This window comes from Lepisma saccharinum, chromosome 19, assembly GCF_977018435.1.
Source record: "Lepisma saccharinum chromosome 19, izLepSacc3.1, whole genome shotgun sequence".
Classification (NCBI taxonomy): domain Eukaryota; kingdom Metazoa; phylum Arthropoda; class Insecta; order Zygentoma; family Lepismatidae; genus Lepisma; species Lepisma saccharinum.
The window spans coordinates 17,383,640-17,455,728 of NC_139247.1; the positions used below are offsets into that span (position 1 = coordinate 17,383,640).

General features: G+C 37.4%; 1 protein-coding gene across 1 annotated transcript; it reads left to right on the plus strand.

Annotated features, from left to right (window-relative positions):
• Window positions 1-3,653: 3,653 nt before the first annotated feature.
• Window positions 3,654-47,678, plus strand: LOC146003086 (uncharacterized). Its single transcript, XM_083141256.1, has 4 exons — window positions 3,654-4,150; window positions 23,643-23,804; window positions 27,654-27,781; window positions 46,025-47,678. Exons 1-4 carry the CDS (start codon window positions 4,025-4,027, stop codon window positions 47,520-47,522), a joined length of 1,914 nt encoding a protein of 637 aa, XP_082997382.1. The 5' UTR covers window positions 3,654-4,024; the 3' UTR covers window positions 47,523-47,678.
• The last annotated feature ends 24,411 nt before the right edge of the window (window positions 47,679-72,089 follow it).

Below are 72,089 nucleotides of genomic sequence, written 5' to 3' on the forward strand. Positions count from 1 at the left end.
GTGTCCTCATGACGTAACTGTAGTTCATATTTGGCAGTCACTTGTTAAAATTGTACATTTACGTCTAGAAATTGTAAAATAACATTGCGATTTACCACGGTGATTGTCCCTACACAGCAATTCGGAACCATCTTTCTTTCACAATTCATTAATGGTGTTCCTTTATGCACAACAATCTTGCTGACGTAAGACGAGGAATGCCTATGAGGTTAGGTTAGCTACGAGAACTATACCTTGTCTTGCCTGTTGATTTCTTCATGTTGGGAAAATGGCATCTTCCGTGGAGGTATTGTTCTTATGGTACGTTAAGAAAACATAGTTTATTTAGTTTTTTTCCTCGATTTCCATGCTTGACCGCCAATTATTACATGCAGATTCGTGTTTGAGTTCACAATTAGTGAGTAGGCAACATTTCATAGTAATTCGAGAGTGGTCCGGTATTGTAAACTCGTTCCGGCAACGGTTATGGTCACCTTAAGACATTTTTGTACTGTAGATGTAATTTTATATCATAAAAAAATTGATATTGATTTTGGAAGATTTGAAATGTATAGTTTGAAGTTTTGTGAATCTTGTCATATGGTGAAATTTATTCTATACATAATTCCCAAAAGATGAAAACATTTAAAATTTTTGATGACATGTTTCCCCACTTTTGGCCACTCTGTATCTAGTTATGGGCATCACTTTCTCCATCTCTAGATTTTAGAAATTTCTTTCATGGGGGAGCTACTTTATCTGTGCCTTCACTGCCCCTGTTGCAGCCTCCCATTTAGACAGAAATCTATGAATTTGACCTTGATGTCATAATCCACATGCCTTCCACATCTGCGTCAAAGGTCAACAGCTCACAGGTTTTGGGAAGGAAGGGCTGGAATACATGGTAGGCACTATGATTGAATATTGTATATTCATTTTGTATGACGTATATATCTGTATCATCAAAATTATTTAGTAGTCAAGTGTGTAGTAGAGGATAATGTCAGTAACAGTCAATTAACACCTCAAGAAATGTTTTAGAAGATACATAGAAAAACTAGTTTTACAATACACACATTTAATACTGTTAAATTTTGTTAATTTTAAATACATCTAAATTTTGACTGATTTTCATATTTTTTATATTTTTTTTCCTTGCTGTAGAGGATATTGCAACGATGAGATGAAATAGAACGGTCTCACTACAGTACATGGGCTGCTTTTTTCCTCTAAATAGACTAACAAAATTTATATCCCCTGAAAGTATGTACCTTCTACATCCATTTTCCGGTGGTACTTTTCCGATTACTATTATATTATTGGCATAAAAAAAAGTTTTTCCTGCTACTAAAAGCAATGCATTTCTCCATTTGTTCGCGTCCATATTGTTTACACACAGTTGCTGTCATTTGTTTCGGGGTCTTCCTCTCCGCACAAGAGTTTTGCTACCTTGTGTTTAAATGTCAGAAGAGAAATGCCTGCAAGGTTAGGTTAGGTTCCATTAGCATAAATACAATGAAAAATTATTCTTTGGGCTAAGAGAACTAAACCTAACTACCTAACAACGTAGGCATTTTTTGCTTTCACTAGATTTATGCAAAAATGTGCGCCACCATGTCACTTTTTCCTACAAAGAGCGCCCAACCTGGATACGAATTTCTCGTTTCTTTCAAAGAAAATTTGGTAAATGTCTCATATTGGAGACACATTTCTTCATTTTTACAGTTTCTGTACCATTTGGAAAGTTCGTGGAGGTATTTTCTCACCGTAGAATGCTGCACAACAAGAAACAAGCACTTTTGATATAATAAACTTGCATTTTGTGCAAGGCGATAACATTATGCTGTTGTTTCCATTACGTACCTGCAGATGGGGCGAGTGTCGAAAGTCACGCGGTCTCGCCAGTGTTTCCAAAGCTGCCTTTTTTTATGAGAATTTTTTTAACTATGCTTACCTAACCTAACCTTGCCGGAAATGGTCCGTGGGGCTATCGTGAATGGTTTTTGGGACTATCCGTCAATGGTTCGTGGGGCTATCATGAATGATTTTTGGGGTATCCAGCAATGGTTTGTGGGGCTATCTGTCAATGGTTTGGATGACATAATGAACACGAAAGTAGGCATTTTTCGGTTAAGAAGGTTGAAACACTGCATACCCACTCCAAATCGAAAAAAACACAAGCACGACGTGCAATGATCCACAGCTGTGCGTGGCATATTGTATGTTCCGCACCGGAAGAAAGGAACCAAAAGAATTACTCGTAATGTGAAAAATCAATGTTATTTTTGTGTAAAAAACATAATGGCACCTTCAACTATGTTCCGCAATACATAATTGGTAAGTACGAACCATCCGAAACACAAAATATCCGATTTTATTGTGTCCCCGATATAACAGACATTTACCGAAAATTTTTATTCCGCACCTTCAAACTTACTTTTCCCGATTACTAACTACAAAACATTACCAAAAAATTATGAACCGCATTCCTCCTAAGCAGCCCATATTCTGCAGTCTTACCCTAACAACACACACATTTAAGTACTTTCTCCTGTAAATTTGAAGAAATTCGTTTCCCTTATACTATAATGTTACCGATTTCCGCAAGTACTTTCTCCTGTAAATTTAGAGAAATTCGTTTCCCTTATACTATAATGTTACCGAGATTTTTCACTCATTACCTTATCCACTTTATTGTCGCGATTAACCTCACCCGCAGAATGGGCACACCGCATCTATAAAAAAAAGAAAGATACTAAATGTGGACTTTACACAAAACTCAACTGGACATTTAAATTTTGACTGATGTTCTTCTTTTTTATATACGTATTTTTTTCTTGCTGTAGAGGATATTGCAACGAGAGATGAAATAGAACTGTCCTTGCCTTGGCTAGGGTTCGAAGCCCAGACTTTCGGCAACAAGATCGTGAGTTTCATGAAATAACTTCCCTTCGAAAGAATCGAATTCACCAAATTTTTCTTACGTGAATAACTTCCTTCAAATTTCCAAGCACTTTATACTGGTGTCATTTCAAGCTGCAGCAATCCACTGACATTTAATATTACCTTAATTTGTTGTACATTTATGAGCTCATTTGGCATGTGCATTCAATGGCTCTTTATATTTATTTGTAGGTTTTTGCACAAATGTCGCAGAGAAAAATTTCCAGAAGCAAATGCGACATCTTTGCCACGAAGTTTGTATTTGCGTTTCCTTGCGTCCCTAATCCGCCCTAATCTGTGCTTGTGCCTTTCAGTCGCAATGTTGCTAACTAACAACTCTCATTTTTGTTTAAAGAAAACGACATATTCGCATACGTCCGTAGCTTCTTTCTAAATCTATTTATTTTTCTGGGTTGGCTACTCTGATTTTGTGAGGCCCCGGAATCTGGATTTCATTATCACTTCCGGTGCGGGTCGTGGGATATGTGGAAAAAGAAATTTCGCGTCCCGCACACTCCTACTAGTGTGGACAAGGGATGTGCAGGACAGAGATTTTTTAAATCCCAATGTTCGAGACGTGTAAGATTCAGAAAATTGTCGTGGCGGAATCATGGCGGAATCGCGATTACTTAAAACTACCCAATATTCTGTGTCTTGTGTAAACTATCCTTTATCGCACACCGCCAGACAAACTTGTTGTTGTGACGTAAGAAATAAAATCATATGTTTTGGGTGTGGTCTGTTAGTTTTGTTTCCTTTAGCATAAATATACGTGAAATGTGTTATTTATGCTGAGTGAACTAAACCTAACGAGTCTAGCATAACTAGTTAAGCATATATCGTAACGACGGAATATTTTTACGGTGACGTCAGAACCCAGTTTTGCTCTTGTGTTGTGCGATAAAAGATTACCTGTGAAACCTTCGATAAAGTGTAAACAATGATATATATATATCATTTGGTGTAAACCTAATACGTAATCTGGCGCCTTAAAAATAGTATATAATAATACCCTCTTCAGTAAAGTATATGTGAGAGAAAGTATTAGTGAATGAGTGATGAACAGTAACTACATTTAGTGCTGAATTAGTTTCATGAAATAATGGCTTATTCGAAATGTTTTTTCTGTTCTAAACCAAGTAGTTCAAATGATAGTACAAGTATTCTCAAAGGTGATGAAAATGGAATTGAAATTCTAAGGAAAATGAAGAGTTGCCTTGGCGTATGGGTAAGAATAATTTCAACTATATGTGGATTCATGTAGATCTCTGTCTGTCTGTTTAATCTATCTCTCTCTGTGTATACCTATATCTCACATATCTTTAATTGTACAGCTTTCCAAATTAGTTAACCATGCCACTCATGTATAATTACAAGTAGTATCACAGACTCTGTAGTAAAGTGGTTGATTTTTTATAGTGGTCACATTGCAACTGGTGTGGCAGAAACTGCAGCAGAGGCCGTTGACCCACTGTCCCTCTAGAATTACATCGCATTTTTTTTAGTCGACAGAGTTCAATGTTTTACATAATGTAAATGTGGTTCCAGCAGTAGGGAAACACAAATAATGAAGATATTTGATCCCATAGTATTGCCCGTGTAAGTAAAATAAGCTCCTATTCCGGACCACTTTCATTTTTTGGAGCGAATGAAGAATATAGAGAATGTCTCCAATTTCGTTAATATTTGATATACTAACTAAATTTGACCTTCTAATCACGAATCTGTTGTTGAAATGCCGCAGTCACATCTGGAAATCGTGGAAAAACCAGATTGAAGTTGTTTTTTTGTAATCTGTATCGCATTGTTTTACGAACAAAATTATAACTATGCTTGCCTAACCTAACCTTGCCGGAAATTGTTCGTGGGGCTTTTCGTGAATGTGTTTTTGGGCTATCGGTCAATAGTTTGTTGGGCTAACCGTGCATAGTTCGTTGGGCTACCCATGCATAATGTACTGATCAGAAGGCAAAAACTAGTTAATATACCAAATATTAACGAAATTCAAGATACTTATTTACTCGAACCTTATCAGAGAAAGTTTCGTGGAGATATCAGTTAAATCTTTTCCCAATGAGCACATGTTGTTACAAAATATAAGTTGTGTAGCACTACGTTCCTCTCTGCGCAAACACCGTTGCCAAACCTACCTCTAATTATAGTCCGCATTGCACATGATCTTCTACCTCGTCTTTCCTTCCTCACTGTCGTCATCTTGATCATTCTTCTCCCAGATTGTCGGATTGTACAGCATTCCGTCTAGCTTGAAAAATTCCAACATGCGATGACATTTTAATTGAATGCACCTTTTCAGGAACATATATTTCGCTAGGTAACCGGAGAAGAAATGTTTTTTTGTTCCAGAAGAATTGAAAGTTGCTTTAGCCAGGGTGGTGACAGACCTGGAAAACCGGGAAAAGTCATGGAATTTCAGGTGTCAAAAAAGTCAGGGAAATGTCAGGGAATTTCATCTTCATTAACTTTTTTAATTTTTTTTTTTTTTATTTATTTATTTAAAAATATCGTTATGGAACTCTGCACGAGAACAGGAAATCTCGTTCGTAAGTTTCGGCCTCAACTTTTATGTGCAACACAACCATGGCGCCAGAAACCAGTGAAGGCACAAGGAAAGAGAGAGAGAGAGAGAGAAATTTCTCTCGCCCGGAATTTTAAATTCGAACACTCTTTGGAGGAAAATTGTTATAACTCGGGCACTATAGGAGCAATCTAATTCGGATAACTTTTGTTTTGCAGCTAAAACATCAGCGCATGCAACCGTGTACAATTCAGAAAATTGGACTGAGGAAGGGGGCTTGGGGGGGGGGCACGTCCCCCGAATTTCAATGGAGAAAACATAAATATCTGGAGTGTGCCCCCTCTTCTCCCTTTATTTTGAAGAGAATGCGCAAACTTTACTATTCTTTTCAAAGAATGGACATTTCTCAAGAGAGTGAAACATGTTTCATGTTCTTGGGTGCCGTACAAGTTGAATAATAAGCCAAAATGTGAAACTCTGTTCTTTATGAAAGATAGGTAATTTGCATATTGCTCAGAAAATTGTTATAACTCGGACACTATGGGAGCAATCTACTTCGTGTAACTTTTGTTTTGCAGCTAAAACATCAGAGCATATAACCATGTACAATTCAGAACGCCGAACCGAGGAAGGGGGAGGGGGGGGTTGGGGGCGAGACCACCGAATTTCAAAGAAAAAACAAACAAAAATCTGGAGTGTGCCCCCTCTTCTCCCGCTATTTTGGGGAGAAGGCGCAAACATTAGTATTATCTTCAAAGAATGGACATTTCCAAAGAGATTGAAACATGTTTCATGTTCCTGGGTGCCATACAAGTTGAATAATGAGTCAAAATGTGAAACTCTGTTCGGAAATGTGGCATGGATATGTTGCGGAATGGAGGGGAGGTTGGTCATGAATATGAATTTTTCAGGCTTGCTCCAGACCTGTGTCAGAGATTACACCCAAACATAAGAGTATGAAGGTCCAAAAAGCACATTCATTTCTTAATCAGCACCATGATACCATATGGTATCATTGGGCCAGTACGACCTTACTCTGATGATACTATATGGTATCATCGGGGGAGTAAAGGTTAAGCCTCTAAATATTTCATGGAAAATGAATTGAATTATCATTTTTTTTTGTCCGTATGAAAGTAGTAAGGGAACTTGTCAACAGATGGAGGGGATAAGAGCAGGTGGTGCTGTCCGATGGTTGTCGTATGTCGTAGTAAGGCATTTTGTTGGGCAAACTGAAGGAACATGGAAACAAATAGGTTCCATTGATACATACGATTTTTGTCGAATATCGCCACCCGACAAAGTATCTCACAACAACATGCGACAGAAATTGCATGGACTGCAACATCCAACAAAAATTGCATGCATAAACAAGAAGAGCTTTAGACTGCAAATATGCTGCTGGAATTTTATTACTCTTCTGGCTCACTTCACCTTATTTAATGTAGCAGTGCTTACAAAGGTTTTCTTTCATCATCCTGACGTATTACTGGTTTCGCACAAGTTAACATACGTTTACAATGACATTGCACTATTCTTATATATCAAGAAGAATCCAACTAAACAGGATATACTATATTGAATACTATCACGAAAAAGTGAAACATAAACCTGCATTGGTGAACGTTATAAAAATTGGCAAGTGCATTCTCCCAACCTGAAATTTACTGCGACACTAGTATTGCAATGAAATTAATGCCACTCTCTGTCCTCTCTGTGTAAACTCGTGAGAGATGGTCATTAATCTCTCACTGAGTAAGGTTAATGTCCAATATTTTGAAATAAAATACTAATAATAAATACGTAAATATTTTGATATCATATTTACTCAAATCATTCAATCATAAAAGCAAATCACTTTCTTCAAGAATTGACTTTCTCTGTCAGCCCTGATAAATTTTCACTTTCCATCTACTGATTTATACGAGGGGTGGCCAGAAAGTAATTTCCAATTAGTAGGGACATTGATTTTTCGCAAACGCCAAAACTGTGAAAAATGTTAATTGCTGCGAAGTTATGTTTAGGAATGTGCAGTGATGTCTGGACACATTTTTCGCCCGTTCGAAATATCGAAATAATGCAAGTTTGGCATAAAATGCGAATTGTTGGCATTTTTAGCGATTTTTTTAAAAGAAATGTCCTAAAACAACGAAAAATTCCATGAAATCCAACATTCTTGTCTTTTCTAGGCCATGTTTGTGTACATAGAACATGCAAGTTTTCCAACATTTTACTCAAGAGTAAACTATAGAGTTATACGTACATGGAATAATTCCGACAGCCACATTAAATCATGTATTTCCCACGATTTTTTCAACTTCTATCAAAACCATTTGCATCACAGAGCAAAGTGGCAGGGTTCTAACAGGAGATCGAGTGCGTATCTACCGTCACACGGGAGCCACATCTTCGTATTTGTCACACGAGATATGTTTTGAATTACCAAGCTAAGTGCGCACCATCGGCATTTGTCGAGCGAGTAATAGTGGAGCTCACTCGTTAGGCCGTCTGACTACTATGCGAGATCGGAGTCGATCCTCTGCAGGGGAGAACCGGGATGTTTTCCACCTATTCAAACTGCTCCGGCACCCACCCAGCATCAATTAAAGCTGGTACCTTGAGGAAACTTTGAGGGATAAAGGTAACCAGGAGCATGGTGCAGATCACATCACCCCCACCTTCAGCCGTGATCAAGAAAGTGTGGGACCCTAACTCCACACCCCTATACAACTTCATGGAAAAGTACAGGGGAGCACTTTACTTTTACTTCCTCAAAAATCTGTTCCAACATATCAAACTGTCACGAAAATACGTAGACCATGTGACCTACAATTTAAAATAATAATTTAAAAGCACAATAGAGTATGAAGTTTCGGTATATTTGGGAGATAAATGTTCTAAAATAAAAACGCGAATTTTGAGAAACTTAACACTAAGAAGTCAAAAAAAGATAATGCCAATTTTTGGTGCCATAATATATCGGTATCTGTCACGTGAGATTGATTGATTTTCATTTTTTGGGTGCGTCGCCAGTTATGGTCATTATGCACCCTTCAGTATATACAGGGAAAATTCCATTATCTAAAATCCTTACCTTAAAATTAAAAAAGGAATATGGAAAATAACTTTCCCAAAATAACTTTCAAGATATCAAACTCTCACGAAGAGGCATAAGCCATGTGACTTACAACAGTAGTTTAAAAACACCATAATTTCAGATGTTTGCCAGAAAATGCACTAAAATGAAAATTGAATTTTGGGAAAAATAACACCGTACTTTAAAAAATAAAAAAATAAGAAAATACACCAATTTGAAAAAAAATACCAAAATATCAAAGTCCCTACCGATTAGGCATAAATAAAACAAGAATATCAGTTGTAATTTATTGTATTAGTAACAGTGAGTTCTAACCTAATTTTCGGCATAATCACCACCATTGTTCTGGCATTTGTCGTAGCATGGCACTAAATTTTGTATGCCCATGGTATATGTGTCTGACAGCAAAGACTGGAACTATCTCTACCGCGGTGTAGCTGTCAAATCCTTGCCCTGCCAGAAACCTCTTCAGTTAAACAAAGAGATGAAAGTCGGTACATTCAAGGCCAGGGCTGTACAGGGAGTTGTCCAAGATCTCTCACCCGAAGTGATGCAAAGTACCCGTGTGTACTGAGCTGTATGGGTTTAGCACATTCGATTGGCCTTCCGTGAATTGTCTGCACCATCGTCTGACCATACTATCACTCACGATGTCCGGTCTGCACACCTCACACGATTGCTGGTGGGTCTGTGCCAAATTCTGATTGTGCAATGTAGGCTACATCGCAGTCATTGGGAGACTGTATGAGAGCTGCAATCTTTAACCTAGAACTGTCCTAAACCGGCTGCATTGCAACTGTACCAGATTACAGCTACATGCCACTTCTTCCTGCCTGCATGTGTGTGTGTCGCTCTCTGACTAGTGCTGCGTATAGGCACCATTGGAGCTTTTTTTCAGGATGCCCCTCGTATATGAACTTTCAGAAGCTTTTATTATTAGAGTGTTCCTGTTTTAATGTGTGCTTAGGTAAATGAGGTACCTATACAGTGAAATTCTATAAATTCCTTGCGTTAAATTTCTAATACCTACATAACCTTTTTGTCAGCATTAATGGCATAACTGCATGTTGTCAGTTTCACAGTACTTCACTTGGATATACTGTACTGAAGCAGAAATCCCATTGATAATGTAAGGAAATATGACACTTTATTTTGTTCGATTCAATTGTTTTACTTATATGCAAGAGTTAAGTTGTTTGCTTTACAGAGAAGAGAGAAGTAGCTTTATGCATTGAAAAATGAGTCCGCACTCATGGTTCCTGCAAGCAGAGGGTTCCAAACCTCAGTGGAAATATCAACATATAATACCGAGAATGTATAAGGAGACTGATAAATTACAAATTGTATTTCTTAATCAATCACTCTTCACTCTTATCTCATTTAGTCATAACTTTAAAAATAAACAAGTACTTTATTTTAAATTTACTGTGTATGACAAAATTCCGTAATCCTTCCCTAGCTTGTGAATTGTAATAATTTTCCAAATTCACTATTTTGCAGTTTGAATTCAAATTATAGAGAATTAAAGTCAATTTCATAGAAGATAATATTGGTACTTAACAAAACCATACCTGGATCTGTATGAGTTTATTATTTCCATTTGCAAAAACATCGATTTAGTTTAGTTTGTAATTGTCAGGGAAAAATGTAAATTTTGTCCTGGAAAACCTGGAAAAGTCAGGGACTTTCATTTCTGCTTGTTTGTAGCCACCCTGTTTAGCCTGCCTCCATGTTGACTCAATAGTGTTTGTATGAGCCCCAGTCTCCATATGCACAAAGTTGACACTGTGATTTACCTTAAGATGCTCATAACCTTCTTCCTTAAGCGTGACGAATAATGTTCTTCAAGTGCAACTCAACAACTAATGCTCTGCAAGTAACGAAGGAACAGTGTGGAAACAATATAGACAGCGCAACGAATGTCGAATGTCACATTTTCATATCATCAAAGTTGGCTTTTATGTTTATGTATGGAGAATGAATGCGGTAATGAAGAACATAATTTTGCAACATATATAGACATAAGTATACAATTTTGGTAAAAGTTTACTATCCTTCGGACACCTATAACTTCTTAGTTTCGTCAATTTTTGACATTCGAACTTACCTATCTGCTTCACAGAACATTCCGTGAATGGTTTTTGGGGCTATCCATCCCGAAATCAGTGGGAAATTTAAACTTAAAATGTATTTTTTTTGAAATTTTTGAGTCCAAATTTAGCACCGATTTCGGGCTCCACTCCTGGCAAAATTGACCTACCGTCCCCAACCTCTAACGTGCCCCCGCCTCCGCTCCGGCTCCCTGGCTTTCTCTATAGACACCCTGTTAAAGGCATGTTAGAAATTGGCCGGAGTTACCTGCCCCCAAATGAGCCCAAAACTTTAAAATTTGAAGAAATCCGTTTCCAGGATGTGGAAAACTTACCTGAATTTCACACAGAACACCTTCCCGATGTTAGACAATACTACAGGAACTTATTACGGTAAGTAGTTTCTTCTGTAGAAATCTGTTCGAACAATAGTAAACTAGTACCACAATTTTTACACGTGACCGCGGGATTTCAAGAACAGATTTGTGATAGAAGGCCAAATGTAGTTAGTATACCAAATATTAATGAAATTGGAGACATTCTCTATATTCTTCATTTACCCATTTTTTTTCCATAAAAATTCCCAAACAGCAGCAAAAGGAACACTCCTAACATAAGATTGTCAAATTACAATCGCCACAAAAATAACCCTCCTAACCTAACAACCATTTCCAATATGATTTATAATATATAATTTTTTAGTACTTACGGATGGAGATGGGTCGAAGAGAAACTACAAGACCACAGAAATATAATTTAAAAATGCATGTCAGACACAGTTTCATATGTGCAAAAAAATTTCCGGTCAGGGTTGAGCAATTCCACTTACATTTGGAACATCTTAAAATAAATTGCACCAACGACAACAGACTCTCTACTTGCTGCCGTATTTTCAACTTCATCCCTACATTCCTGCAATATCATCTGCACTTGACATGTTTGTTCTCAGTCACCAAAGTGTGCACCACAGCACCCCGGGGCATCGTGGATTTCTTGTAGGGGCACCATGAAATGTTCTAATATTTTCATTGAAATGACACTTATTCCAATGTATGTGCTTATTTAGTACTTTTTATGTGTAAAATGTTTCTGTATTTGAAATATGTGTTTATTGTTCAATTAAAGGCAAGCAACTTAACTACAGTAATTGAGCGTTGCAAGTGTTAGATAGGTCTACATTCTGACTTGGACGTCATGGAAATAATCTTGAAATGCTAAAGGTGACGTGAAACAAAAAAGTTTGGGATTCCCTGCATTAAACCATCCTCCTGCTACTCATGGAAATAAATCTCCAGCTCCTGACCAAGAAACACAATAGTCCTGAATGTATCAAAACAATGCCTATTTTCAGTTCACAAGCAGTTACCATACTGCAGATACACACCTACCTTCCAAACAAAGCCAAGTACCATGTGACATGAGGGGTCTCACTCATTGCACCAAACTCAAACACCTTCTTTGTCATGTGCTGTATTTTGTCTTCTGACCTCAGGCTAAATGCTTTTGTTGTTAGGATAAATCTAATGTAAAAATGTAAAGTGCTCCCCTGTGCTTAGCACCACACCATCTAATGTATTTATGCTATAAACCTAACCATGAAAGCATCACATGCTTGTGTCAGAAGATCAAATACGGTGCTTGACAAGGAGGTGTTTTAGTTTGGTGCGATGCGAAAGTGATATGCACTGAACCATCATCTGCAGTAACAAGATACAATCTACAAACATAACGTGACAACATGTCAAATTTCCTTCACATTTATTTGCTATTCTTCCATCTAGTCATGACTTTCAAAACCAATCCCTTTCTATAAAAAACACTACAAAAGCAATGCATAATACATAATACCATAGATTTAGTTCATACCATTATCTCATTACTCCACTATAATATATCTTGAAGAGCTAAAAGCAATATAAATTGTTCGTATGGAACATGTTCTTCATGTATCACACATTTTTTTTTTACTTTCTTGTAGAGGTATGGGGAGTTATGGGTACTCGGCAGCAGTCAATAACATGTAAATAAATATGGACATATGAAATTCTTAATAATAAAGAGTATTCATAATTTGGAAAAGAGAGACGTGGTAGTATATAAATACGGAGAAACTAGTACTCACTTTTATCCGCGAAGCTGTTTTTCTTCTTTTTCGATTAATTTCAGTGGCCACTGCCACCGTCCTGGTTGGAACTTCCGGTACTGTTGCTTGGTGTGCGTCTTTTGTTGGTAGTTCTCTGGCTGCCGCTAGGTGCGCTGTTGTCAACTGTGAGTCTGGGTTTGTGTCATCTGCTATTTCCGGGCGATAACTGTTGTAGTAGGGGATTCCAAGTGTGGTGCGCTTACCCGCTATCGATGTTTAGCTGATGGACCTGCCGATGTAATGAGCCTTGCATTCACACTCTGCATCGTATACACCTGGGTTATCAAGTAGGGAGAGGAAGTACCGTTTGTTTTTGTTCAGTTTATCAGCTATTTTGGAATTGGGTTTGTGCGCTACTTTGATGCCATATGGGAGAAGGGCTTTGGATATGCGGTTGGAAGGTAGGGGAAGGTGAACCATTTATATTGGCCGCTGGGGGTTGATTGTGGCTGGGTTGCTTGTGGATGGGTTGATTGTGGTAGGTTAGGGTGTCTGACCTGTATTTCTGACCAGCATTGACATAGTAGATATGTTAAGTTCAATCCCCATAGACCTAGCGCTGGTTTCAGTTGAAAGATGGCTGACAACAAACATAATCCCTGCTCTAGAGGTACAAAAGATAACCAGGCTATTGGAAGTTTGTCTAAAACACAATTACTTTCAGTTTGAAGATAAATTCTACAATCAATCCGAGGGCCTTGCGATGGGCAATCCGCTATCAGCTCCTTTAGCCAACATCGTCATGCACCTGGCTGAAAAAGAGATACTCCACACTCCAGAACTACAATACATCCGATATTAAAGGTAAGTGGACGATACAATAGTCGTATACAAAAAGACAGAAGAACTCAACCTTCTTGTGAACAAGCTAAATGGCATCCACCCCAGGCTCAACTTCACCATAGAACAAGAAAAACTTGGTAAAATCAACTTCCTGGACATCACCATCAGCCGTGCACTTAACAAATTTACAACCACTATCTACAGAAAACCGGATGCAGGCAACCAGTACATACATGCTCTCTCTAGTCATCCCCCCAAGCAAAAAGCCAATGTTTGGCTGAACTTTTATCGAAGAGCCTTCTCTTACTGTTGCAGAGAAGAGGATCTACGAGAGGAGATAGCCATCATCACTGAAATAGCCCTGAAACATGGCTACACTGAAGCACAACTTTCCACTTGGTGCAGTAAAGCGGAAATACAGGTCAGACACCCTAACTTTCCACAATCAACCCCCAGCGGCCAATATAAATGGTTCGCCTTCCCCTACCATCCAACCACTTCCAACTGCATATCCAAAGCCCTTCTCCCATATGGCATGAAAGTAGCGCACAAACCCAATTCCAAAAAGCTGATAAACTGAACAAACACAAACTGTACTTCCACTCCCCGCTTGATAACCCAGGTGTATACGATGCAGAGTGTGAATGCAAGGCTCATTACATCGGCAAGTGATTTTTTTTTATATATCATCTGATTTTAAATGACATTTTAAATTAACTTGATTCAAATCAATCCACCTTGTCACAAAGGTTGAGAATGACTGTACTATGGGTACAATCCATTGGAAGCGAGATGCAGATCGGATTCTGCTGTCGTGTAGTGAGAGCTGTTCATTTGATTTGCTTGCGAGGCCCAACCTCCAACCTCACACGGCCATCTGAAGCATCAATCAGACTGCTTAGTGTCCAGAGTGAAACATGGGGTAGATCAGTGATGGTGTGTGGTGCAATATCGTGGCATTCTTTTGGACCACTGATTGTTCTAGAGGACATGTCCCTGCCAAGGACTATAAGACCATTCTGCAGGACCATCTGCACCCTGTCATACAAATATTGTTCTCGGACGGTGGTGCAGTGTTCCAGGATGATAACCAGTGCTGGATCTACAAGCCGCAAAACCCCGCAGTGCAGGGTGGTGGCCCGGAGACAAGAGGGGGCCCTCAGCCGTTGACATTGTAGAGGGTTCACGTATGTAAAAAGTAAACGTAGTTAATCAGGGGTACAGAAAGGAATACAATATACACAGGTAAATGTAAAGTTAAAAGTTCCGTGTGCATACAGCCAGGAAAGCACATTTAGGTATGTGGGTGTAGGGCCCCTCATATTTTGGATGCGGGGACAAACCTGGAAAAATTTCGACCTTAGATCACCTACCCCGGGTCCCCCGTTGGCAGTCAGACTACAATCAAATCAGGCTACAATTTCACGAGAAATGCAGTGGTGAAAGTTTCTTCAACCTATCTTTAATCAGGAAAAGGTTATGACTGCATGATTCTAACAAAGGTATCATTTTCAAGGTGGGCCCAAAGCATCCATAGAAAGTATTTGCAACAGCCCGAAAGCCACCCTTTGTGCTTTTAGTGGGGGCACGTGCCCCGTTTGTGTGATTTTCAAATGGGAAGGGTATGTTTGGGATGCAGATTCGGAATGGCAGGGAAAAAATATGATTGTCATATGAAACATTTGTCTGTACCACCTACCGTTTTCCGTGTAGAAAATGGTTTTTCCAACGATATGCCACCTGATGACTGTGGGACTAAAAAATAATGAAACCGCGTGACACAAAAAAGGGGGCCTAAAGTTAGGGAAGAACTCGGAAATTTCAAATGGCAAGGGGGGACGAGTAATACCTCATTTTAAAGGTCACAGAAAACGTGAAAAGGATGCGAACATGATTTTGTAATCCACTGACCGGTTTCCAAATGGCGACCAAAACAAATCCGACTCCTGAAGTTGGTGTTCCAAAGTGAGGAATTGCGTACGTAAATAGCAAAACACAAACACTGGACAGAGTACATAAGATCCTGTTACAAAGAATGCCAGCGGAACAGCTGTTTATTCATGACAAGGTTTCTAAATGCTTACTGGTTTGCTACCATTGTCAGACCATGCCACCCCTCACGTTATGTCAGTGTACTGAACGTCCGGGTGAGAGGTTTGCGGTTTCGTATTAGCACATGCCTCTGTGAGTGTACAACATGCAGTGAGTAGAACTTCAGGTCCATTGTGTACGAGTAGGAATAAGCATAATTCCATGTGTTGGGTAGGCTACAGTACACAACACAGCATGCTGGCCCAGTCGACAAATTACAAAGTACGCCAATTGCCGGTGCATCCAGTTCCATTTGACTGCACGTACGCTGTTCCCACTGCCCGGTTTAACAAAGGCAATCGGAAAGTACCATGGGTCGAGGTGCGACGAGCTCTCCTGCATTGCAGTCAGTTCCAGTGTGCTTCCACTGATAACGCGAATATGCCCCTCCAATCTTGGTCTCATTCACCGCTGTCTGTTACAAGTGGTTGCATCGTCGAAGGCATTGTGTGGTACCTCAGAATGTTCTACAGTGCATTCCTCACTGGTAGTGTGCATTCCTCACTGGTAGTGTGCATTCCTGTACTTAATTTGCAGTGGCAAATTGTTGAATGTGAACTAATAATGCCTTTCATGAATGAAGAAGCATTTGATATGCTCATGGTGTTGGGTGAGTGCCAACGAAATAGTTCTGCTGCTGCTTGTGTGTATGCTGCAAGGTATCCTGATCGGGAACATCGTTCAAGACATGTTTTCTGCACCCTTGCTGACCGTGTATGCAGAAGGGGCAATGTTCAGCCTTCTAGAATTCACAAACATAAACGCATTTCTCGGCCTGTTTGAGATGAGAGGTCTGCTGGTGTAATTGCAGCCTTCCATCTCAATCCTCTCGTGAGTATCAGGCAAGTTGCTCGTGATTCTGGTGTCGGTGCAAATACAGTCCGAAGGATTTTAAAGAATCACAGATTTCATCCGTACCACATGTCCTTGCATCAAGAGCTACACCGAACTGATTTTCAAAGCAGACTAGACTTTTGCATGTGGTCTCAAGCTCAAGTTAATGCAAATGTTCGATTCTTGGACAAAATGTTGTGGTCTGACTAGGCTACATTTAAAAGTGATGGTCAGGTAAATCGGCACAACATGCATTACTGGACCGCCGAAAACCCACGGTGGATGCAAGAGGTTGATCATCGATGTAGATGGTCTGTGAATGTGTAGTGTGGAATCATCAGTGGACGAATAATTGGACCTCATTTTTTTCAAGCAAGGCTTACGGGTGTTGTGTACCACACATTTCTTCAAGAACAATTGCCCAGTCTTCTCGAAGATGTCCCCTTACACATCAGAACACACATGTGGCTACAACAAGATGGCTGCCCAGCACATTTTGAGCTGACAGCTAGGAATCAGGTGAATGGAATGTTTCGTGGTCTCTGGGTAGGTAGAGGTGGGCCTGTGCCCTGGCCTCCTAGGTCACCAGACTTAACATGTTTCGATTATTACCTCTGGTGACGACTGAAAGAAATTGTTTACCAAAATCGCCCTACAACGAGGGACGACATAATCGAGAGCATAGTTGCTGCATGCAGGCAGATTAGTGAGGCAGAAGTTATTGCAGCACAGAATGATTTCAGTGTCCGTGTGCAGAAATGCATTGAGACCGAGGGAAGACATTTCGAACATCTACTGTAAGTTGGTAAATGTGCATCATACTGGGTGCTTTACCTATTCTTCTCGTTTTTGTTGTTGATTGGTTTCTGATCACTCTTTCGTTTTTCTTATCATCATTTCAGTTAAGTGTATTTCTCTTGTCAAACAATGGTTTGGCAATCAATTGTGAGAAAAGGACCTTTTTCGTTGGCGAAGCAGCCGTTAAACATGCCAACGAATTTCTTATTGTGCATGACAGTAAACCATTTGTTGCCAGGCCTAAGCCTGGAGAAAGTGTGAAGGGCATTCAAAGTTGCAGCTCAAACAAAGCTTACAGTAGTACGGTGTTTCAAGAGCGGACCCATTACCATAATTATTTGTACAGAATCTTATGTACTCTGTCCAGTGTTTTTGTTTTGTTATTTACGTACGCAATTCCTCACTTTGGAACACCAACTTCAAGGGGCAGAATTGTTTTGGTCGCCATTTTGAAACCGGTCAGTTGATTACAAAATCATGTTTGCATCCTTTTCACATTTTCTGTGAACTTTAAAACGAGGTATTACTCGACCCTCCTTGCTATTTGAAATTTTCGAGTTCTTCCCTAAATGTAGACCCCCTTTTTTGGGTCATGCGGTTTCATCCTTTTTTAGTCCCGCAGTCATCAGGTGGCATATCGTTGGAAAACTTGTGTCCTGCACTTTCCAAAACTGTTATGGTGCTGCACTTATCTTAATTGTTAAGCTCGGTATACTGGATTTGGCTCACCTTCCTTTTTTTGCAAAACCATTTTCTACACGGAAAATGGTAGGTGGTACAGACAAATGTTTCATATCACAATCATATTTTTTTTCCACCTTTCCGAATCTGCATTCCAAACATACCCTTCCCATTTGAAAATCACATGAACAGAGCATGTGCCCCCCACTAAAACCACAAAGGGTGGCTTTCGGACTGTTGCAAATACTTTCTACGGATTCTTTGGGCCCAAGTTAGTGGTGCATTTTTTTGTTTCAACTTAATATGATCTCCCGTTCTCGAGAAAAGGGTAGTGTCTGGGTCACTCTGAAACAACCTTTGTATATATGTATAGGGATGTGTGTGTGTGTGAAGATAGGTTTGTAGATCCGGCACTAATGATAACGGACCGATACACACTGCTAAACAGGCCACAGCCTTATGAGTGGATGGGGAGCCACTTCGATGGGAGACTGAAGTGTTCAATTCCGGAGTTCGTGTGACAAGATCGGTTTTTACACCCCTGGCGGCTAGCCATGTTAGTGCATAAAGTGAAGTTAACAGTGATTAATAATAATAATATTAATGGGTTTTTGAGTTCATCGTGAATAGTCTACACAGTTTTAACGCTGGACAAATTCAATTACCATTGCCAGTGAGGTTATAAACATGTAAACCTAAATATAAGCATCTAAATCATTACCACTTTTAGGATAGCACATATGTATATTGTTTATTACTACATAAATAATAGACAAATTACACAAACCCTCACTATCATTCAAGCATTTACACTCACTCTCATACTGCAGGGGTGTAAATACATTAAGTTGAATACATTAGCCTTTCATAGATACAAGCAATATTGAGGTTTTTATATGAGCAGGGATAATCATAATTCGTGCCTGCAGACATTAATTTTTAGATACCAAGATACTTAGCTGCCCTTTCATTTATGCATGCTTAAATCCTGCAACGAGCATTGCACGTAAACTTATACAGGGTGATTCTAAAGTCACTATACATTTCTGCATGAACAGGATTTATTGTACAAAATACAATATGTACTGAAACATATGTCACAGAAGGACAAAAAATCAGTATAACTCAGTGTGACCACCCCTTAAATCTAGGCACACATGCCAACAATCCATCACAGCCTGATATACCTTCTCCAACATAGCTGGTGTAATCTCAGCAACTGCAGCCGTAATGAGTTGCTTCAACTGGGCTATGCTGTGGATCTTAACCTCGTACACCTTAGACTTGATAAACTGTCAAACGAAAAAGTTTAAGTGGGTCAGATCGAGCGGGTGGTCGAAATCCCCAATCCATCTACTAGTGAAAACTTCGTTTAGGTGATCAGGAATGATGATTGCAAAATGGTGTGGTACCCCATCCTGTTTTTGCATAGTAAGAATCTTGGTGTGCCACAATCCACCATGCTATGAGCCACATTTGTTAGATGCTGGTATTAAGGATAGTTAGTCGCCTGGTCGATGCTGTGGGGTTACGTGTGATCGCGTCGTGTACACTTTGCACAATTTGTGGTGTTATGGCTGACATACCAAGACGTTCGTCATCCACAACACTACCTGTTTGCTTGAATTTGTTGACCAGGTTCTTAATAACCAGCCTGGTGGGCCTGGTTTTCTGAATTTCTGAGTGAAGTCCGTCCGCACCTGTTCATCCGTCATTCCACACAGAAGAACTCAAACAACAGCTGTTCATTCTTCTACTGTTAGCATTGCTTCAAATAACATGCAAAATAAATGTATTTTGTCACAATATCACTAAAATGTAAGTGACTTTAGAATCACTCTGTATATTTCGTGACGAATTAAGCATTAATATTAATATCAAATTTTTAAAAAAGTCCCAAATTTAGACAAGGTACAACAAAAAAATCGTATATCAAACGAAAGACTAGTACACATTTATTGATAGAAAATGAAGACAACTAGTGCATAAAGATAATAACAAAAGCACAAAGTTAAAAAACATTCTTACATAAGTTAAACTGAGAGGTTATCTCTACCAATAATACGCAGATTCTCCGAACGGGAGACAAGTTCTGCAATTCTAATCATAAATATTACTGAGCAAACACATAATATAATTAAAAATAACAGTATTTAAACAACTCAGTGCAGAGTGTGGGAAAAACAAGAGTATGCCGTAAAGAATTTTCCGAATTGAGAAATTATTGTTATAAAATTTTAGATTATGATGACGAAGAATATAACTATTTCTTTTGCGACTTTTATTTCAAATTTGATTTTTGGTTTTGATGCATTTCGACCAAGTGGTTGGTGAAATAACCATTTCAGAATTTCTAATGCTTCTAATTCCTTACAGGAGCATGCAAAAATTCAAATGATTGCATGCACAAATTAGCACAAATCATGAAGGAAATATTGGCAATGGTATTGATCCGTTTCGATCAAGGTGTTGGGCTGGTGAGATAACTATCTCAGAATTTCTAATGCTTCTAATTCCTTATTCGAGCGTGCACAAATTCAGGGATTGCATGCACTAATTAGCACAAATTATGCACTACATCTTGGCACTGATTTTGATCCGTTTTGATCAAGTGGTTGGGCTGGTGAGATAACTATCTCAGAATGTCTAATACTTCTAATTCCTTATTGGAGCGTGCACAAATTATGCACTGAATATTTTCACTCTTTTTGATCCGTTTCGATCAAGTGGTTGGGCTGGTGAGATAACTACCTCAGAATTTCGAATGCTTCTAATTCCTTATAGGAGCAAGCACAAATTACAGGATTGTGTGCACAAATTAGCACAAATTATGCTTTAAATATTGGCGCTGGCTTTGATCCATTTCAATGAAATGGTTGGGCTAGTGTGAAGTTGATAGAACCATTTTGAATTACAAATTCCTGCTAGACCATGCACGCACAAATTCTGAGATAGCATGCACAAATTAGCACAAACTATGCACTTAATATTGGCACTGGTTTTGATCCGTTTCGCTCGAGTGATTTGGCTAGTGTGAAGTTGGTACAACCATTTTGAATTACAAATTCCATCTAAACCATGCATGCACAAATTCTGAGATAGCATGCACAAATTAGCACTAATTATGCACGCATAATTGGCACTAGTTTTGTATCCGTTTCGATCAAGAGGTTGGGTTCATGACATAACTAACTCAGAATTTCTAATTCTTGTAATTCCTTATTGGAGCGTACACAAATTTCGGGAAAGTGTGCAAAAATTAGCACAAACTATGCACTAAATACTGGCACTGGTGTTGATCCGTCTTGCTCAAGTTGTTGGGCTAATGTGAAGTTGGCACTACCATTTTGAATTACAAATTCCTGCTAAACCATGCATGCACAAATTCTGAGATTGCGTGCACAAATTAGCACAAACTATGCACTAAATATTGGCACTAGTTTTTATCCATTTCGATCAAGTAGTTGGGCTGGTGAAATAACTATCTCAGAATTTCTAATGCTTCTTATTCCTTATAGAAGCATGCAAAAATTCTGTGATAGATTGCACAAATTATGCACTAAATATTGGCACTGGTTTTACTCCGTTTCGATGAAGTGCTTGGGTTGGTGAGATAACTATTTCAGAATTTCTGATGCTTCTAAATCCTTGTAGGAGTGTGAACAAATACCGGGATAGCATGCACAAATTATGCACTAATATTGGCACTGGTTTTGATCTGTTTCGATGATGTAGTTGGGCTGGTGAAATAACTATCTCAGAATTTCTAATGCTTCTAATTCCTCATAGGAGCGTGCTGAAATTTCGGGATAGCGTGTACAAATTACCACAGATTATGCACTAAATATTGGCACTGGTTTTGATCCGTTTCGATCAAATGCTTGGACTGGTGAGATAATTATCTCAGAATTTCTAATGCTTCTTATTCCTTATAGGAGCATGCACAAATTCCGGGATAGTGTGCACAAATTAGCACACATTATGCTGTAAATATTGGCACTGGTTTTGATCCGTTTCAATCAAGTGGTTGGGCTGCTGTGATAAATATCTCAGAATTTCTAATGCTTCTAATTCATTTTTGGAGTGTGCACAAATTCCGGGATAGTGTGCACAAATTAGCACAAATTATGCACTAAATATTGGCAGTGGTTTTGATCCGTTTCAATTAAGTGGTTGGGTTGGTGAGATTACTAACTTGGAATTTCTAATGCTTCTAATTCCTTATAGGAGCGTGCACAAATTACCTCAAAATATGAACTAAATATTGGCACTGGTTTTGATCCATTTCGATCAAGTGGTTGGGCTAGTGTGAAGTTGGCACTACCATTTTGAATTACTAATTCCTGCTAAACCATGCATGCACAAATTCTGAGATAGGATGCACAAATTAGCACAAATTATGCACTAAATATTGGTACTGGTTTTGATCTGTTTCGATCAAGTGATTTGGCTAGTGTGAAGTTGGCACAACCATTTTGAATTACAAATTCCTGCTAAACCATGTGTGCACAAATGATGTACTAAATATTGGCATACTTGTTCTTTGGTTTCGATTAAGTGGTTGTGCCAACTTCACGTGACTATTATAGAGCCCTGATTTCTAGTTTTCACACTACTAAACAAAACTGCAAATTTTCTTTCTATCTGACCACTCGCAGACCATCTTGTTTCTTGCAGTGCCATAACATGCAATTTATACTTTATGAATTCATCAACATTTCTGACAATTTGGCAGCCCTGTAGTATTTTTTGCACATTCCATGTAGCCATCCTGATATCATTTGCCTTAACTTGTAACCGTGTTTGTCATCTAGTTTCATACCTTATCCGAGTCTCATTGATTGGTTTCTGTACAACAGGCAATTTTCCAAGGATTGGGTTGTCAGCGCAATGCCTCAATCCCCAATCTGCAGGACTGGGATTTGTGTTGGGTTTACTACCCTTTAGGTATTGGCTTGATGCCTTACAGAGTTCTCTCTACCCATGGTTTTCTGTCAGGGTTAATCCCTTCATGCAAGGCAGCAGGGCCAGCACTTATTTACTGACTGGCACCAGGTCGTTATCAAGCATTGTGGTATTTGATGAGTGTAGTCCTGCCATGTACCAAACTTCCATACTTTGATGACCTAACCGCCTCGGTTCAGGGATGACTCTGGTCTTGCCATCATTACACCTAGTCTGCATTTCTACAGACCATTTCCCTATCCACCACCCTGTGTACCTGCCCAGTATCTGAAGCTTGGCCTGGGGATGAATAGGTACTCACAAATAAAGACTTATGCTCATGTTGGAACTTAGAGCCAGAATGTTTGGTTGAGAGGTTGTGAGTTAACCAATCAATATGCTCAACCCCGAGAAGCTCGTCTCACTTCTGCAGCAAGTTCAAGATCCATATTTTCTTTAATATTAATGTTATTTCTTGTGAACTTGTTCTACTTTTTTATTTACATTAGCCTGGGTTGATTTTGGTGATCTCCAATCGGGATGCATTTCAAATACTGTTGATTTTCATGTTTATCTAAGACTTTGTAATGATGTTTTCCTTCTCTGACATGTGCAAGTATATACGTACATATATAGACATGAAACTGAAATATTGGAAAATATTATTTTGTATTTATTGCTGCAATGGGCAGATTTATTTATTACATGACTTTTTTTTTTCAGGCAGCAACTCAACTTGGTTCATCAGATATTTTGTGCAACCAATGTGTGCTAGAAATTGAGAACTTCCATGATTTTATCTTCAAGTGTGTCACTTCTGATATGGCAATGAAAGATGTGACATCCATAAAGAGAGTGAAAGTCATTCAAAGCGAGACAGAACAGGTAAATAATATCAGTTTACAAAGATACAAAGTAGTACAACCAAGAGAGAAAATTGTGCTTTTCTGAAAAGGAGCATGAATCTTTTAACTCCTGTAGTTTATATTCAAACACATTGTTTGATGTAATGTTTCTGTTGGTTTAATGAAGAACATCACAGTTTCTATGCTAACTAACTAACTAACTCTCTAGCCTTCTTAAACCCAAAGGTTCATGGCTGCAGCAATACAGGCCTTCGATCCTTCCCTATCTTGAGCAAGATCAATATACTCTTTTTCCATCCCTACCGATTTCCTTTAGGTCCATGTTAACATTATTCCTCCATCTTTGTTACTAAAAGTTAAAACTAAAATATACAAAACAGTAATTTTGCCGTAGTATTATATGGATGTGAAACTTGGTCCATTACATTAAAAGAGGAACATAAATTAAGAGTATTTGAAAATAAAATCCTTGGAAAAATATTTGGACTTTAAAGGGATGAGGAGACAGGTGAGTGGAGAAGGTTACATAATTAAGAACTGGATAATATGCATTCATGTTCAGATATTATTAGAATAATTAAATAAAGAAGACTTAAATGGACAGGCCATGTGGTTGGTTGGTTGATTTGGTGTTTTAAGTCCACTTTATCAGGGTAGCTATGATTTTTTGATTATGAAATTCCCTGACTTTTCCAGGTTTTCCAGATCAGAAATGAATTTTTTCCAGACATGTTTGTCGTCATGATTTTTGGTCTTGAACCTCATGTTTTTCAATAAAATATGCAGGCACCTTAATTATTATGAATATGAATATACACAGTTATTAGCTGAAAATTTACCAAGTGATTAATACAATGCTATTCAATGAAAAAATAAGAAACTATTGTACTTCTCCATTTTCACTAAGTCATTACAATTAAGGTGGTGTAAAAATCAATAAAAAAATGTGGCATATATATCAAAGCTTTACAATGTAACTTGCATACAACCTCAATTATATCAATACAAAAGAGAAACAACAGAAAATTAGGTCATGTACCTTTAGAAAATATGCAATAAGTTTAATGATTATATTTTTTAATTTATTGAAAATAGTACATATTTCGGAAATTCAGAACGTGAAAGGGGCCGGTGACCAACCATACGCCTAAAAACAATATATACGCGGGACATACTTTGGAATCAAATATCTCCATTATTTGAAATTTCCACATGCTGGAACCAATTTTATATTACGGAAAACAACGAAATCTGTCTATTAAAAGGTAACAGTTCCGAATGTTTTATGCTTTTTTCAAATTTTCCTAGCAGGAAGACTAATTATCATAGAATTTTGGCAATCATTGTGACACGAAATTTGAATGTTCCTTAAAATAGTGAGCACTGTTTGGATTCAAAAAAGGTTATTTATGTTGAAAAGAAAACTTCAAAATGACCTTACGCAATCATACACGCTTCCCACGGACAAGGTATTCTCCGGTTGACAAGCGACAGTAAGTATTGTAAACTAGTGGCAATGAGTGTAGAAATAAATCAGAACCTTAGTAGAGTGCATTCAGGGTCTTTATTTTAATTCTAAGACAACCAAACCTGATATTCCTAACCTAACCACAAAAACATATATTGACAAAAACTTAACACATACTGCAGAGTTTTAGCGATTACTTAACAGACATACTTAATCGAAATCGAACCATGTAAAAGTTGCATTTGTAGCATGATGAAATTGTAATAAAACAAAAGGAACTTGGGCCCATTTTCACCACTTTTCAGCATAATTTCTTTCTACTCGCAAAAAATACGTAAAATTACTATCGGCATCAAACCAACATTCCTAACCTAACAACGATGTGTGACCAGCGTACGTTTAATTCCTCTATTTCGCACCAGTTTTTTAAAAATAAATCCGTTCTATATGCACAAAACACGTGCATATTCAAAAAATGATGTCACTGATACTGCATAAAATCACTAATTTCTCGGGTGTAACACATCTCTGCAATGCAAAAACTACTACAACGAGCAAATGAAGTAGTTGTTCAGGTTGCTTCTGAACAGGTCACAAACGAAGGACTCAAATTCACAGAATGGGTTCACGGGAGAAACGAAGTAGAGAGTCCTTTGTTTTTACTCATCGTCCGCACTCGTCCAGTGTGACGTCAACCACAGCCAGTTACATGAAATTCTGCTCTTCAAGGCAGAAAGTATTACATTGTCTTTGGTTCAAGGAGTATACAGTTATTGCAGATCCAAAACTAATAAACTGTCCAAACACCATCCTGCTCCACTTCACGTATCAAAAGAGAACTGGTTCCGAACGGGTGTGTTCTTGCAGAAAGGAAATTTCCTCACCACACACAAAGCTAAAGCAACATTTTCTCTGCAATAAATTCTGAGGATGGCTGGTGCGTAGGTTTCGTCTTGAGTAGCTTGTTCTGTAAGGAAAAATATCACGCTACTCCAAATTCTGGTCTTGAACAGGTGCACAAGAACGAGTCGCAAAATGAACGAACGGTCGTAACGAATCCAATAACCTAGATCCGAGAGTGAATGAATATAGAATCGAAATGCAAAGGAACCATAATTTTGTACGTAACTGACTAGAAGTCATAATGACGAGAGGAACAACTTTCTGAACTGAATCTTTTGGCGGGACTGGAATCACAAGAACTGAATTCGGAAGTGGAAATGAATCATTCATTCATTTTGTAACTGGTTCTTCTGAACTCCAAAATGTGCGTAAATTCCAGAAAATATGCAAAATTCCCTGACTTTTCCCTGACCAACCAAATTCCGTGACTTTTCCCGGTTTTCCACTTGCGTAGCAACCCTGAAAGGCACAGTAAGGCTAATTGGGACTAGATCTAAAGTAGGATCCGAACCACTATTTTCCTCCACCGGGTATCAAATCCGGGACCCCTTGATTACAAGGCAATGACGCAACCACTGCACCATTGGGGAGGCCCTAACAGGCCATGTGGCCCGAACGGGAGAGGAAAGAAGAGTTTACAGGATTCTTGTTGGGAAACCTGATAGTAAAAGACCTGTAGGAAGGCCAAGATGAAAATGGAGGCATAACGTTGAGATGGATCTAAAGAAAATATGTATATGTAGGTGGAAAAGATTGGATTGATCTTGCCCAGGATAGGGACAGATGGAAGGCTTGCATTGTTCCAGCCATAGAGAGTGAGGGAGGGACATCAGCTCAGAACCTTTCAGCCTTCAAGATCGGATGAGTTAAGAACTTGCAAGTAAAGAAACTGCCTGGTGTTTACATGTTTTGAACTGCATTAGCTCTGATGAGTTGATAGCAATCACACTGTGCAACATAGTTTGGATAGCACTTCAAACTTCAACTCATCCACGTAATCTAACAGCATTGCCTCTTTTGTTTCCTGTTGACTAAATAAGTCGCAATGATATGAGATAGATTTGACGTCACTCAAAAAGCCGTAAAGCTTCTGAAACCAGGCCAGTTCCAATTATTGCTTGCGATCAACAAATATTCAAAATATTGAACTGGATTCATTGGTTCTGGGCTGGCCACAACTATATGGAGACGATAAGAGAGTCATGTTGGGAGGCTCCATGTTGAAATGACCGCCTTAAAATGCATGGTGGTGGTCTTGCTGGAAGAAGCTAGATATAAACTCTGGAGCAAACCAAAAGTACTTCTTACTTGGTACAAGGGATGAATTTCGTAAAGGATGTGAGGAACTAGAACAAGAACTCATCAGACTTCAACGTGTTCACTCTATAAACTGCATCAGCATGTATAACTTGTGAATTGTAATTGTAATTCCAGTGTCAATTATAACATAACTTCATATTACATCTGTTGATTCTTGTACATACTTTTTTTCCCCAGGTCAGTGTGGTGAGTGAAACTTCAAATGATGACAGCGATTCCAATCAGTCTGAGGAAAATAGCTCTACACTGGTTGATTCTAACTCTAGCTTTGGAAATAACTGCAAGTCCCAAGGAGAAATTTCAAGGTATGTAACAGATTCAATGTAACATGCATTGAGTGTTGCTTGGATTTTGAAATTATAAAACATATGTTGACTGATTCACTTCTTCATTTTCTGAAATGAGTCATAATTCACATAACAGGATTGATAAAAAGTGAAAATTTACTTTCTTGTGGCAATAAGTTTCTTTTGTAATTAAAAATATTTTACTGGATTTTTTTAATGTTCATGAGGAAATATTTACGAGCTCTATGTTGTATGATTTAGTGTTTATTATGTAGTTGCCTTGCTGAGAATTTGTAAGTTAGATATGAACTTGTATTCAAATTCAGAATGAAATATTTTACTTAAACAATCTGAGCTCTATTCATGATACTTTTCCATGCCTTCCCGATGGCGCAGTGTTAGCGTCATCGTCTTCTAATCAAAGGGTCCCAGGTTCATTTCCGGTTGAGGCACATAGTGGTTCGGATTCCACTTTAAACTTTAGGTTCAGTCCCGATTAGCCTTACTGTGCATAAAGTGAACTTCAAACAAAAAATCAATAAATAAATCAAATAATACTTTTCCCAGATAACTTTGCTTCTTTATGTCCTGTCCATTTGTGTGAACTGTTCATGTACAAAGACACCCCAAAAACCACATACACATCTTAATGTAAAATATGTGTGCTTATAAACGTCAATGTCACAAATGCTGGAGATCTACTGTGAAGATTGTTTACATTCTGCTATGACAATTCTCGGTGTGCTCACAATTAATGTCAGGCTCTTTTGAATTCAATGAACTATTTCATCAGCAATGTTGACATAGATGTCATGGCCACTTAGGTGGCTACATACACTTGTTCAATTTGTTTATTTATTAATTAATTCATTAATTTATTTACTGTCTCAACAGAGGTAAACCTCCAGTTACAGATGGCAGATCGATTCACATAGGAAAAAAACAAAACAATACAATTAGCAAATATACAATCATACATTAATCAATTTCACAAGTAATCAGTTACATAATCACAAATTATCAAAATAACCAATCAGGATCTATCACTTGTCTTTCACCATACAAGAGCAAAGGCTTGTGCAATAATTACATACATTAAATACTTATAGATATATAATTGTAGAATATAATGGAAAATAATTGGAAAAGATAATGTTTACGAAATGATTACAATGCATTTGTTGTCATAATTTTGATTCAATCATTTTTTTAATAGTTTGAATGTTAGTGATAAATATAAGGCCTTGTTATAAATTGAAAGTGTATTAAATCACACAATTTACTTAATAGGCTGCTTTTATATTTTTGAGTTTTAGGTATTTTGGAAATCAGTAAGTTTCGCCCACGTAAATTAATTTTTTTCATATTGAATTATAGTTGACTGAGGAAATGACTATTGTCTAATATACCGTTTACAGTTTTAAGTATAAGTGATACAGAATATTCCGCCTATTACAAATACTCTTAAAATTAAATTCTTGCATCAAATTTTGATGTGCCACATTGTTCTACTTTCTTATTATATTTTATATAATATAAATACCTAAAAAATTTCTCCACGGTATTTCATGTGATTTGTACATTGGTGATCATATAATAGAAGCATATTCAAGTCTACTTCTTACAATACTGTTGTATATGGTTGTGATACAGTTTATACTTCTAAAATTCTTAGTATTTCTAATAACAAAGCCTGGTAATTTAAATGCGTTATTAAGAGCATGTGGAATATGCTGTTTGAACATCAAAGAAGAATCAATACAAATACCAACGTCTTTTACTACGTATACCTGAGGTAGCAATTTACCATTTATAGAGTATGTATAATGAATAGTATTTATCTTATTTGTTAACTTCATAAAGCTCTTATTTATATTAAAACTAAGATCATTCATACAACTCCATTCGTATAATACGTTTAGATCGTTTTAATGTATCTTGTACACTAGTAATTTCTTTATATAATTTTACATCATCAGTGTAAATAAGGCATATTGAATACTTAACATAAAATGGCAAATCATTTATGAACAATAAATGTCCGAGATCTGATCCTTGGGGCACACCAGAGTTCACATAATATTCACAAGATATTGATTGTTTACTTATTATTAGTGCTAGGATTTTCATGACAGCATACTTTTTGGGTAAGGGTGATGTGTTCCCTAAACATATAGAAATTCATATTATGAAGAAACTATTTAAATTAAGGTGCTTTTTAAGGGCATATTTTGACATATTTGGCCATTTCTACATGATGGAGCATATTTTGATGGATTTTCGGTCATATTAAGCATATTTTTGAATTTTCAACAAATCATCATCATGGATTCATTCTTACTCCCATTTTTACTTGAGAGCTTTTTTTTGACTCTAGCAAAATCTTTTACATTTTTATTTGAAAATTTCGAGAAAGTATTCATTGTGCATTGCAACTCAGGGCCCATAAAGTGAACTAAAAATAGTACATATGTGAAAATATATCAGCATTTAGATATACATGTTTGAAACAGTCCAGTTATAAGGTCATATTTTTCAAATTATAGTGCATATTTTGTACAATTGTAGGTCATAAGAGCATACTTTATTTTGCATATTTTGGTGATTAATGGTCATAAAAATCCTAGCCCTACTTATTACATAGTGCTTACTTCCCTGAAGATATGATTTGGATAAGTTTATTAAATTAATTGTAAACCCAAACCTTGATAACTTACGTAAGCGTAATTCCATGTCAAATCAACCAAGAAAAAAAAAATGGAATTTGATGTCATGGATTTGACTAATTTTTGGTATACATGTTTCTTATAATCTGAAATATAGAAAATATTGTTTTTTTGATTTTTCGTGTTGCCTGTTTTTGAGGTATTGAATTTTGAACATTGGCAAAATTTCTCCAAAATCCTCTCACTACTTAAAGTTTAAATACAATTTGCAAAAGACCTGTTTCAACTACAGGGCTAGGAATGGTCTAATTTTAAAGCTTTTGAAGAGGGCTTTCATTTGATATACAGTGGCTGATTCGTCTCCATCCGAACAACATGCAGACAGCGTCACCTGGCAAACCAGTTTGCATAGAGCACTCAAATTGCATGCACACGATGAGCAGTGTGCAAGCTGCTGTCTCGCAAAGTAAAGGTGTAGTGGGCAGGATGCTGCTGAAAACAAATTGCTTTTGGGAAGGGTACGTTATGTCACTCTTCCATGCCGAATATAGCATTTCCCCACATAGTAGAACAGTGTCGGAACAATGAATTGGCGTTAGGATGGGCCACTGTTTGTGATATAATTAAATATAATAAATGCACAGCAGCCGCCTCCACAGCCCACATCACCAACGAAATCACATCCAAAGAAGGCACCTGTTAAACTAACAAGACAGGTGCTAAAGAACAGTGTCACTTTGTGCATCAGTGTAAAGAAAGTTTCTCCAAAGGTTTCATGATTTTGACTGGATTTCGTTACAGAAGGAAGCTGACTATTGATCGGGCCCAAAAAATGTCGAAATCAATGCTGCGTATTACCATGAACATGTCCTATCACCAGTGTACACAAAAGAAATACCGGTCTTCTATGGAGCAGACACCAATGATGGTTGCACACATTTCCAATGTTTCTGCAGTTCTTATATTGTGCTGCTGAACCATCAGAGAAGAATATACTTTCTGTAAGTTTGGCAAACAATCAATTTTCACTAAATCTAAAAGCTTTCTTTGGAAAACATGGACAAGAACTGTGTTGTGAATCAAGGTTTGAAATGAAGACATATCTCTTATGTTTTAAAATATCTTCATTCTCCTTGGGACATACTACAAATGGATGAACTGTTGCCATTGAGTTGTTTCAGTAGAACCCTTGTACTTCATCCTGCACGATAAATGAGTAATTCTCAGCAAAATCACATGTCACCACAGCTTCATCATGGGTAAGGATGATGAATCGACCCTTTCTAATACAAATATGTATGATACATCGTTGGAAAGGGAATGACTCAAGGATTACAGAAATGTAGGATTTTGGTGAGGAAATCATTGGAAGTGGAAAGAAACACAGTTTTAAATTTGAGGAACCTCCATTAAAAATGAAACATAATGAGCCTAATTTGCATGAATATGTAAGTTAAATGCCTAATTTCTTATGTATGAAGAGCGTCGTCATCTTGTAATCAAGGGGTTCCAGGTTCGATACCCGGTGGAGGCACATAGTGGTTCGGATCACACTTTAAACTGTAGGTCCAGTCCCAATTTGCCTTAGTGTGCATAAAGTGTACTTAAAACACCAAATCAATCAATGTTATGTATAGGTTGTTGAGTTTAGTTATCTTAGCATAAATTATACATTTACAGTGTATTTATGCTAAGTGAACCAACCTAATGGGCCTAACCTAACAACGTAGGCATTCCTCAAGAAATGTCACAATGGAAGTTTGTCCTCACGTTGTGCAGTGAGGAAAACAAGTGAAGTCAGGGTCTCCCTTATGCACAATGATCAGACAACATTGAACAATAAATAACCAAAAAACATATATTTCCCAAGGAAATTGAAGAAAAACAAATTAAAATAATGAAAATAATTTACAGTTATTAGAAAATAGAAACTCCAATGTCCAAAAATAAAATGAAAATCATAAATATGGATGAAGACACAACATGAAGAAAGTTTAATCCTAGTAAAAATTAGCATTTATATCCATGTTAAGAACCAAAGTTTGACCTGGAAATATTGCGTGTTTACAACATGAATGTGAATACAAGAAGAAAGCTATGGCAAGTAATGTAAGAAAGTTTGTATTGTTTCTCAGAACAGGAACATCTAATTGAAAAATGCACAGTGCCAAATAGGAGCTCGAATGAAGTACCACGAGTGAACATATTTTTTCTTATGCCGAAATGGTAAAACAAGGGTTGATTGTGCAGTATAGCCTCATCATGCACTAGAGAACTTTTCTTTTCAGAAAAATATACTGATTGCTGTTTGGCTATAAAATCGTTTCTCTTGAGGTTGATCAACTGATTTGAAAAATCTTGAACAAATTACTCGGTGAATTTAGTAATTTCTCAAAAGAACAGCGATCTGCTGATATTCAATGCTTGTAGGTTATATTTTCAATCATCTCTTCCTCAAGGCTTGTTGGCAAGTCTTCCTTCAAATCAATTATTCTGGGACATGAATCACACTCATCTAGAAAACACTTCTATTGTGGCACCCTACACATTATTTTTGAAAGACAATCTTTGTATATTTTTAATGGATTTTCTTGTCTTGGGAGAGTTAGTTTATTTAAGTTAGCTCCAGCTATGATTAGTTTAACATTTTGATGAGTGGTACAAACACATACAGTGTGGGTACCACTGGCTCATGCTATTATGCAACTCTATTTTCTTAATTCTGCAAATTTTGAAATCCCAAAACCCAATCTTAAGTAACGGTTATTTAGATTTAAAAAGTCTGAATATTTTTCTCAGATTTCCCATGATCAATCTTTTTTGAATGTCGATACGTTTACCATCTGTGTCCCTCACAGAAACATAGTTTACCTTGCCAGACATTTGGCTGCTAACTTCATCACTACAGTAAGAATCTAACTAATCACGCTGTTTCGTTTGGTAAAGTTTTTCCAGGTCTTGGGTCAAGTGAGAACAAAATTCCCTTCTCTTCGATGAGGTGTTTTTTTTTTGTTTTTTTTTCTTCTCCTTTCCTTGCTATGTAATTGCTAACACCAAACTTCTTTTCAATTTTTCCACATGACCAACTCTTGGGCAAAATATACAAAATCATGAATATCTTTTATTTGCAGTTTTAAATCTCTCTTTTAAGTTGCTCGAAGATTTCTGATTCCGAATTGCTACAGTGACATTCTTCATCATGTTTATCATCTTCTGCATTAAAAAGGAATTGGGTATTTGTATTTTTTATTTTCTTTATCTTTTCTCTGCAATACCTTTTCAAACTCCTAGGTTTCTTCTTGCTCACTGGAGACTCACCAAGAGAGATCAAAAAGACATTCAAGTAGCTGAACCCTGTATAAAGTTCCATATATTCTGAATCTTGGTTACTGCAACTAAGGTCTAAATCACCATCCCTGAGACCTTCTGTAAACAAACGGTCTCACCGATTCGATGTATCACTCCGCGTCAGCTGATCCATGACCGCAATCATCTGCTGTTACACTCATAATTCGCCGCACCTATTAATTTTATATAAGAGCCTCTGAATGTGAGAATCCGTTCTCAAAACATCAGATGAATATGCAGCCGCATACATTGTTACTCTCCCGGTCATTCTCTCTTTCATAACCCTTAAAACTGCAGACACTGACACACCACTGCACTGGGATACCAACTTAACCACTTCATTTACTGGTTTCTCAGGATACCACTGACAGAACGTTACATAAATATTGAGTAGAATCTGTTTCTCACCCCTTTTCAAAGGCTGTCCTTGCTGGTGTTTTGAAAACAAGCTCGGAGTAAACGGAGACTTTCCCTGATGCATAGAACTCGGCATGTTATTTTTCTAAGGCTAAGTCAGGCAATATTACTAAGTTGCACTACTTCCTTGCTGTTCACATGATTATTTTTAGAAAATAACCAATGTTATAAAATATCATTATGTACACAAATCTCTAAGCTCATTGAAAGTTATATTACTACAAAATTTTCACACTTACCTTGCCTTGCCATGTCACCAAGTTATTTTACGAAGTGCACTATATTTGGCGGAACAAAAATCGTTATTAGGATGCTTGTCAAAGTTTCCAACCGCAATAAATTTACGAACTTTTTGTCTTGTTTTGATCATCATCAATATATTTATTGGACTTACAGCAATGCATATGGCTGTTTATGCCCATTATATATTTTATTTACATAAGATACAATTTACGTAAAATATACAAACAAATTTCAAATACACTCCTATCTATATCAAACCTTAGAAATATACATTACCATGTTATATCATTTTGTCTAAAAAATGCAAGTAAAATATATTCAAAGAAAGAAGCCAAATTTATGGGAAATTATTACTGGTGCAAAGAGTTAACCATAAAGGTGAAGCAATAAGTAAAAAAAAAGAAAGAGCATTGGGTTTAAAGTGAGACGTCATTTGCGGCAGCGTATCCCATACTACAAATTTGCCATTGTTTTACCTTACGTAATGAATCCTGTAACAACGCTGGATTTTCGTGTGGATTATTTTACTTCTATGAGTTTGCAATGCTTTCTGCATGCAGGTGGTTTTGTTTACAGAAGGTGTCAGGGTTTGTGATTTGAACTATAGGAGCAGCATTATCACCCGACACTGAAGGATTTTCTTTTTCTGGAACGATAGACTGCTTTTCCTTCCCGAACTGCACTCTACAGGAAGTACAAATTTTCATGTTTTCTTCAATTCCGTAATTTAAAGAAATCATCCAAACTGCCACATTCCTCAGATCTTTACTACACCAGCGTCCCTTTTTCTTCAGAGGATTACAACAGTAAATGGACCATTTCTTGCCATTCATGTCAAGGTTTTGTTTAAATAATGAAGATGCTAATAAAGCAAGTTTCAAACAATTCACAGCACAGAAGTTAACTGAGTTGTACACACTCGGACAGCTACACCACAACTGATCCAGTTGGACAGAGAAGCATAGGAGAGCAGGAATAAACAAGTCACTGCAGGAAAGGGATGCTCACACTTTAGCTTTAACTCTCTCTCACTCATGATACCAAAGAGATACCACCTTGAAATTTTGTCTGAACCTTCAGTAGATGTGTATCAATATGTGTAAAATTTTGAAAAACTTTCAAAATTAGTTTTTCACAAAAAACCAAGCATGTTGAATATGAAATGAAAGCCCTCTTCACAAGCTTTGAAATGAGACCATGCCCAGCCCGTAAATTGAAACAGGTCTCTTGCAAATTGCAAATTTTATTTAAGGTTTCAGTCATGAGCAGTTTTTGGGCAGTTTTGTCAATTTTCAAATTTCTGTAACTCAAAAACAGGCAACGTGAAGAGTAATAAAAAAAATTTCTATATTTCAGATGATAAGAAACATGTATACCTAAATTTAACCAAATCCATGACATCAATGTTATTTTCAGTGGTTGATTTGACATGGAATTACCCGTAAAAGAAGGTTATGGTTAATTCTATCAAATGCTTTAGCAAATTCAATAATGAAAACTGGAACATACATTCGGGTTGTGGGTTTTAGAGTTACATTTTCTGGGATTGTTACTAAACTGTGTTGGTTGCTAGGAAGGTCTAGTTTAGTAAGATTTACATCAGGGATGGTGTAGGTGTGTGATTTTGTGAGAAGGTTATGGTTTGGAATATGGCCTAAGCGTCTATGTGTTAACAAGTTAGTATTGAGTGAAATGTTACAGTTCTGTGTCTTCAAGAAGTCAATGCCAAGGAGGGGTGGTAGTTCTTTGGACTGCACAACTCTGAAGGGATGGGAGTACTTATATTTATTTATTTATTTATTAAACAATAGATGCCACAGAACATACATTTTGTGCATTACATATATTTGTGCATAACATAAGTTGTTTTATTAATTACTATACAGACACACCCCCTCACTCCTTCCTCCACTAACCACTAAACCAGTAAGGCTTGAAGTGACAGACTGTTTATATCAATGCTTGGATCATTTACTACGACTTCATTATAAGTGTTATCAAGTTTCCACATAGGAGATATCTTTACAAACTTTGTTGTAGATTTTGGTACATGAAACAACCTGGGTTTCTGTCTGGCAGTTCTCATGTGAGGTACATGATATTGTAATGCAGATACTTACCCCATATAGTCCATTTTGTTATTTACAATTTTAGATAGCATGCTCATCAAATTGAGATTAAACCTTTCTTCAATTTTTTCAATGTTAAACTGTGATACAAGTTCAGAGTGCGGAATGAATTTAGGGTACACTTTGTCTTATTTGTACTTTAAGTACCTCAAGCATTTGGACAGAATCATTTCTATTTCCTCATATGTTTTTCGTCCAAGGACTGCCATATTACCGATTCATATTCCACGAGTGAACGTACTAGGGAGACATACAAAGTTATTAATATCGATGTACTTTCCAGATCTTCCCCACATCTTTTTATGAATTATAATTTCTTATACACTTAGTTAATAATATGATGGATATGCTCTTTAAAACTTAGGTTTGCGTCATATGTGACACCAAGATCCATGAATTTAGTGACCCTTGTTATTTGTTTTCCTCCCATCTGATACTGGAAGTTTCTTATTGTTTGAGCATTTGTTATAGACATTACCTGACATTTATCAAGATTAAATAAAAGTCTATTATTTTCGCTCCATTGTAGTAATCTATTTACGTCTACTGCAAGTCAAGACTGTCTTCGTCAGAACAAATTGTTCTAAAGATTTTTACATCATCAGCAAATATAAGGCAACGCAATTTCGTAATAAATTTCGGGAGGTCATTAATAAAGAGTAAGAAAAGGAGTGTGGCACCCCAGAAGGCATAGGTTATTCCCGAGATATGTATCCTCTATAATTGACAAATTGCTTTTGGTCCATTAGGTAAGATTTTAGCAACATAATTACGTTTTTAGAAATATTAAAATACAATAGCTTGTGAAGTAAAATGTTCCGATTTACCGAATCAAATGCATTGGCCAGGTCAGCATAGAATACATCTACCTGTCTCCTTTCGTCTAATGCATAAGCTACAAAATGTGTAAATTCGGCAATGTTTGTGATTGTCGACCTCCACGATATAAAACCATGTTGCATGGGAGATATAGCCAGTCGTATGTTGGCCATTATCCTCTCGTACAGTATTTGTTCAAACACTTTGAAAAAGCTTGTAGAATTGACACTAGCCTAAAGCAATCAATGTTCTTTAACTTTAGTGATTTTCCATTTTGATGGGAAGATGTGATGTTCTAAGATTTTATTGAATATTATACTCAATGGTTTTATTAGCGGTTCAGTGCACCCCTTGACCACATAGGGAGGAATATTGTCCATCCTCGCTGCTTTTTTGTGTTTTAACTTTTTAATTGCTTCCTCGATCTCATTCGGTTCGATACACGATATATTGAGTTGGGAAATCACGCCGTTTTTGCGCTTATCCGATTCGACTATAGAGTACTGTGAAGCATGTTTGTACACTGATAGAAAATAGGTAGCAAATGCATTTACAATGTTGTGCCCATTGTGTAAGATTTCATTGTTGTATTGAAAAGTATTACTACCTGAATCCCTACATTATTTACATCTATCCTTACGTTTTCTTCCGACTCATGGATGTACACTTTGTATGCTGCTGTTACCCCTTTCTTTATCTCTTTCCTAAAATTCCTGTATTTCCCTTCATGATACTTCATTACATTTTTTCTACTTTTTGCAATGATATAATTTTCCTGATAATGTCACCATTGAACCAGACAGAATATTTAGATACCTTGATGTGTTTCAGTAGTACACAGTCATTCAAAACATTAGATAGAATATCATAAATCGGATTAGTTAGTGTATTGCCATCCTCAATATCGCATACAGGGTGTTTCAGAGCGACCCAGACACTACCTTTTTCTCGAGAACGGGAGATCGTATCAAGTTGAAACAAAAAAATGCACCACTAAGTTAAGCCCATAGAGTGTATTTGCAACAGCCCGAAAGCCACCCTTTGTGGTTTTAGTGCGGAACACATGCCCCGTTCATGCGATTTTCAAGTGGGAAGGGTATGTTTGGAATGCAGATTCGGAAAGGCGGGGAAAAAATACAATTGTCATATGAAACATTTGTCTGTACCACCTACCATTTTCCGTATAGAAAATGGTTTTGCAAGAAAAGGAAGGTGAGCCAAATCGAGTATACCGAGCTTAACAATTAAGATAAGTGCAGCACCATAATAGTTTCGGAAAGTGCAGGACACAACCTTTCCAACGATATGCCACATGATGACTGTGGGACTAAAAAAGGATGAAACCGCGTGACACAAAAAAGGTGGTCTAAAGTTAGGGAAGAACTCGAAAATTTCAAATGGCAAGGGGGGACGAGTAATACCTCGTTCTAAAGGTCACAGATAACGTGAAAAGGATGCTAACATGATTTTGTAATCCACTGACCGGTTTCCAAATGGCGATCAAAACAATTCCGACCCCTGAAGTTGGTGTTCCAAAGTGAGAAATTACCTATGTAAATAGCAAAACACAAACACTGGACTGAGTACATAAGATCCTGTACAAGGAATGCCAGCGGAACAGCCGTTTATTCATGACAAGGTTTCTAAATGGTTACTGATTCGTTACCATTGTCAGACCATGCCACCCTTCACATGTCACGTCAGTGTACTGAACGTCCGGGTGAGAGGTTTGCAGTTTCGTAGTAGTACATGCCTCTGTGAGTGTACAACATGCAGTGAGTAGAACTTCAGGTCTATTGTGTACGAGTAGGAATAAACATAATTCCACATGTTGTGTAGGCTGCAGTACACAACACAGCATGCTGGCCCAGTCGACAAATTACAAAGTACGCCAATTGCCGGTGCGTCCAGTTCCATTTGACTGCACGTACGCTGTTCCCACTGCCCGGTTTAACAAAGGCAATCGGAAAGTACCATGGGTCGAGGTGCGACGAGCTCTCCTGCATTGCAGTCAGTTCCAGTGTGCTTCCACTGATAACGCGAATATGCCCCTCCAATCTTGGTCTCATTCACCGCTGTCTGTTACAAGTGGTTGCATCGTCGAAGGCATTGTGTGGTACCTCAGAACGTTCTACAGTGCATTCCTCACTGGTAGTGTGCATTCCTGTACTTAATTTGCAGTGGCATATTGTTGAATGTGAACTAATAATCCCTTTCACGAACGAAGAAGCATTTGATATGCTCATGGTGTTGGGTGAGTGCCAATGAAATAGTTCTGCTGCTGCTCGTGTGTATGCTGCAAGGTATCCCGATCAGAAACATCGTTCAAGACATGTTTTTCGCACCCTTGCCGATCGTGTATGCAGAAGGGGCAATGTTCAGCCTTCTAGCAGTCACAAACATGAACGCATTGCTAAGCCTGTTCGAGATGAGAGGTCTGCTGGTGTACTTACAGCCTTCCTTCTCAATGAAGTTGCTCGTGATTCTGGTGTCAGCGCAAGTACAGTGAGAAGGATTTTAAAGGATCACAGATTTCATCCATACCACGTGTCGTTGCATCAAGAGCTACACGGAACTGATTTTCAAAGCAGGCTAGACTTTTGCATGTGGTCTCAAGCTCAAGTGAATGCAAATGTTCGATTCTTTGACGAAATGTTGTGGTCTGAAGAGGCTACATTTAAAAGTGATGGTCAGGTAAATCGGCCCAACATGCATTACTGGTCCGCCGAAAACCCACGGTGGATGCAAGAGGTTGATCATCAACGTAGATGGTCTGTGAATGTGTAGTGTGGAATCATTAGTGGACGAATAATTGGACCTCACTTTTTTTCAAGCGAGGCTTACGGGTGTTGTGTATTGCACATTTCTTCAATAACAATTGCCCACTCTTCTGAAAGACGTCCCCTTACACATCAGAACACACATGTGGCTACAACAAGATTGCTGCCTAGCACATTTTGAGCTGACAGCGAGGAATCAGGTGAATGCAATGTTTCGTGGTCTCTGGGTAGGTAGAGGTGGGCCTGTGCCCTGGCCTCCTAGGTCACCAGACTTAACATGTTTAGATTATTACCTCTGGAGATGACTGAAAGAAATCTTTTACCAAAATCGCCCTACAACGAGGGACGACACAATTGAGCACATATTTGCTGCTTGCAGGCAGATTATTGAGGCAGAAGTTATTGCAGCACAGAATGATTTCAGTGTCCGTGTGCAGAAATTCATTGAGACCGAGGGAAGACATTTTGAACATCTACTGTAAGTTGGTAAATGCGTATCAAACTGGGTGCTTTACCTATTCTTCTCGTTTTCGTTGTTCATTGGTTTCTTATTACTCTTTCATGTTCATTGGTTTCTTATTACTCTTTCGTTTTTCTTATCATTTCAGTTAGGCCTATTTCTCTTGTCAAATAATGTTTTGGCAAGCAATTGTGAGAAAAGGACCTTTTTTCGTTGGCGAAGCAGCCGTTAAACATGCCAACGAATTCCTTATTGTGCATGACAGTAAACCTTTTCGTTGCCAGTCCTAAGCCTGAAGAAAGTGTGAAGGGTGGTCAAAGTTGTAGCTCAAACAAAGCTTACAGTAGTGCGATGTTTCAAGAGCGGACTCATTACCATAATTGTCTGTACAGGATCTTATGTACTCTGTCCAGTGTTTGTTTTGCTATTTATGTACGTAATTCCTCACTTTGGAACACCAACTTCAGGGGTCGGAATTGTTTTGGTCTCCATTTTGAAACCAGTCAGAGGATTATTAAATCATGTTCACATCCTTTTCACGTGATCTGTGACCTTTAGAACGAGGTATTAATCGACCCCCCTTACCATTTGTAATTTTCGAGTTCTTTAGACCCCCTTTTTTGGGTCACGCAGTTTCATCCTTTTTTTGTCCCGCAGTCATCATGTGGCATATCGTTGGAAGGTTGTGTCCTGCACTTTCCGAAACTATTATGGTGCTGCACGTATCTTAATTGTTAAGCTCGCTATACTCGATTTGGCTCACCTTCCTTTTCTTGCAAAACCATTTTCTACATGGAAAACGGTAGGTGGTAACAAATGTTTCATATGACAATCGTATTTTTTCCCCCTCGCCTTTCCGAATCTGCATTCCAAACATACTCTTCCTATTTGAAAATCGCACGAATGAGGCATGTGCCCTCCACTAAAACCACAAAGGGTGGCCTTCGGGCTGTTGCAAATACACTCTACGAAATACTCTCTACAGATTCATTGGGCTCAACTTAGTGGTGCATTTTTCGTTTCAACTTGATACGATCTCCCGTTTTGGTAGTGTCTGGGTCTCTCTGAAACACCCTGTATATTTACTCAGTAATAGTCTGTTAATTTTCGATATAAAAACTCAAACATCGCTTTTTTGAAGTTATATTGAAGATTTATATATTCCGCTCGAGGAAACATTCCGCGGTCTGTTCCTAATCTCAATCAACAAGGGGGTTATGCATGTCCTCGGGTATGAGAGCTTTGGTTTCTGTGTGCACTGAGACGTTTCTTGCATTAGATAGCACAAGATCAAGTGTTCTACCCCTAGCATTAGTGACCCAATTTTGAGTATTTAAATCAAAGGAACTGATAAAATTTGACAGGTCCCTGACTTTCGTTGACATGGGAAGCATGAATTTTTCCCCATTAATCTCTGAAATATTAAAATCCCCCACTAGAAGCAGTATTCATTTTAAGAGTGCGTTTATTTATTATAATTAAAGAAAATTATATAATAAACACTTACGTGAGTGAGTATTGTTGTTAAAACAATCTTATAAACAACGTTTCGCAGAGCTACGCTCCGCTTCTTCAGGTTTCTTTTTTATCAGCACATAAAATACTTTGTCAGGTGAACAAATCCAAGATTAGCTTAAAAGGTTTTGGATTAAAAGACGTAAAATTACATAACAGTTAAAAAAGCCATAAGGACTTGACAATACTTCTAGAGGAGCTGTGTTCCCATCCTACCTACATGGCTGACTAACTGCTGTTACGTACGTATGTTACATTTCTTCCAATGAGAACTCTATCGTTTCCGATATGCCGTGAGTCACTTTCGGCGTGACATGGAATTTCACAGACTCGTCATCGTTTTTACACCATCGTTTAAACATTTTGATCCATTTTTCATCCAAGTTGCCGTCATCCCTATTTAATATTTTCCCCCTGTTTATACAAATGCATGCTGCCTCATGAATGTTTCTATTGGGTTGTGCAAAAACTCTCTTTACCACTTCTCTTTTTCTAATTTTATGTTTATTTTCTATAACATGCTCGGATAGCCCCGTTTTCGGTACCAGTTCTTTAATATCCTTGTCATGCTCATCCCAGCGTATTCCCCTGTTCCTTCCAGTCTGTCCTATGTATTCTTTATTACGTGAACAAATTATCCTATATACTTCCTTCTCATCCCTGTCCTCGTTACATCCCTTTCCATCAATATATGCAGTAGATAAAGAGAGGCATTTTGCCAAACTTCCGGCCTCTAGTGATTACGTACATGAAATCTCATATGAAAAGGGGGGTGGAATATTTATGGACTGGTGTAAGGTAATAGTTCAAGAGACAGGGACCCGTGATTATTAATTCTCTATAACCAATATGTATATGTATGGATGCTCTTTTCTTCAACAATCAAGCCCCCATCACTATGTATTGCTCTAAATGCTGTCGGTTATACAGGGTTACCTCAAATTCGATGTATTCCTTTGAAAGATATAATAGTACAGCGAATGTGCAATAAATTTAACCCTGAAGTGCCTTATACCAAGAAGTTCCATTTTCGAGATAATCCACTGTGAACCGTTCAAAAGTGCAGAACATTTTCAAAGTGCAGGTAAAAACTTATTCGATGTTTAAATTTTCAATGAAGTTGCTTCCCAAAAAAACAGAAAATATCTGAAAAGAGAATCAATAAGACACTAAGCGTACAAACTACTAGAAAAACTTCCTTGTTTTATCAGTTGTACAACGATGTATTTAATGTTCACAAAGAATAAAAATTTCTGGAAAAAAAGTTCAATAAGATTTTTATATGCGGGCATGTGAAGAAGCCCTTTGTTTACGCAGCACTAGTGCCTTCTGTGGAATATCTCAGACATAGAATTGTCGATGCGGCTGAAGAAATGCGACATTCTCTCTCTTCAAGAGTAACTAAAACTGAAGTAAGGAAGCAGTTTCGGGCGTGTATTCAACATAGGAGAGAACATTTTTGAGCAAGACAAGTGAACTAAATCTATTATTACATAAATTTTTTTTTTTTCGTTTCATTGTTCTTTCAATTTTCATTTCATAGTCGCGCTCTACCTGTCCCGTTGTTATTGAACTTTTTCCAGGAACTTTTATTTTTATGTGAACATTAATTCATCGTCGGAGAGATGATAAAACAAAGAACTTTTTCTAGTAGTTTGTACGCTTAGTGTCTTATTGATTTTTTTTTTTTTTAGATATTTGCTGTTTTTTGGTAAGCAACTTCATTGAAAATTTAAACATTGAATAAATTTTAACCTGCTCTTTAAAAATGTTATGTGCTTTTGATTGTTTTAGTGTTTGCAAGACATTGTTAAGGCTTTGGTATGTGATACAAATTAAAACATGTTGAATTTGATCACCACTTTTAACTTATTTTAATTTTGAGCCTGGAAATCGATAGTTTTTCAACAAAACCAATAAAGGTGAAATATCTCGAAAATGAACCCTCTTTAGGGTTAAATTTGTTGCACATTCGCTGCACTATCATACCTTCAAATGTATACGTCGAATTTGAGGTAACCCTGTATATTAGTAGAGAATTTTTATGCTTCCCCTTTAAAAATATTCTATACTTTGAGAAATTCATCCAAAAGTATATAATCCAATATTCCACGCCTAGCTTTGAATGTTGTATTGAACCCTTAAAAATGTAAGTAATGCTTAAAGCTCTTGACACATAATAAATTACTCAGTTTTGTTTACGAGTTTACCTATATACACTATTTAAGAATTAAACTAACTTTACCTATACAGTGCCTAGATAGGATAAAACACTCACTCAAATGTGAAACCATATTTTTCACGTTTCATTGAATACATATAAAGCCAGAAAAGAAGATATTATTGTGTTCATAGTAAATATTTTTTTACCTCTTTTAAATCTAAATATGGTATATGCACTACAGTTCTACAAGCACATATTAGTCTTATTAGTGAACATGAATTTATTCTGCAGTCCTGTAAGGTAACTACTTCTTTGTCGAAGCAATTTATTTTGTTTATCGGGTTATAAGAAATAACCCGTACTAATGTTTGTGATCATAAAGTTATTAAACCGACACAATTGAGCAAAACAACACTGAAAAAAATGACATGGGACCTTAGGAACAAGATGTTCAACTGGTTTCGAAGTGGCCTCCCTGGGCGGCGATACAGAGGTCCAAACGGGCTTTGAAATTTTTTGCAATGGGCCACAGGTCCTCGGGCGACAATCGGTTCCACTCATGACGCAGCAATTGCTTCAGCGACTCCAAACTGTGGTGGCATTTAGCACATACCCTGGCCTCCAAAATCGACCACAGACTGTAGTCCATTGGGTTGAGGTCCGGCGAGTAGGGTGGCCATTCCGTCGATGCGATGAAGTCCGAAAAATGGGTTCTGCACCACGCTTGCATCATTTTCGCCCTGTGGGCCGGAGCGGATACTTGCTGGAATGTCCATTGTGTATCGCCGGAGTGCTTCTGGGCCCACGGAAGGACAACGTTCTCGAGAATGTTGCGGCGGTACACTTCTTGGTTGCTTTTGACCCCTTGATCCACGAAAACCAGGGTCGTCATGCCGCTTGCGCAAATTCCGCCCCACACCATGACCGACTGCGGATTTTGGCGGTGTTGGACGATGGCTGAGGTACCGGGAGCCCCTGCAGACCAGGTCCTGTTGTTTTGGTGGTTGTGCGCCTGCTCCACGGTGAACAGCTTCTCGTCTGTGAAAAGAATGCGCTCCCATTGCTGACCTGCGGCCCGGCACTTCAGAGGGCGGCATCTTTTGAGTCGCAGGCGCTTGATTTCGTCCGTGAGAAGTTGAACTTTTTGGAGCTTGTACGCCTTGAGGTTGATGTTCTTTTTCGCCATTTGCCGCACTGATTCGCTGTTGATCCCGATTTCACGGGCGACTTTTCTCATGGAGACCCTCGGATTTCGCTGAACTTGCTTTTTGATGATCTTGCGGTTCTGGGACGTGTTGATGGTAGACTTTCTTCCTCTTCTGGGACGGTCGCCTTCATGGCCGAGCTCCTTGAATCGCCGAACTGCATCTGAGACTGTCATTTTTGGAACACCCAGCAAACGAACAATTTCACATTGACGCTTTCCCTGACGCCACAGTTAAAAAATTGCACTGCGTTTGGTTGACAGTCTGAAACACAAAGACTGTAATAGTTATGAAGCCGAAACAACAAGTACAGTTACAAAAGACTATGGAGAATCCAATAACACAACAATTATTTGGCTACGATACACTACATTCTTGGCAGGATACGCCAAACTTTGTATGGGTTATTTCTTGTCACCCTTTATAATGTTCAATGCAGAAAATTCATTAGAATGTTCTGTTGCAGCTCATGTTAAAAAGATCAAGCCCTTACCTATTTTTTTCTCTTATTGTAGGGGCTTAGTGGAAGCAGTTCACATGGAAAAATCTACATCCAGAAGAAATCACCTTCACCAAGGTACCAGTGATGAGTCACACCCCTGCAGAATTTGTAATAAGATATGGTATGATGAGCACACTTTTAAGACACACATATGCATTCAGAGATATCACAAAACATTTTCGTGTGACATATGCAAGAACTACTTCTTAAATAAATATTCATTGAAAAATCATTTGCTGACTCACTTAAATGCAACGCCACGTTTTTTTTCATTTCTTGAAAAAACATTTCCACAACCTGATAGATGTGATAATTACTTACAGAAACCCACTGATGTGAAGAGTTATAGCTGTGATACACGTAAGAGATCATTTATTGTAGAGCACTCTCTGGAGTCTCATCTCACATGTGAAGAAAAGAAGTATGTCTGTAAAATATGTGGTAAAAAATATGGTCTTAAGAGAACATTAGCGATGCATTCCAGAGTTCACACTCAAGAAGAATTCCAGTGTGACATTTGTAAGAAGTATTTCAGATTGAAGTCGCAACTTTTAATGCATATGCAGCATCATACGGGTGAAAAATTATTCCAGTGTGACATATGCAAAAAGTCTTTCATGCAGATATCATCTGTTAGTGTCCACAGGCGGTGTCACAATGGTGAGAAGCCATTCCAATGTGACATATGTAAAAAATCTTTTATGATAAAATCAAACCTGAGGGACCATATGGAGGTTCATAATGTTGAAAAACCATACCAGTGTTACATATGTAAACAATCTTTTAAGCGTAAATCATACATTGACATCCACATTCGTTGTCATACTGGTGAGAAACCATTCCAGTGTGACATATGTAAAAAGTATTTCAAGGAGAAAAAGACACTTTCCACCCACATGCTTGTGCATACTGCTGAGAAACCATTCCAGTGTGGTATGTGTGATAAATCTTTCAAGCTGCAATCACACCTTAGACTCCATGTAGGATCTCATATGTGTGAAAAACCTTACCAATGTGACATATGTGATATGTCCTTCAGAAATAAATCAGTTCTTAACATCCACATGCGGCGTCATACTGGTGAAAATCCATTCCAGTGTGACATATGCAAAACGTCTTTCAAGGAGAAGTCAACTCTTAGGAAACATATCCAGAACCATACGGGAGAGAAACCATTCCAGTGTGACATGTGCAAAAAATCTTTCGCAAGGAGAAATAACCTTAACTTCCACTTGCAGTGCCATTCAGGTGAAAGACCATTCCAGTGTGACATATGCAAGAAATACTTCAAGGAGAAAAAATGGCTTATAATTCACATACGGTGTCATACGGGTGAAAAGCCATTTCAATGTGACATATGTAAAAAATATTTCAAAGAGAGGTCAAAGCTTACAAAACATTTGTGGTATCATACGGGAGAAAAACCATTCAAGTGTGACATATGTAAAAAATCTTTCAAGGAGAGGTCAGCTCTTAGGAAACACGTCCGATGCCATGTGGGTAAAGACTGATCCAAGTTTGTCATGTGAAAAGTTTTTCGAGTTCAGAAAAAGCTCTAACTTTCACATACAATATCACTCGGGTGAGAAACGTAACAGATGCAAGTGAGAATCATTAAAGGTTTTGTATCTAAAGTGTAACCATTGTTTTTCAGATAATTCAAATTCATATGCGCTTATTAATGTTCAGTGTAAACTTTTGTGTATTTGCACAAGTCCTTTCCACAAAATCTCATCTAAGCTGTCATATAAGATAGAGTAAACGTAAAGTTTCCCATGCATATAGCACCATGCCAAGAAAGCACATGTATTTTCAAGTTCAAGAAATACACTAATGTGAGATTATTGGCTAAAGCATATTAATATGAATTTTGCCACTCCAGTATATTGTTGCAACTGGTCTGGTAGATGCTTCTAAATCAAATATGAAATGCACTGACTTGACAGAGTTTATGGTAAGAATGTAATGTTTTCCAGTGATACATGTGAACAATCATTGACTGCTAAATATTGTTGTATCAATCACGTGCATATTTTCCATTTGTTGAAACGCATTCTCTACCAGAAGTTGCGTAAAGGTACACTCGGTTATCTTCATGGAGCATAGGAAATTAAGGTATGCTTCAGGTTACCACTGTATAGGATACTAGATGAAGTCTTGAGATCCAATTAAAAGTTGCAAGTTATGTGGAGGAAATTGTAGTTTTCTTTATCAAATATTACCGTGCAATACTATTTTTTGTGTTAAATAATTTGCTTGTTTTGGATAATTGACATCTTACCCCCATCTATTGTAACCTTCGTACATTTATGGTGATATTAAGTAGCTACTTGTAAGTTATGTAACTTGTATATGATTAAATATAATAACTATATGTATTTTCTTCTATATCTAAATGTTGAAACTATACAAATAAATATCTAGGAATGTATTATTGTTAAATATTTTTGCATGAACATACTGGCTCACACCAACAGGATCTTGACTATACCATAAAACTATCTAACATGTAGAGGTAAACAGACATGATAATTTCCAACTAAAATTTGAGATTTAAATTTGCTATTAAATGTTTAATTTTTATAGGTATTTGAATTAAATAGATTTTCAGGTTCGTACTTTTTCAAATTTTTTGGTACTTTTAGGTGAAAAACTGGTAACTCCACTAGTCATAGTAAAGCTATGATGTGATATTTAAATTCTTGTTAAATATAGCATTTTTAAAATTTTGCACCAATTTGTATCAGTAACAATAAGAAATTCATAGTACTCCATTCCATTCAAATGTTCTATAAACTTCATAATTACTTTCACTTGCACAATGATGCTTCTCAGATATTTGTCTCCTGAGATTGTGGAGGAAGAAACCTTGAAATGAACTGAAGAAATCAACACACATAACATTGTTTTGCACACATCCGATAATACTGAAAATATCTCTTATTACACACCTGAGCTGTGTAATAGGAAGGGAAATAAAAGCTGTATTCCATTCAGAAATAAATATTCTGAAGTAAGATATATCTATTCCTGTAATTTTAAAGGATTTATTTATAGAATATTTTATGTGAACTAAACTACAAATATCGAGAGTGGCAAGCCGTATCTGATATATTACATAACTTCCACTAGTCCACAGTGGGCCAGAATTCTGAAAATGGGAACAGAAATCTGATTTGATTAATATAAATACTGTATGCTGTCAGTATTTCTAATAACAGAATATAATGCATCAAAAACGTGAAATGATTAAAATTCTGTGGTGATTCACATGATGATAGTGCAAAATAATAAAGTAACACCACATGTACAAAGAATGCCCTGTGCTCACGTAATACTTAAAAAAACTTGCAGTTTGCAGTGTTACAAAAATTCACTTAAATCCTGTACTTGTTGACATTTACGCACCACTAAATGAAGCCATGGTGGTGTTGCCAAGCGGGGACTCTGGTTCGATTCTTGGAGTAGGTGATCTAAGATCAGAATTTTTCCAGCCTTTTTCATTTGTAAATGTGACTCTGAGGTTTACACAGCATGTAATAATTGGGCACCTGGAGGCAACCCCGGGGGCAGGGGGACCAGTGCTAATCGCATTAATTCCACAAATGGCCAAAATTGTGAATGTTTTGAGTCTCCGTGGCACACTGAATTTCACCATCTATACACTAGGAAATAATTTTTTGGGTGCACTTTGTTCACATACGGACTTAGATAAACATTAACCTTCACTTTCATTGTTAGTAGTGGATATAATTTTGTTTTGTCATTTAAGTTGTTAGGTTTCATCTGACACACTAGTGATGGCAAGCAAGCGAATGATGTCTTCTGATGATTTCTTAGCAGATTGATATTAGTGGATTAGTTGAGATAAGCAGATTATGCAAAAGTTCTTCGTAAGCAGAAATTCTTGAGTTGTCGTGGGAAAGTCACTCTCTTAATGTTCTGTAATCTTGCTTCTTAAGCCTCATGAGACAGCTGCCAATTGGAAGAACAGCTGCTGCTATGGCATCTGAAGCATGCACCAATATATTGTGTATGCCACCAGGCATATAATACCAGAAATATTATGCTACAAGAAGTTTTGCAGTTTTCAACGCATATTCACAAAAACTCAGGATGTTAATGTGATGACTTGACGAGAGAGTGTAGAAAATAGCCTGCATCGTTTGATTCGTTGTCACCTATGACTTCAGCTGACTTTTGTAGGATCATTATAAAATCCATGTGCCGTCTAGCTATCATTGGTGGGACAATACAATCTTGTTTAGGCTTGTCAACGACGATGTACATGGAGTGTTTGTTCTGTATGTTCTTTTTTCGGGCTTCCTTTCTTGCTTATTTTTCTCCACGAGCGTGCCCCATTTGAAATTCGAATCGATACGACATGTGAAGAAGAATTTGTAGAATCAAATCCATGCACGTAGAATTGACAATTGGAACTGAGTATTTGCGAATATTCAAATGACCTCGTGAAATGGTTTCTTTCTCTCTTGGCAAATAATCACAAATCTAACATACCTGAGGCGAGGATGTACTGCTTAATTCTTTGCAAACTAATGTGTAGAGAGATGTCAGATCTTTCCAAATTCAGGCTGAGTTGTGTGTAGAACTGAGATGCTGTATCTGTCCGCAATGTTCTATTCTGCTCGGTTTATGTTAAATACGTATTGTATTCCAACGCAATTCTATTTCAATGCAGGAGTTTTTGTCATTGTGAAGTAATATGCAACTGACATTATTTTTACATTTTGTAACTGCATATAGGCACGAGTTGGCAGCCAGTTTTCTCTTGGTTGCATTTACAAGACCTATTAAATCATTCGGTATAAACATCTTCACCCCACAAGTTTTGAAAGTCAAATGAAGGAAACACACATCATTGCAACTCTGCTGAAAACAGGAGCATCTGAAACGGCTTGTATAACAATGCCCCCAATTCAGTAAATCAATTCATATTCCACCCAAGGAAATTACATACCTTGACGATATGTAGAATATGTGCAACAGAAGCCAACACAATTAATATTCTGATTGTTCAACACCAGTCTCAGTAGGTGAAACTGTGTGTGAGGTGACTGCAAAATGGCATATGGAAAGTGTGTGGGTTTCACCCACCTTAATTCCCCATTTACGTTAACATCTGAGTGAAACTATTTGCATTTTGAGGCAGTCCTAACATTGCTTTAAAGGAAACTAATGGTTTAAAGGCTCTGCTTTCAAGTAGGAATATCAATTTTCCCCCCTCAGAATTCTGGCTCACTGTGCCATCCAGTTAACATAGAATCAACATAGAATCTTCCCTATGTACATTGACAACGAAATAAGAAATTTTTAAGTGAAACATGTACTGGTTTATTTATTTCAAACAGTACTTATAGTGTAGCATACTGAGAATTCCAACATCCAGCACTTTTACCCATGCATTCATAATCAAATCAGAAATAAGAGAAAGAACATAAGAATAAAATTTGAGATGTTTGTCAAGGACAAAATGATATAAAAATCTCAATAGTAATATAAAATAGCTGAATGTTAAAGAACATTTATTCCAAACAAACCATGTATGCATTCAGAGTGACATTATATTAAGCTATTAGACTATATAAAAATGAATTCTTCCCATTATATTTATGCATTACTGTTAGTGTTCTATAACTTTAATGCTATCTTCTGGGATTTTTAGGCCCAATTTCATAATATTGGGGCATTATATTTTGCCAGTTAAAATATTATCCTCAAATTTAATTTCCAGATTACCAAAAATGAACTAAGGTTCAATGTATGTATTAGGTACAGTCATTAAATAACAGGAATTTTATTATAACTTTCAGGGAGATTGATACACAACCAAAAATTGTATCACTGGACACAAAATGGTTCCTTAGAAATACACCACACAGGTGTCGGGACGATCAAGCAGTTTGCACCTGTGCAGTAGTATATACAACATGGCCACTCTTCTGTCGACCTGCACCAAAGAAGAGCAACGAAGTGTTATTTGTTTTTGTGGTCAGAGGGAGTGAAACGTTCACAAATCTACAGCAGAATGAAGGTTCAGTATGGAGACAAGTGTTTAAGTAAGGGGAAAGTGTACGAATGGGTGGAAAGATTCAAAAATGGAAAAAATGTGTGATGAACAGCAGAGTGGGAGAACAGTTTGCGTGGGAACTGAGACAGTGAAACAGCAGATCGACCAGTGAATCCGTGCCAACAGGCGAGTCACTGTTGATGAAATTGCCATGGAATTCAACATGAGTCATGATCTGCATTCAGTATCATCCATTATGACCTTGGCTATAGGAAAGTGTATAACCGATGGGTATCAAAGCATCTGTTGAGTTTTCATAAGCATGCATGGCAGACAATCTCTCAGGAGCACTTGGACCGTTTTGCTCATGAAGGAGATGCTTTTCTTCATCGAATTGTGACAGGAGATGAGTCCTGGGTGCACCATTATGAACCAGAGAGTAAGAGACAATCGATGGAGTGGAAGCACCCAACGCCTCCGGTCAAGAAAAAATTCAAGACAGATGCATTTGCTGGGAAAGTGCCGCTAACAATCTTTTGGAATGTCAATGGTTCTATATTGTGCACTTCCAGCAGAAGGATCAAACTGTGAATAGTGCTCAATACTGACATGTTTGTAAGCAAGTTGAAGCCTGCCATATGATCAAAACGTCGGGGACTTCTCTCAAAATGAGTATTGCTGCTCCATGACAATGCCTGCCCCCATACGGCTGTGCATACTATGGATACAATACGTGATCTGAAATTTGAGGTGTTGAAACATCCATCATACAGTCCGACTTGGCGCCGTCGGATTTTTACTTGTTTGAACCTTTGAAAAATCATTTGTGGGGTCAGAAGTTTGCAGATGACAATGAGGTGATCTAGGCGAGCCGGTGCAAAATTGATTACACGCCATGCCAGAAAGTTTTTTTTTTTTTGTGGAGGGCATCCACAAGCTTGCGGACAGGTGGACCAAGTGTGTTGAAAAACAGGTTGACTATATGACCTCCCCACATAATGCACCTCTACAAATGAAGCAACTTACGAGAAAATGTCTTACCACACATTACCCATTTTCCTTGAGCCATAAAACTACGTACTTAGTAGTGAGACCAACAGACCTTATCAATAAAGCACTAATTATATACAAAGCTATCTTTTCATTCTTTAGGTTTATTACAATCAATGTATTAACAGTAAATAGAATAACTAATAATTTCAATTCTAATATCAGTCATTTATATACATATCCAGTAAATAACCTTGAACAATTGGCACCTAGATTTAGTGTTCTTCCTGTGTATGTTAAACTAGATCAATATTAATTCTTGGATTAATACCCATACTGTTATATGCCATACAAATCTATGAAAGTTTAATTTTCAATAAAATAAAAATAATAAGACCCAAAATTAGTTATGTTAATTTTTAGCCCTAATGGCCGATAAGCTGACTAAAGCGATTTACTTTATTAATTAACTCGTGGTTTATTTGAAATACTTAACTGCAGTGGAGCTTTCCCGCAGTGTATGTGTGTAGCTTCACTACCCAAGACCAAGTGGGCGAGCAATTCTCCTGGCTCCGACACGAGGCCTCGATATTACATAGCATGACGTCAACACCATGTGATGTAGCGTTGCTAAATCGTACAGCTATGAAATGGGGTGGTGATAACTATGTCCAAAATTAAGGCAAGAACAATTTCTGTATGTATCCTTGTAAAAACGTTATAATACAATTCCTGTTATTTTATAACTGTATCTTGTAATACATGAAATTGAAAATAAACAAACCTAATGATTTCCGTACTCTCTAAAAGTTATATGTTAATCTCTAGTGCAAGTCCAGTTCCAAATAACACTTGCAAAATCTAATACTGGTATCACTTTGAATTTAATGAAAATTTCAATTAGGGGTATGCACTTCAGATGTGTCCACAAACGTAGTATAATGCTCAGAATTGCTATAGCTTGGTTAAGAGTTTAAAAAGATATGTAAGTTGCAATTCGAATGAGAATCTAGTATTACTGTTAGTCTCTATATCTCTTTCAATTTTGAAATTAATTATCAAATGTGTTCAATTTTTCTACCTAACATTAAATTTTAGGATTTATCTTTGTATAACCTTAAATGACACCAGAAAGATCCACATACACAGTGATAAAATATATGTATGATATTTTATATATTTCACAATTTTCTTCATGCAATATGATAAACATTGAAGGGGAGCAAAAGGAGAGACAAATGTTTAAATAAATTGTATTAAATTAATTTTTTTAGTACGCTACCTTTATCCTGTTTGACCAATGAAAACAATGACCGACTTTTGAACAAAATGTAGGGAAGTTTATCTAATGTGAAAGAGTAAAAAATGGAGTGCAACATAATACATTGATTGTGATTTGTGCATTATTGTATTTGGGGAAGGGATTAATAAACACAGGAACTTCACACTGTAGGGTCTCTGCTACTATGATGCTGTCTCGGTCCCTTATTATTAATTGTAATATGTTTTTGACAGAAATGTACATGACGGACAGTGGTAATCTTGAATACAGGATAGAAAAGCTGTATTTTGAGGATCTGTAAGTTTGATGAGGCGAAATAAAGGCCGAATCACATGGAACTGGATTTCACTAGAAATGCCCTAGTTGGTGCTGGGCTGGCTATCTAGGAGAAAATAATGACTACCAGACTGGCTGCTTGACTGGTTTTGATGACTAGGCCATGCTCTAATTGCAAGGGCTTCCTCTGCTAAATTCTGTGGAACAGCCAATCAGAGGGATAGTTTGAAGATAATCTGTGAGTTTCGCAAAGAAAAATTTCGTCTGTGGTTTCAGAGTGTTGGTTATTTTTATTCGTTTCTCGATTAAAGAAAAAGTAACAGAGATGATGTGCATTCGTGATCATTAATATTAAGAATTTATACAAAGTGATGAAATTTTTATGCGACAAATGTAATTAGCCGATAATGAAAATCTTTATTATTGCAAATGTATTAAATGTTTGACATATTTAGTTGAAATATTTTCTTTTTTATGAATGATTCCGGCAAGTCTCATGTATGTGAACATACATATTCCAGTTCATTAAAGAAATCTTGTTCAGTACAGATTTATTATCATATTATATTTCAAGCCAATTTCTAGTCCATACTTTTCTTTTAATTATTTTAATTTTTAATAACAGCAGTTGCTATTCTCCTACAACGTTCTTCAAATTGCTCGTCTATCTTTTTATCTTTTCTGCTTTGTGCTATGTCTTATGGGAACAAATGTATACTGACAAGTACAGTGACATGTGTTAGGTGAGGCAAAAACTAGCAACTGAGCCAGTGCTACCCTAGTTCAGGTCCAACCGGAAAATCCAGCAGATGATCTAGCCTGTTATTCAGGCATAAGTTATTCGTCAATTTGTCAATGTTTTTCGGAAACACCCTGCTTTAATCTTTTATGACATTTTCCTTTCATTAATTTGCTACAAAAGAGTGCTTGTTTGTGTTGCTTACAAAATATAAAGAGGCGGTGGGGATTATATTTCTAATTCACATTGAACAACTTTGTCTTCCCTTATAATCATGCGGTATGAAGAATCGAACTCATGGGGTAGTGGTTATCGCACTGGGTTGTCACTCTAATCTCCATATGTTCAAATCCCTACTGTGGCAGAAACCTTGTGTAAGCTTTATTAGTTCCCAATTGTTACTATTTGAATTAGTCTTCTTTGAAATTGACAATGAAAGATTATACAATAAAGCCCTTTCTCTTTCAACATGAAAATATGCGGACAGGATTTTTATTATTAGAATTGGTTATTTTAGTGGTCCAAACACATCTTCCATAATCCTAGATAGACATTATTTTTCTAGTGAATTCTATGTTCACTTTGTGCACAGGTAGGCTAATCTACCCTGGACCTACAGTTTAAAGTGAGATATGAACCACTATGTGTCTGCACCAGGTATATGACCCGGAAGCCCTTGTTATCATGCACTGAACTTAAACAAACAACTCCCCCCCACATTTCTAAAATAAATTTACATGAAATGTGGTAATCATAAGGTAGTCATTATTGATTGCTTATATTACTGAACATCAAACATAATATTTTCTACAACTAAAATAATCACCTCTTCTTCCTATCTCTCCCAATACCTTTTGGTTCCTCTCTCTTCCCCCTTCCCCACCACTCCCTCACATTCATCAAAATATGAAATTCAATACCCAGAATATCCTATTTATTTTCAACTTTCCATCACCTGTCTCCCTCACACAAACACACAAATAGAAAAAATGTTGGGTAAGCAGCATATGAGACAACATTGATGAATTGAAGTATTCGCTTCTGAAATAGTGCTTAAAGAGATTTATTTTCGATGTTGTTGATGTGATTGTAATTTTATTTCATTTAACATGTAAACTTTATATTTAGGATCATGAGTGTGTCAAACCCAAAATTTTAGAATGTTGCAATGGAAATGAAGAAAATATCATACAACCTCTAATTATTATAGGCGTTCCCCAGAGCATAGTGGTAAAGGATCGACGTCTTGTAATCAGTGTGTCCTTTTCCTAGTTCCAGTCAATAGATAATGTTTCAGATTCCAATTTAAATGTATCCAGAGTCGTGATTAGCTTCTGTGTGTATATAGTGATGTTAAAGTGAACTCATGACCTCAATAATGCAATTTGTGTATTTTCTTTCAGCTGCCTTTCCTTCTTTTCCCAGAAAATAATGAATTAGCCTCATCATTAACTCAACAAATAAAAATACATCTCTAAATTAATTCATGAGAACTCTTGTTACACCCAAACCACTATTTTATCATAAATGCAAATGAAATATCATCTCACGTAGGGAAAACTGTGACAATTGTTCTAATGAGTGATATATATGGTCATACACATACATGAATACATATATGAAGTTCGTGAACTATAATTATGACAATTTAATACTAATTTGAAACAATAAGATTCAATTAAAGAGAAAATGTAAATTTTGCCATTATTTCTGCTGATTAGTGTTATTGAAACAATATTTAACAAATGGAGCATTATCTAATGTTTAAAAATCCTGCACTGGTTGAACATTTTGTGAGCAGTCACGCCTCCTGCTCCTCCAAAGCAAACTTCACTGATTGGAGAATCGTATATCAAAACACTTCCTTGTTGTTGATCTGCCAACATAATTTGGATAGACGTTGGACTTAGACAAATTCCATGCTACAAATTTTTGTAACAGTACTGTACTTCAAACCCCGATTGATTGATACATCAACATATGACCATGAAGCCACAGGCCTGTGCTGTAGTGACACCCAAGCTACCCAGCAAACAATACCAACACCATGCATTTGCACATTTCATCAGTTGCTAGCCTGGCCATCAATATCAAAGCCACACGCTTGTATATTAACAATACTACACACTCACACAGTAACATTTCAACAGCCAACTCACCCGGCAATCGATACTAGAGCCATGTGTCTATGCAGTAGTTGAGATACGAGTATAAACATTGAACTCGTCTCGTCTGACAATCAGATAGCACAAACATGCACCTGTGCAGTAACGTTACAACAACCAACTAGCCCGGCGGTCAATACCAGTGCCACGCATCGGCGTAGTAACATAAATCCATTTACACATCAACATTGGAGAACCCCGCTCACTCGATGAATAATAATACCGATACCGATTAATATTGATGCACGTGCAGTAACATTCCAACAGCCAACACCCCTGGCGATCAATATCAGTACCCCAGATCATCCAATGGAAATATTGCTCATCGCTTGCCCGTCACTCTCATAACGATGCCTGACAATACTTCATGTACTGATTGTATTGGGAGTGAGGTTGCTGGCTACTATTGTGGCGGACAGCATGTTAATTGTTTGACTGAGTTGATGTTTTAAGTTGGATCCGAACCACTATGTACTATGTGTCCAGAAAGTAAATACTTGGTGGGTGTGGCCAAATCTGGAACTAACGTCTGTATGAAAAATTATTTGCAACATGTGATAATGCCACTTTGCATTTACAATACATGAGATTTGTCACATTAGATCAGACTGGAGAGAATAAGTTACCACAGAAGTCTAGTTCTGAGTTGCAGATCTCAAGTCTATTCCAGGTTGTAAAAATAAACTAGTGAGAAACAGCAGGTATGTTAACGAAGTTTGCAAGATCGCTGATGACTCTTAAGACAAAATTTCAACTTGGTTTGATCGAGTTATGAAGTGGGAAAGTGGTAAAGAACTGGCCCACTTGTCTGAAGGTTGCAGGTTCAAATCTCTTGTAGAATCGATTTTTTTATTTAGTAGAATTGTTGCTTTTGGACATTTATAAGATTGAGAATATGAAAACTCTCCTTCTGATAAATCTAATTACTTGCCGATATCACTTGGGATGTGTTTTTCCACGTAACGTCTCCAATACTCAGTTACTTCGTACATGAGACAATAAGGTGAACAGAAAAATATTCGTGGCCCAACTGTGTGGTAAAATAGAGGTTGATTTAAAAAAAAAAAAGTCATGAAAACCCTGCATCTCGATTACAAATTCCTGATCACTTTGTTGCAAATCAACCAAGGCTGACGTCATATTGGTGAGAGAACATTCTCATTGACTGCGTGAACTGTGGTTTCAGGCAGAGAGTGCCTTGCTTGCCAATCGTTGAACTGCAAATGGCATCTCACAGGCTTCTGTAAGTAAGACTATTCAATCATACATGACATGGGCTATCCTTTCTGTAACCGAATTCTTAATTCCTTCCTATTCAATATTTAGAGTTAACAAGAAAACATAATGTTTCGTAGCTTCGAAAAACACCAGTTTAATTGTAATATTCTGTTTGAAATATTTTGTATGCATATGAGATAAAATAGTGCAATATGGTTTGAAGACATGAGTACGAGCATATAAGCAATAAATAAGCATTTTTCAATTCTCCCCGTAGAACACTTTTTTTTAAAAACAATAGAATGCAAATTAATGTAAGTCTGTGAAATATTTACTGCATATTTGATGAGAAATGTTTTTAATTTTTAATACAAATTGCAAATTGTTTTGAAACTGCTCAATACAAAACTACTTTAATAAATTTGAAACCATAAAATGAGATGAATAAAATAAATGTAATAACAAAAACAACAAACAGTGTATAATTTAAAACTAGTGTTTGCATGGAATTGATGGAACTATATTTTATGCTTAGTGCATCATTGGTTTACTGTTCTATTAAATCTTGCCGCTAAATCCAAACTTCTTACAAAATGTGGCCATGGTGGCTCAGTCGGTAACGCATCTGACTACCATGCTAAAGATACTGGGTTCGATTCCCGGCCGGTTCAAATACGGGAACTTTTCTAACGGAGATGGCCCCGGAACCCACCCAGCATCGAATGACATGGGTACCTGGGGGAACCCTGGGGGGTAAAGGCAGTCAGGGACGTGATGCTGATCACATCACCCCCACTCACGACCGGATCAAGAAAGTGTGGGGCATAATCCCCACACCCCCTATACACCTTCATGGTGTGGTGCTAAACACAGGGGAGCACTTTACCTTTTTTTTACCTCTAAATCCAAACACACACGCAAGTGTTAATGCAGGATTTGTTAGTAACCCAGTGTCAAGCTGTCATTTCAAAAAGTGATGTTTCTTTCAGTTTGCCATTTATATTTCTTCCGTTTCTATTAAAATAATAAATGATTTATATTGATTCATACTTTGATAGATTGTGTAGTTTCAGGTGTTGTATGCATGGAATGAGCGAAGAAGATATAGACTTTGCATCACTGCACTCATCTTTCCCTATCCACATACAAATGTTTCTTAAAAATTAAAAAACTAACATCACTTCCCCCCCTCCCCTGCCCAACAAGCACATCCTTTGCTTACAAAATTGCTCATCTCTCCACTGCAAGGAGGTTTGGATTGTGAATTCACGTGATTGAACCAATGTGTGACGTCATATATCGTTTCGTGGATCTACACGTTGAGGCAGAGATCACACTTCCACAACCCTGTTGGTTACATCCTATTGCAGAGCGATCAAGGAACTAACGATTTGCGTGTGAAGGCAAAACAGGCTTTTCTGTGCATGATCCCTACTGCTCTACACTTCCCTTAAATACTTAAACTTGCATTTATTGTCGAATAACATATAAAATGGTATAATAGTCGTTTTTTTTTGTTTTTTTTTACAGGAACCTAAGTGGGCAAATGAAATGCTTTGTGAACGTGACATTGTGGTCAAGTCGGTATGATAACTTCCCAACATGCCAATGGTCCTGGGTTTGCCTCTCATCAAAGGCAGGTTTTTTTACAGTGCAGTGCCAAGTAGTATATACCTAGGATGGAATTAATTTCACATATCGGCACGACTGTTATTTTTCAAGAAAAATGTAATAGGTTTGAGTGTAACTACAAAAAAAAGGTAAAAAAAGGTAAAGTGTTCCCCTGTGCTTAGCACCACGCCATGAAGGCGTATAGGGGGTGCGGGGGTTACGCCCCACACTTTCTTGCTCCGGTCGTGAGTGCGGGTGATGTGATCAGCATCACGCCCCTGACTGCCTTTATCCACAAGGTTTCCCCCAGGTACCCATGTCATTCGATGCTGGGTGGGCACCGGAGTGTAACTACTCGATATTAAACTTCTTACAAAATGTGGAAAGGCATGTGAATGATACATATAGTTCTTGCCTTGCAAATCTCGCAAGATGAAGAAGCAGTGGAACGTTAATGTGGAAATTTTTAGCAGCTTTTATTGAAAAAAAAATATTGGTTGAGTTATGAATAGAATTTCAATTTTTAAATCATAGTGTAGCGAAGAACATATTAAGTTACATTAGGTGACCGAATTAGTCCAGATTATAACATTATAATTGTGCTGTAAAATCTGTAACTGTATATAAGAATCCGACTGAGGGACAGCATGGCATGGGTTCGAGTCAGCCTGGGTTCAATAGCTGGGTTCTCAGCCTGTGTATACGACCGGTGGCAACCCACTATCGTGAGGAAATTGGGGAGCTACGAGTGAGTAGCATAACCCGGTCTTGGAAATCTTCTACAGCGGCTGTGGTTTCGACGTGCTGACCCCATGTCACCGCAATAGCGGTTGAAGTTCTCCACACCTCTATGTAGGATTCTGGGAGGGAGGCAGGTAGTCTGGTTATAGGCCAAGGCCCATCGAGGTCTGTCACGCCATGGGTTATTTATTACTTATTTATTTAAGCAGGAAAAATCTAAGGTGCTTTTCGAAATGAGGTGAAATCATGGATTAAAAATGCATGTGGTATGCACTTCCCACATCCCATTATCCCATGTATTCGTGATTCTGTGGACACAGATATTAAAAAAAAAATCACTATATAAATGCGGAATAGAACACAAACATGTTGATGCCTCATTGGCAACATAAAAAAAAAAAAAAATTGTAACAGGCATCCCTCAGATCGTGAAGCCGTAACACTAACCACTAACCTACACGTTCTATTGGTAAGTTTTTATTTATTTATCATGTAAGTTTTCGAATTGTTTCACTACTGGTGACGCAAACTTCTTCTCGAATATTTTCTTTCAGATGTACTTGATTTTCCAGACCGATGCATTTTTTACCTTTTGCCACTCACGATTTTCCTTATGGAATACATTATTGAAACGTAACTCCCAGAAAAGAGAATATGTTAGTTTCAAAAAACTTGAAGTGGGAATGTTGTGTTCAGTCACACATTTGATCTTAATATTTTTCTTATTTGAAGCTTTGCTTTCAACGCCGCCATTAACCGAGCATTTTCTTTCTGGACAGATAGTACCTATATATCAAGTATCGAACATGGGACCCCTTTTTATTACAAGATGACATCGGGGGAGGCACCTTATCATTGCGAAATTGCCTGAAACATTGTGATGAATAAATAAAACAAAAAAACACACAAACAAATGGCTGTACGTAAAACCAATGGCAACCTGAAGTTGGGCGAGTGCGTGGCAAAACAGTTCAAGGGTTGGAAATCTGAACATAGAGGCTTTTTCGAGGAAAAACGACAGGACCAACCTATCATCGATGCCATCAGCAGACTCCGTAAGAAAAACAAAAGTTTCACCGATCAGAACAAGGAGCTCATCACGGAGCTAGTACACTTTGGCGCTCACAACTATGCTCCTTTTACATCAACGTCTCTCTAGCATTCACACTCCACTTGCACTCAAACAGCCAGCATGTCAATCCATCGGCAGCATATCATCAGACAAGATTGAGATAGTACCCATAGCGAGGGATTGCTTCAGCACAGGAACATTTGACAAGGTTAAGGTGTTTGGATTGTAATCGAGCATGGAAGCCAACGAGGGTGTGACCTGGATAATTGCCAAATCTAGAGTCACTTTTCATGGTGAGACGTAGGGAGAAGTGCCTCCTGCTCCTCCGAAGCGAACTTCACTCTGATTGGAGGATCGCATATTGCACAACATTTCCTTGTTGCAGAGCTGCCAACATAATTTGGATAGACGTTACACTTACACAATTTCTATGCGACATTCTTTTGTAACAGTACTTTACAAGAGTACAAAAATGCTAGTAGTGCTTACTACATGCTGCACATTGGAAATATAAAATCTGTAGCTCCGGATACCGTGGTAGAGGATTAGAATAATATATATTTATATACATCTTAGCAAACATTTTCTGGGTGAATATCACTTTGAGGTAAACTGGTCCACTAACCTGACAGATTTGATCACTTGACGAGGTGTCGGTGCCTTCTCTAAGAGTACTGTGTGTGTACTGGACTGCTAACCAGCAGAGGATCAAGGTATAACTAATAGGAGCACCATGCCCTTGAATGTTTTAGGTTTTAGAAAACTGCATATTCTCCAACTGGCGGAAGTGACGAAAGTGGAGGTTTCGGTCAACATGGACCTGCTCAGAAACATTCTTCTCAAATTGAACGGCCTCCTCATGGTACACCCGAATTGGATATGGTACGACACAGACGAGAACATGGGGAAGGAGCTGTATGTGTTCAACAACAATGCTAGCTGTTACACTCTACCTGTAGGAGGGAAGCTTCAGGTCGCTGTCATGCCTCAGTAGTATAGGTTGATTGTTTCACCGTCCAACCTTGTCCAAAGTCGATTGATACGAGGGCCTATTTTGACTGAAATTAAGCTATATTTTCATATCTCCTGGTGGATTTAGCTAATCTATAGGCGTAACAAATTGCCTAGTCATTCTACGAAGTCTAGATTCCTATTACTAAGATGATTAACAAGAGCACAGCTCTCGGAAATATCTCGCAAAGGTTAGTGACTTGTACCTGGGTCACGTGACCCCCTGTTGATTGGTTGGGTGTCAATATATATATATATATATATAGCTTGGTGCCATCAGTCATCAAAAAACAGTTGTTACCGAGAGTTGTTGTTGTTGTTGTAGAGTTGATGTTTTAAGTCCACTTTATGCACAGTAAGGCTAATCGGGACTGGACCTACAGTTTAAAGTGGGATCCAAACCACTTGTGCCTCCACCGGGTATCGAACCCGGGACCCCTCGAGAGTTGTTGTAACCAAGTCTTTGTAAGAGCAGTTGTGACACACATGTACAGTTACAAATGTGCTGTAGATGTAAATTCTATAGCTGAATTGACAGTTCTTCGTGAAGATGTATTATAATATTTTTGTGTGTCTCTTTCTGAGTCGTTAAATTTTGGATAATTCGGACTAGCTAGTTAACCAATATAGTGCAAGATTTTCTGAAAAATAACGCACAACAGGCTCTTAAGCTCAGTTTTGCCAAGATTGGTCTGTATGGTCTCTCTCTCTATAAACGAGGATTAAGTCATAAGTCATGGCAACTATTTTTTTTCTCGCAAACAGGGAAGAACACAAAAATCTAAGATGATCTGATGTCAGACATTACCTGCACTATCAAAATCCAAATATAAATTTCAGCTAACTCTATTGGTTTTGGAGAATAGCCAACTTCCGGTCATCATTTTGGGTGGTTTGGGAATCCAGACCTCACAGATTTGTCAGATATCACCTACACTCTCGAAATCCGAAAACAGATTTCAGCTAGCCCTCATAGGTTTGGATAGCCCACTTTCGGTCGCTATTTTGGCTGACTTAGATTTTCAGGCCTTACATATTTCTCAAACACCAGAAATTCGCTGATTTCAGCTAACTCCACCGAGAATAGAATTGTGTTATATTGATTAACACTGCTCAACAAGGAAAACTGATTTATCTCAATTGAAAAAATATATACATAATGACGGTACACAGATATCTTACCTTTGCTGGTTCAGTAGAGGAACCCACTAGTGGGGGTTAGAATTCGAAAGGACTCCACCAAAATCATAGGAGACTAGAACCATATGGTTTGGCGAAATTATCTGTGTAGAGTGATAGAGGTTTTTCATATATATTTTTAAAGCAATAGAGAGAGAGAGAGAGAGAGAGAGAAAGGGGGGATAGAGGGAGAGACATATATCACCTCCACACTCGAAATCCTAAAACAGATTTCAGCTAGCCCTCATAGGTTTGGAGATAGCCCACTTCCGGCCACCATTTTGGCTGACATAAATTTTCAGGCCTAACATATTTCTCAAACCAGAAATTCGCTGATTTCAGCTAACTCCACCAAGAATAGAATTGTGTTATATTGATTAACACTGCTCAAGAAGGAAAACTGACTTACCTCAGTTGAAAAAATATATACACAGATATCTTACCTTGGCTGGTTCGGTCGAGGAACCTACTAGTGGGGGGGGGGGGGTAGAATTCTAAAGGACTCCACCAAAATCATAGGAGACTAGAAGCATATGGTATGGCGAAATAATCTGTGTAGAATCATTGAGGTTTATCATATATATTTTTTAAGCAAAAGAGAGAGAGAGAGAGAGAGAGAGAGAGAGAGAGAGAGAGAGAGATATCACCTCCACTCTCGAAATCTTAAAACAGATTTCAGCTAGCCCTCATAGGTTTGGAGATATCCCACTTCCGGTCACCATTTTGGCTGACGTAAATTTTCAGGCCTTGCATATTTCTCAAACACGAGAAATTAGCTGATTTCAACTAATCCATCGAGAATTGTGTTATATTGATTAACACTGCGCATGTTATGACAGGTCAAAACAAAACAAATCAATACATCGTCCTTCTAGTAGTGGCCATGTGCAGAATTGTTCACATTCTACAGAACAGAAATTGGCTGTTTGTATATGAGACAGCGGACGACTTTAGGCATCAAGAGGAATACTTTCTCTCTGTAAAATATACCTTGATTTGATTATGTATATAGGATAGGGAAAGTTAAATATGAATTTAATTGTTCAGGTGTCTTTTTTCATGGTGTTGTGCTGGTGATGCCTAGTAAATTAAGGGAGTTTTACCTTCGATTCCTGGAAGTTCTATTTAGACTAGGAGTTTGTGTGTTAAAATTGTTCTCCAATGCCAGAGTCGACTAGTAAACAAGATTCCCACCTTCCATTCCCGGGAGAGGATACCCTGTCTGGACTTAGGAGTTTCTGTATTAAAATTGTTCTCCGGTGCCAGTGTTGTCTAGTAAACAATGGATTTGCAATTCGATTCTGAGCAAAGGTGCATAAGTTTCTGTGTAGAATAGACTTGAAACAGCTAATTTATTGGCTAAGGCGAGTTTTTTCTAGTAAATTAGGGAAGTTCCTAGTCTGATTCCCGGGGAGATTTGCATAAATTTCTGTGTAGAATAGACTTGAAACAACTAATTTATTGGCTTAGGCGAGTTTTTCTTCATAGTATTGTGCCAGTGTCGACTATTAATAGCTCCTAGTTTGATTCCCCGGAGAGGATAACTTAGGAGTTTCTGTATTAAAATTGTTCTCCGGTGCCAATGTAGTCTAGTAAACAAAGGATTTGCAATTCGATTCTTGGCAACTGGACTTAGGAGTTTGTGTATTAAAATTGTTCTGTGACTCGCTCGTTCTTCACATCATAAACAAAAGTTTTCTCTGAGATAAGAATAACAGTACACAAAGTATTGTCAGGCAGGCGTTCATGAAATTCGCATACAATGTTGATATTAGTTTCATCATTGACTTCCACTTGTTTCCTTTTCGACGTGTTGATGACAAACATATATCTGTGCGCCTTGAATTTGCTGGGACTGTAGTACATATAAATGTTTCCCTCAGTCACTCTTTTGTAAGCGGTGTATGCTTCATATAATTTGAGATAGTCATCCTGCGCTCTGTCCAGATTATAATTCTCGCGAGGAAAAATCTTATTGCACCCATTTTTGAGAGAATTATTTTTGATTTTGCAATTATCAAATTTGCTGGAATCTTTTTCCTGTGTGTTTTCTCTCCCAGTCTGGAATGCACAATTACAAAATCTGGCATATCATACTGTATACTATTGAATTGATTAGTGACGTCAAATTCGTAATGTACACCAGAGGCTGGTTTCTGGACACACCGGTAGGTGTAAAACTGGATGGTCACTTGAGGATTTTTCAAAATATTCGCTTTGTATTTGAGGGCATAATTTGTCCCATATTCCACTACTGGTATTCTCAGCTCCATGGTCTTGATGGTACACTTGACTGCTTTGGGTAGGCTGTTGGGTAGTGCTGTGCCATCTGTGTTTAAGGTGGTGTAACACATCAGAGCATAGTTGTCGTTGGTTGCTCTGCGAAAAGTGACCCTCGATAGTAACACTCCCCTCGGCAGTTGTCCTTGTAATATACATAGATTATACTGACCAGGAGTGATAACAATTTTTTCATTGCCTACTGCGACCCTATTATTGTGTTCTGTGATATTGGGAATAAGATACATACTGTATAAAGCACGAAGAGCTATGAATTTAGGATAGATAATATCATCGTGTAAGCTAAGTTTCAATACCGAAGTCTCGCTGGTGAGATGGAATATTCCTATGATGTTTCAGTGGCCACAGTACTTTCTGTAAATCTTCGATTTATGGGTTATTTATACAAGATAGGAAGGCTAGTATAAAACACATAGGTGGACACAATTTACATCCTCAAAACCCTGGATGCGCTCGTCACTATAATAGAGATTAGGAGTATTGAGATAACTGATTAAACCTGTTGGTGTTATGCCACCGAAAGAATCAAAAACAAAAGCAATGTTGGCTTGTTTGTAATAACAGATCTCGTGAGTGCCTTGATTTTTGAAACTATCCAAATTGACTACTCCACACTCTTCTTTACATGATCCCTCTATGGGTAGGGAATCTGACATGAAAACACCTCTAAAGTGTTTGATCCCCAGTAACTCGATCAAATTTTCAATATTGAAGTTAGAGAGCGGTTGTTTTTTATATTTTCACAGATCTTTGATGCCCTTGCCCATTTTCTCCATTGCCAGATTGCAGCGCTTCTGCTCATCTAGTTCGGTTTTGTTCTGTTTTGCGTCAATAACTATTTTTGCTATGGCAGCGCTATCCCCTGCTAAACTCCCCACGACACACAGAGCTGCTAGGATGGCTGGAATACTGAATATGAAAACACCAGTGTTTTTATTTTTTCTGGAACTCTTTTTAACTGAGGTGTACTGAGAGTTAATTTCATTCGATGACCTCTACTCAAACAAGATGATTTTTTTCTTCTCCTGTTGTTTTTTCGTGGGGAGACTGTCTAGGGATCCCAGAGTCAGATCCGAGTAATGTACTTGGTATACGATACCCTTGGATTTCATAATGATGGGTGTGTATATATATATATATATATATATATATATATATATATATATATATATATATATATTTATTTATAAGATATAGTCCCCATCCCAATTTTTGTTTTGTATTCATTGCAATGGTTGTACCCAGTGCTGCTATTTTTTCACGTAATGAGGCATCTCTTCTGATCAGTCTTCCAAATGCTGCTTGCTCCAATTTTTGATCAGCTTCATGACGGGCACCGAGATTGGTGTGAGTATTATAGGCAATACCATGGTCTTTACAAGCTGTATCCAAAGGATTGATTCCTCTATCTCCTCTTTCCGGTCGCTGTTCTAGTTTGGTCCCTGGACCACAGTATTGGTAACCAGGTAAGTGCATTTTGAAAGGAAGTTTGTTGATGATGTCATTAACCAAACCCCGACCCTTCCAGAATTTGCAGGGCAAGAGTATTGATAATTTTAATTAAGTATCCTATGCCTTTACTGTCTTATACAATAAAATTGGCTAGTTTGGCACTAATCATATTCACAATGCCTATTTTTTGTTAATAGAAATTATTGTTGCCAGCATTTTCCTCTCCTGCTATGACCAACAACCCATCTCTGCGTTTTCTCACATCATCCACCCACACAAACTCTTTGGGTAGAGTATTGTAGAGTTTGATGCCACTACCGGTTTTGAGTTGGTTCCATATAGATTTGATCAGATTCTTGTATTTGTCACATCTGCTAGATTTATCTCGGTTCTGACTGGCATCATTGTTTTGGTACAAAACATCATATAGTATTAAAATTTCTGAGTAACTCTGGAAATCTTCTTCTGTAAATCTCTGGGGTGTTTCTTGGTGATGAGTTACCACAGTCCCACAGTGGCGGGATATCTGGACCAGCTATTAGTCCACCCAAATTGATTTTCACATCTTCACATTTAAATGTGACTCTATATTTTCCAATTTTCCAAACAACTCCCTCGTTAGGGTCCATGGTTGGATACAATCCAAACACCTCATCTTTGTCAAATATCCCAGTACTCATATAATCTTTTGCCAAGGGACCAACTTGATCTTCTCCGAAGTGGATTCTCCTTGGTCTTAGGTGGTTGTTGGAGTGCTAGAGGAGTATGAATAGTGGATAGTGGTGTAGGAGGAAAATTTGCATAATTTCTAGCAGCAAGAGGCACCAGCTCATTCATGAGATCCTTATTTTGTTCTGTGATATCCTTAATTTCTCTACCAAGACCGCTGATGGCATCAATAATTGGTTCGTCCGGACGCTTGTGCTCTTCATAATATCTTCGATTCTCGGATTTCCAGCCCTTAAATGTCTTGGCCAGATAGCCACCCAATTTCAGATTGTCTTCGAATTTATGTCTTGTCATTTTGATTAGAGGTTATTTATAACATCACAACGTATCTCATATCAACTCCACATTTATAAAATTGTTGATTTTGTTTCTGTATTTTCCATTGTTTTGTTTTCGAGTCATGTCGATTGTAGCAAATCCGAAATCATCTCTGTTCCAGCAGGAAGAGCAGAATTTCGAAAATTGATTGTAGTTTAAATCTCCTCCCACATAAACATCATAGACATATTTAAGATTGGTGTGGTCCTGACGATACAGACAAATTATATTTGTATTATCGCGAAGTAACTGTTTGGGAATCTTGGAATAAGTCTGAGAGAGATAAAAACAAACTATTCCGCTGTGACGTCCCTGAGTGAATAAAATACGATTTTCATTTTGATTTTCCAAAATGACATAATCGAAGACCACAACTGAGTTTTCGAGACAGTGATTGAGTGGCTTTATTTCTGATCCAAAAGTTGCTATGCCCAGTCCTTTATACAGTTTCATCAGCTGCCTCTTCTCCAGCTATTTTGGGGAGAAGCCGCAAACTTTAGTATTCTTATCAAATAATGGACATTATGACGGTATCATTATGAGTACCATCATAATGTGAAAAATAAAATAATTTTATCAGTTGCAATCTACAATTTAAGTTCGTATTTGGTAGTTTATATTTGTAGAAAATTAATTTGCATCACTTTGGCTTTGTTATAACTGAAGTACGTATGTAAACTTCAAACATTTAAAATATTTTTATATCTCAGCGATGTAATTTGGTTGGTGATGTATCAAGAATGTGCTTACCGTCAATTGCCAATTTATGCAAAATCGCACTTATGTTTGGTTTCAACAGCTTTTACTTGCTCATTCATAAGTATATGGATACGAACATGTATTTAATATGCATTACTAACACGTACAAACCATTTGAAATAAGTTTTGGCAGAATTTCAACGATAAAGTTATGTATTGTTAAAATGAGCGCCTTGAAGAGTAATCCTAAAGTTGTGAAGTAATCCTAAAGTTGTGAAACATAGCCAACTCACATAAAGGGAAAAATCTAAGTTGTGCGTAAACAACCTTTTTCCCACCAAAATTGTAAAACTTAAAATAACTGGAAAAGGTAAAAAGAAAATACGTAAACATAACTAACTAACTCTCTAGCCTTCTTAAACCCGAAGGTTCATGGCTGCAGCAACACAGGCCTTCCATCTGTCCCTATCTTGAGCAAGATCTATATACTCTTTTCCATCCCTACCAATTTCCTTTAGGTCCATCTCAACGTTGTCCCTCCATCTTCGTCTTGGCCTTCCTACAGGTCTCTTACCATCTGGTTTCCCAACAAGAATCCTGTAAACTCCTCTTTCCTCTCCCATTCGTGCCACATGGCCTGCCCACCTAAGTCTTCTTGATTTAATTGTTCTAATAATATCTGGACATAAATACAAATTATGTAGTTCTAAATTATGTAACCTTCTCCACTCACCTGTCTCCTCATCCCTTTTAGGTCCAAATATTTTCCTAAGGATTTTATTTTCAAATACTCTCAATTTATGTTCCTCTTTCAATGTAAGTGACCAAGTTTCACACCCATATAATACTACAGGCAAAATTACTGTTTTGTATATTTTAACTTTTAGTTTCTTAGATATTAAACGAGAAGACAAAAGTTTATGAAGAGAAAAGTAGCATGCATTTCCTGAATTAAGTCTACTTTTTATTTCCTCTCTAATATAATTTTCACTTGTTAATATTACTCCTAAGTATTTGAATTTGGAAACTAGTTCAAACGAGTTGTTATCAATAATTAGATTTTGATTATTACCTAACACTTGGTTTCGGCCTGTAAGCATATATTTAGTTTTCTCTTTGTTAACTTCCAAACCTATCTCTTTAGCAGTTTTGAAAAATATTTTAGCATTATTCTTTATTGTATTTATATCATCCCCTAATAAGTCTACATCATCTGCATATGCTAACAACTGAGTCACACCATTTAATTTTAGTCCTTCTTTAGTTTCTTTTACCTTCCTTACAGCATATTCTAAGGCAAAATTAAAGAGCAATGGAGATAATCCATCTCCTTGTTTTAACCCATCATGAATTATAAATTTGTCAGACATATTATTACCCACACGAATTTTACTTTCTGTTTCACTGGTGCATATTTTTATCATACTAACTAGCTTCTTAGGTATTCCAAACTCGACTAATATATTATATAATTTATCTCTTTTGACCGAATCATATGCTTTTTTGAAATCAATGAATAGCTGATGGACATTTTGATTATATTCCCACTTTTTTTCAAGTGTCTGTCTGATGTGAAAAATTTGATCTGTAGTTGATCTGTTACGTTTAAATCCACATTGATAATCACCTATAATTTCATTAGCATATGTTAAAGAATGTTAAAAGAATGTTAGATAGTATTTTATATGTTGTTGAGAGTAGAGAAATTCCATGGTAATTATTGCAGTTCATTTTATCACCTTTTTTAAACACAGGAACAATTATGGATTCTTTCCACTGTTGAGGGATTTCTTCTTTATTCCATATTAAACAAATTAATTTATGAATTTGACATATTAATGAATTTCCACCATATTTAATTAACTCAGCTGGTATTAAATCAATGCCAGGTGCTTTGTTATTCTTAAGCCTTTTAATAGCATCTTTAACTTCAGTCAAGTTAGGTTTTGGAACTAAAGGTTCTGCTGTGTGTACTTCATTTAATTCTGATTTATCTCCTACATGGACATTTAAAAGGTCATTACAGTAGTTCTTCCATCTATTTAGAATATCGCTTGGGTCAGCTAGAAAATCACCGTCTTTATCTTTTATCAAGTTTACTTTAGGTTGCCACCCCTTTCTAAATTCATTTACACCTTTATATAAATCTCTGATATTTTTATTTTTGCTGTTTGTTTCAATTTCGTTAATTTTGCTTTTCAAGTAATCTCTTTTTTTACTTCTAAACGTGCGGTTAACTTCTCGCTTTATTCTATTATAATTGCTTA

Coding starts and splice junctions, on each gene's coding strand:
- LOC146003086 (XM_083141256.1), top strand. CDS start 4,025: ATGGCTTATTCGAAATGTTTTTTCTGTTCTAAACCAAGTAGTTCAAAT. Junction 4,151..23,642: donor AGAGTTGCCTTGGCGTATGG/GTAAGAATAATT, acceptor TTTTTTTTTCAG/GCAGCAACTCAACTTGGTTC. Junction 23,805..27,653: donor TTCAAAGCGAGACAGAACAG/GTAAATAATATC, acceptor TTTTTTCCCCAG/GTCAGTGTGGTGAGTGAAAC.